The sequence below is a fragment of the Lethenteron reissneri genome, chromosome 22 (genome assembly GCF_015708825.2).
Source record: "Lethenteron reissneri isolate LAM-NWPU_2019-01 chromosome 22, ASM1570882v1, whole genome shotgun sequence".
NCBI lineage: Eukaryota > Metazoa > Chordata > Hyperoartia > Petromyzontiformes > Petromyzontidae > Lethenteron > Lethenteron reissneri.
The window spans coordinates 14383264-14443867 of record NC_083800.1 but is presented as its reverse complement, the minus strand read 5'-3'; the positions used below and the strand labels follow the sequence as shown (position 1 = coordinate 14443867).

The 60604-nt window shown below is 54.7% G+C and overlaps 1 protein-coding gene across 2 annotated transcripts; it reads left to right on the top strand.

Annotated features, from left to right (window-relative positions):
* Positions 1 to 1412: 1412 nt before the first annotated feature.
* WDR11 (WD repeat domain 11) lies at positions 1413 to 52923 on the top strand. Of its 2 annotated transcripts, none has more exons than XM_061556630.1 (30): positions 1413 to 1704; positions 5862 to 5973; positions 6275 to 6428; positions 7629 to 7802; positions 11100 to 11295; positions 12983 to 13148; positions 14172 to 14343; positions 15744 to 15921; positions 17053 to 17162; positions 18263 to 18445; positions 21256 to 21340; positions 22641 to 22747; positions 23901 to 23976; positions 25388 to 25496; positions 25760 to 25884; positions 33449 to 33596; positions 33913 to 34019; positions 34663 to 34777; positions 35685 to 35856; positions 37947 to 38055; positions 38510 to 38572; positions 40576 to 40641; positions 41188 to 41335; positions 41476 to 41571; positions 41922 to 42087; positions 42192 to 42289; positions 43001 to 43146; positions 45411 to 45493; positions 50994 to 51276; positions 52692 to 52923. In XM_061556630.1, the coding sequence occupies exons 1-29, from the start codon at positions 1619 to 1621 to the stop codon at positions 51233 to 51235; spliced, it is 3792 nt and encodes a 1263-aa protein (XP_061412614.1). In that variant the 5' UTR covers positions 1413 to 1618; the 3' UTR covers positions 51236 to 51276; positions 52692 to 52923. The 2 variants fall into 2 exon arrangements, with proteins under 2 accessions (XP_061412614.1, XP_061412615.1); XM_061556631.1 differs by having other exon boundaries at positions 1414 to 1704; positions 14172 to 14292.
* Positions 52924 to 60604: the final 7681 nt, after the last annotated feature.

Sequence of the window (60604 nt, the reverse complement as noted above, 5' to 3'; positions counted from 1 at the left end):
AAAACCACGACGACGTTTCGATCGCAACACAAGCGGTCGACCGCTTGTGTTGCGATCGAAACGTAGTTTTTTGTTTTCTTTGAACCTATCTACGTGTCTACCGAAAGCACCAACGAATATGAATTCCTGCAGTCACGAAAGTTAAGTCTAAATGTATCCCCATGGCTAGTTTAACATTTTCAAAGGTGTCTCCACTGGTTACCAAAAGTGTTTAGAGAAGGCTGTAAAGCGAAGAGTATTTGTGTTTGCCATGAATGATCAGATTCCGACATCATTCCCACGAAGGCAACGCATTTGTTATCAAATTGATGACATTTCAGTTTCGCCATGGGTCATAGTTGCGTGATGGATGGAGCACTTCATGTAAATGTTTAGGATGCTGCGACTCCACATCAGATCTACGTTATTACATGTTTGGGGCATGCAGCAGGTTCAGGTGCCAGCAAACTTGAGTCTCCAGTTATTAAGTTGCGACTTGGGGCTGAAATGCGTTGTGAGCGCCGTGGGTTGAGGGATGGAGTTGGAGTGGAGCCCCTTGGCAATGAACACGCGGGGGGGACCCTGAGGGTGGCCACAGGGATTCGTGCCTCAGCACGAAGCACATGGGTCTGCGCGTTTCCTCCCTTGTTCTCACATAAACAACAACAACCAGTCATTGGTCTTCGCCAAATGTTTAATGTAGCCGAGACCCTCTCGGGGAACCCGTGGAGAGACCCGCCGAGGCTTTCCTGGTAAGTCAACAGCCGTGCTTTGGATCATTCGGGACGCAGCCCTAATAAGCTAGCCCCTCGTGATTTATGAAATAAGCTTTCAAACACCGTCGTAAAGACGCACTTGTACAGGTCGATTACAATAAGCTGGCCACGGGCATGAAGCTCAATAGCTGTAGACGCGGGTGCAAGTCGCGCCGGGAGCACGAGAATGGAAGTTTAACGCGGGACGAGCGGGATATCGGTGCTCCTTCTGAACATTGAATATCCATTGGGATTTAAAACAAACGCCGACCATTAACAAAGGACGAGCATTGCCACCGAAGCCGTTCAGAACACCAACAACAACAAGGCACCTCACGGAACTAACCCTCTGTACGCCGACACGTCCATCGGTGCTCGAGGCACTCCGAAGTTTGCTTTCCCTCTGCCGTGTTTTTGTTTGAGGAACCTTCGGTGGCCTTCAGGGGGTCCCATTCGTGCGGTGAATGCCGCGACTTGAGACGTGGACGGACGGGAACAGCCTCTCGTCGGCGACCACCGCGACCAGCTGCGCGCCGCTGAACTTAACAAGATGGCGGGAGCGGAGACTTCCGCGCGCTGGGCCCCGGGTTGGTGACGTCACGCGTCGGCGATGACGTCACGCGTAGATGACGTCACACCCGCGCTGTCGCCGGTTCGGGCGGGGAGGCGGCGATGACGTCATCGCGCGATAGCGCGGGCAGGAAGCGGAGCGCTGACAGCGCGGACACCCCGAGGAGCAGCAGGAGCAGCAGCAGGAGCAGCAGCAGGAGGAGCAGCAGGAGGAGCAGCAGCAGGAGCAGCAGCAGGAGCAGGAGGAGGAGCAGGAGGAGGAGCAGCAGCAGGAGCAGGAGGAGGAGCAGCAGCAGGAGGAGCAGCGGGGAGAGATGCTGCCCGTTACCGTGAACATCAAGCTGCCCGCGCGCTCGCTGCCCGGGGCGCTGCACGCCAACAACCGCCTCGCCGCGGACTGGTGAGTGAGTGGGTGGGCGAGTGGGTGAGTGAGTGAGTGGGCGAGTGGGTGAGTGAGTGAGTGGGCGAGTGAGCGGGCGAGCGAGCGGGTGAGTGTGTGGGTGAGTGAGTGAGTGGGTGAGCGGGCGAGCGGGCGAGCGAGTGAGCGGGCGAGCGAGTGTGCGGGCGAGCGAGTGAGTGGGTGAGCGAGTGAGCGAGTGAGTGAGCGAGTGAGTGAGCGGGTGAGCGAGTGAGTGAGCGGGTGAGCGAGTGAGCGAGTGAGCGGGTGAGTGAGTGGGCCAGTGAGCGGGTGAGTGTGTGTGCGGGTGAGTGAGCGGGTGAGCGGGTGAGCGTGTGGGTGAGTGGGCGAGCGGGTGAGCGAGTGAGCGGGTGAGTGTGCGGGTGAGTGAGCGGGTGAGTGAGTGAGTGAGCGGGTGAGTGAGTGAGCGGGTGAGTGAGTGAGTGAGCGGGTGAGCGGGTGAGCGAGCGAGTGGGTGAGTGAGGAGTGAGCGAGTGAGCGGGTGAGCGAGTGAGTGAGCGAGTGAGCGGGTGAGTGTGTGTGGGTGAGTGAGTGAGCGGGTGAGTGAGTGGGTGAGTGGGTGAGCGGGTGAGCGGGTGAGCGAGCGAGTGGGTGAGCGAGCGAGCGGGTGAGCGAGTGAGCGGGCGAGTGAGTGAGCGAGTGAGCGGGTGAGTGAGTGAGTGTGTGAGTGAGTGGGCGAGTGAGTGGGCGAGTGAGCGGGTGAGCGAGTGAGTGGGCGGGCGAGCGAGTGAGCGAGTGAGCGGGTGAGCGAGTGAGTGGGTGAGTGAGTGAGTGAGTGAGTGACTGAGTGAGTGGGTGAGTGAGTGGGTGAGTGAGTGAGTGAGTGGGTGAGTGAGTGAGTGAGCGAGTGAGTGAGCGGGTGAGTGAGCGGGTGAGTGAGCGGGTGAGTGAGTGAGCGGGTGAGTGGGTGGGTGGGTGAGTGAGTGAGTGAGTGAGCGGGTGAGTGTGTGTGTGGGTGAGTGAGTGAGTGAGCGGGTGAGTGTGTGTGTGAGTGAGTGAGCGGGTGAGTGAGCGGGTGAGTGTGTGTGTGGGTGAGTGAGTGAGTGGGTGAGTGGGTGAGCGAGTGTGTGTGTGGGTGAGTGTGTGGGTGAGTGAGTGAGCGGGTGAGTGAGCGGGTGAGTGTGTGTGTGGGTGAGTGAGTGAGTGGGTGAGTGGGTGAGTGTGTGTGTGGGTGAGTGTGTGGGTGAGTGAGTGAGCGGGTGAGTGAGCGGGTGAGTGTGTGTGTGGGTGAGTGAGTGAGTGGGTGAGTGGGTGAGTGTGTGTGTGGGTGAGTGTGTGGGTGAGTGAGTGAGCGGGTGAGTGAGCGGGGTGAGTGTGTGTGTGGGTGAGTGAGTGAGTGGGTGAGTGGGTGAGTGTGTGGGTGAGTGAGTGAGTGGGTGAGTGAGTGAGCGTGGCGAGGCGGGCGGCCTTCGTTCTCCTGCACGGAGCGGCGCCGTCGACGTCGTCGCTTCTTTTTCGCTTTAACTCGTGACGTCACGCCGCCTTGGCGACGTCACAATCGTTTGCGCCACGCGGTGACACGTCGAACAATATCGAACGAGTTTGGTGACACTGCGTGGGGTAGTGATGCACAAGCTCCTAGGTCGACTGAGCCTCAAATGAGTAGCTGGTGCGGTGTGTACACATCGTCACTGGGGGAGACCGGGCGTGGTGTTGGCCGCCCACCCCCTCGTGTGCCGTACCCATCTTCACAGGTGCTCGCAACAGCACGTGCCTCAAAATCATAGCGGGGGATTTTTGTCTTTGCACAAGCTCCAGTTTGACAGCAGAGGTCCCACTCCCAATCAGTCTGACGGCATCTTTTCTTCGTCTATGTAACGAACGCTGCTGTGTGGACGCTACCTGGTCTGTCGCTCCACGCGAAGCTTCGGGTCTTCTCACCCTCAGTTATGCTCTCTCCTTTTCTATGCTTGCGAAACGTGGACCCCTGTAAGCGAACATCTGCGCCAGTTAGAAACATTCAGGAATGCCTTCCTACGCTCCACCCAGGGTTTAACCAGGCTGGATTGGAAGATCTGGACACAGTCCCACCAATGAGATATTCTTTCAGTTAAGGCTGCGTCGGATAGAGGGAGCTCAACGGGCACGCACGGGCTAGAAAAGAAATGGGCTGATGTGGAGCTGAGTGGCCTTGCCAATGACTGCTACCGACGGTGTCAAGATCAGCCTCTGGAGGAGGCTCGTGAAGGACGCTACTGGGAAGTTGGAGGCGCTCGCCCTCCAACTGCAACGGAGGGCAGAGGAGCGACGCTCACAACAACGAGCGGAGCGCCGTGCGGCAAGTTGGCACAGTCGGGGGCACAGGTGGTGCATCTGCCAGTCATCTCAGTCAGTCGACCCGTGGAAAAATGGGTCTGTCGCATGACCTGCCAGCGAGCTTTCGACACTTCACGTGGCCTGTGGTGACGTCACCGCCACTTCCTGGAGAATGGCGGTTGTTGCACAATCTCAAATAATACAAACACATGTTCGTCAATAGTGCTTTCATTAACCTAATTGACCCGGTTACACTATGAAGAGGTTTCATTTCCCGAAACGTCACCTATTATATATTTTACATTCAGCATGAAGGGGGGGGGGGAGGGCACGTGGAGTGGGGGTAAGGATGAGAGGAGGTGGAGGGGGTTGGGGGAGATAAAGCAAGCAGCTCCCCATCATATTACAAGGTGGTGCAATCATAAACACATCTCAGCTTTTGCCCGGGCTGACCAGCAAGAGTTTAAAGCTTCATTATTGAGAAATAATTATAGCCGGTCTATAACAGTGACGTCACGAGCACACTACTGAAAGACATCTGAGTCATAAAGTGTCAAGCTCGTGTCGAAGAGTGCACACCACGGGTGAGGTGAAGGTCTCCGTTGGGAGTTGGGGTGATTATTAATACCCCATGGACACGTGGGAGCGGGGAGGTAAGAGTAAGCACGCAGACGGAGCTCCACGTTGATGCAAATGTCTCATGAATGGCCATGAAGTCGGGGGGGGGGCTCTTTCCTCTGCCCTGCGGTGCGACACACGTCACCATCTGCCACTGCAGCCCGGGCAAGTCATGCTCAGTGTTGGCCACTTAAGACACCTCCAGTGGCCATCGGCGAAATGTGGAGAAATCCTGGCTGCCTTCACTGAGTCCAGTGATAGGACAAACTGGTTAGCAATGAAATAACATGACAATAATGACAGTAATGACAGTGTTGATGTTCGTGTTAATTTGAGTGATGTTGATGATGGCGGCGCTCATGAGGATAGGATAGGGATTTCCATGAATTGATCGCTTTAATGCCACGGCATCTCAAAGCGAATTACATATACACAGGAAATCCACAACAACACATCAGGGCCACAATTGGGAAAAGTCAGTGGGGAAGAAAAAGAGAAGAGACATCAAGGATCAATAGCAGAGGGGCACGACTGACGCAGGGACACACAGCAACCCGCGCATGCACAGGAGGGCAACAGACGGCCACCTCGGGGGACAAACGACGGCCAGATCAGGTCAACCATTCCAACACTTACCACCACCACGCACTGCCATTATCTCAACACCCCACTCAACCAACCACATCAAAGTCAACTACCAACACCAACTAAAATGCATGCAACCACCAGCACGCACTGACACCATCTCGACACCCCATTCAACTGACAAGCACCACCATCCATAGCCCACCAACTAAATCACTACACCAACCAAACGGTTCCTAAAGCAGCAGTGCTGTGGTGACTAGGCCCTTCACTGCTTCACTGTGTCGTGGCAGGGCCCCAGTGTGTAGTATCGGCAAGGCCCCGAGAGGGAGCCGAGGGCACCTGGTCAGGAAAAGGCTGGGAGGTGAGCAAGCGGAGTAGCTAATGCAGGGACTAAATATAGACAAGAGTTACACAATAAACAACAATAAATCAACAAGAAATAAAACAAAATGCATTCAATGTGCATTTGTTCTCGGAAGTATTTAGCGATAATAACGGTAGTTCTCACGCCGGGCACACTTGAAGCAGTCCATCCCTAGGTTGTACAGGATCGAGATGAGGGTGTGTGTGTTGATCTTTCCCCCTCTGAGTTCCTGATGTGCGGCCACTCGCCGGAGCGGACGCAGATTCCGGCCCCAGTGGAGCGTGACCTGAGTGGTGCTCGTTGGCGTGTGTAGGGGATGGCAGGGCTTGCTGGCATATGGATGCCATTCGCTGGTCATGGTGGTGGATCCTCGCACGGCCCAGACAATCCAGGCTCTGGACAAACACAAGGCAACAGTCGTCAAGGTAACTCCTACCACGGAGCTCACACTCGCAGAAACAAACCCAGCCCCAATCCGAACCCACAGCCTGCCCCCGTCGCCCCGAGTGGTGCTGTGCGTGGATGGCACTGTGGACGCGTGGCGGGTGCTGTGTGTGTGTGTGCACTGTGTACGTGTGACACTGTGTACGTGTGGCGGGTGCTGTGTGTGTGGCACTGTGTACGTGTGACACTGTGTACGTGTGGCGCTGCGAACGTGTAGTGCAGTGTACATGGGTCGCTGTGTACGTGTGGCGCTGTGAGTGGCTGGCGCTGTGCCCACTGCAGGTGAAATGGGCTCGGGAGAACTACCACCACGATGCGTGCGCCCCCTACTCCGCCCGCTTGGCCTCGGGGGACGCTAGCGGCAAAATCGTGGTGTGGGACGTGGCCGCGGGCGGAGCGCGCTGCGAGATCCAGGAGTACACGAAGCCTGTGCAGGGTATGCATACGCAGACAGATATCTCCCATATATCTTTGAATAGACTGTTGGGGTAAGTGCTGTTCGCGAGCACCTATGAAAGCACCAAGTACTAGGAGAGGCCCGGGACCAGTTTAAATAATCGTCACTGGTTTTGACCGTGAGCGAGAATCGAACTCGGGTCACCGGGTTCGTAGCGCAGTGGGCTAATATCTGCACTGCCACACATACAGGCACGCACGCACGCGCACACGGAGAGATCTTCTATTTACCTTTGTAAACTCAGGGGAAAGTGCTGTGAGCAAGCACCTGTAAAGAATGGTGAGGCGAACATGAGAACGATGTGGTGCACACCACACCTGGCCGGCTCTGCCGTTCCTATGCTTGCGTGCTAATGCCACACCAAGTCCTCGGTTTAGGCTGGGTAGGCCAAGGCTAAACCAACGCGGACATCGTTTGACATTAGATGCCACCTGCCACTGCTTCCAGTCAAATCTGAGTAGCTGGAATTGCACTGCACCAAACACAAGCTCACCTCTCCACCGCTCTGCACTACACACACGCGCTTGCGTCTTGTAGAGAGTGATGTGGTGTTGATTCATGGACCACCATACAGTTCCAGTGGCATGGATTCCATTCCTGACCATGCACATCTGTGGTATCTGAACCTATCCTGAGCATGACTTGGTTGACTCGGCATTAAATGAGTATGCATGTATGTTGAACTTCTTTCGCACTGTTCGTCGCCAACCGTGCTAATCAGAGGTGCGGGGGAAGCACAACAAACTATACACAAAAAGCAGTTCTAAAGAAATTAGTAACTAGTGTGGCGTGCGAACGCTTTCTTTGGGAAGATAATGGTGGCTGGACATTGTTCTGGCTATACCGCTGGGCTGCCCATCTTTTAAAAGATGCTCACCAAACAACATTTTCCTCTTCAGCAGTGGTTCCCAACCTTCCTGCTGTACCCGCAGACCTTCTGTCAACTTTGAAAAAATATTCGTGGACCTCCACCATGCACCGATAACATAACTCCCGTCGTTTTGAGAAAAACATCAAAGTGTCTACAGCAGTTTCGTAGAAAACTTCTCACGGCCAGTGGTCCACGGACCGTGGGCTGAGAACTGTCGCTGTACGGCCTGCGAGGCCGAACAGGAATCGCCTTGTCGTTTGTGAACTCTCACACGGTCGGGTGGCGGTGCCGCGGGGCCCTCCCTGCAGACATGGAGTGGCTGTGGAGCCAGGACGCCAGCCTGGACCTGCTTCTCGCCGTGCATCCCCCGAACTTGCTGGTGCTGTGGAACGCAGACACGGGCACCAAGCTGTGGAAGAAGAGCTACGCGGAGAACATCATCTCCTTCTCCTGCGACCCCTTTGATCCCTCCAGCCTCGCCCGTCCGTGCCACCTGCTGCTCCCACATGCATTCCCGTTCTCAGATACCCACTTTATCAGTAGCTCACCCAGCTCTCAGAAACTCACCAAGCTCTCAGAAACTCACCAAGCTCTCAGAAACTCACCAAGCTCTCAGAAACTCACCAAGCTCTCAGAAACTCACCAAGCTCTCAGAAACTCACCCAGCTCTCAGAAACTCACCCAGCTCTCAGAAACTCACCCAGCTCTCAGAAACTCACCCAGCTCTCAGAAACTCACCCAGCTCTCAGAAACTCACCCAGCTCTCAGAAACTCACCCAGCTCTCAGAAACTCACCAAGCTCTCAGAAACTCACCAAGCTCTCAGAAACTCACCCAGCTCTCAGAAACTCACCAAGCTCTCAGAAACTCACCCAGCTCTCAGAAACTCACCCAGCTCTCAGAAACTCACCAGCTCTCAGAAACTCACCCAGCTCTCAGAAACTCACCCAGCTCTCAGAAACTCACCCAGCTCTCAGAAACTCCCCCAAGCTCTCAGAAACTCACCAAGCTCTCAGAAACTCACCCAGCTCTCAGAAACTCACCAAGCTCTCAGAAACTCACCCAGCTCTCAGAAACTCACCCAGCTCTCAGAAACTCACCCAGCTCTCAGAAACTCACCAAGCTCTCAGAAACTCACCAAGCTCTCAGAAACTCACCCCAGCTCTCAGAAACTCACCCAGCTCTCAGAAACTCACCCAGCTCTCAGAAAACTCACCCAGCTCTCAGAAACTCACCCAGCTCTCAGAAACTCACCTCAGGAAACTCACCAAGCTCTCAGAAACTCACCCAGCTCTCAGAAACTCACCAAGCTCTCAGAAACTCACCAGCTCTCAGAAACTCACCCAGCTCTCAGAAACTCACCCAGCTCTCAGAAACTCACCAAGCTCTCAGAAACTCACCAAGCTCTCAGAAACTCACCCAGCTCTCAGAAACTCACCCAGCTCTCAGAAACTCACCCAGCTCTCAGAAACTCACCAGCTCTCAGAAACTCACCCAGCTCTCAGAAACTCACCCAGCTCTCAGAAACTCACCAAGCTCTCAGAAACTCACCAAGCTCTCAGAAACTCACCCAGCTCTCAGAAACTCACCAAGCTCTCAGAAACTCACCCAGCTCTCAGAAACTCACCCAGCTCTCAGAAACTCACCCAGCTCTCAGAAACTCACCCAGCTCTCAGAAACTCACCCAGCTCTCAGAAACTCACCCAGCTCTCAGAAACTCACCCAGCTCTCAGAAACTCACCCAGCTCTCAGAAACTCACCCAGCTCTCAGAAACTCACCCAGCTCTCAGAAACTCACCCAGCTCTCAGAAACTCACCCAGCTCTCAGAAACTCACCCAGCTCTCAGAAACTCACCCAGCTCTCAGAAACTCACCCAGCTCTCAGAAACTCACCCAGCTCTCAGAAACTCACCCAGCTCTCAGAAACTCACCCAGCTCTCAGAAACTCACCCAGCTCTCAGAAACTCACCCAGCTCTCAGAAACTCACCCAGCTCTCAGAAACTCACCAAGCTCTCAGAAACTCACCCAGCTCTCAGAAACTCACCCAGCTCTCAGAAACTCACCAAGCTCTCAGAAACTCACCCAGCTCTCAGAAACTCACCCAGCTCTCAGAAACTCACCAAGCTCTCAGAAACTCACCCAGCTCTCAGAAACTCACCCAGCTCTCAGAAACTCACCAAGCTCTCAGAAACTTACCAAGCTCTCAGAAACTCACCCAGCTCTCAGAAACTCACCCAGCTCTCAGAAACTTACCAAGCTCTCAGAAACTCACCCAGCTCTCAGAAACTTACCAAGCTCTCAGAAACTCACCAAGCTCTCAGAAACTCACCAAGCTCTCAGAAACTCACCCAGCTCTCAGAAACTTACCAAGCTCTCAGAAACTCACCAAGCTCTCAGAAACTCACCAAGCTCTCAGAAACTCACCCAGCTCTCAGAAACTCACCAAGCTCTCAGAAACTTACCAAGCTCTCAGAAACTCACCCAGCTCTCAGAAACTCACCCAGCTCTCAGAAACTTACCAAGCTCTCAGAAACTCACCCAGCTCTCAGAAACTTACCAAGCTCTCAGAAACTCACCAAGCTCTCAGAAACTCACCAAGCTCTCAGAAACTCACCCAGCTCTCAGAAACTTACCAAGCTCTCAGAAACTCACCAAGCTCTCAGAAACTCACCAAGCTCTCAGAAACTCACCCAGCTCTCAGAAACTCACCCAGCTCTCAGAAACTCACCCAGCTCTCAGAAACTCACCCAGCTCTCAGAAACTCACCAAGCTCTCAGAAACTCACCCAGCTCTCAAAAACCCAACCACTATTATGAACTCACCCATTCTTTTACAAAACTGACTCTCAGAAACTGATACATTCTCTCAGCAGCTGTGTGTGTGTTTGCAGTTTTAACGAGTGAGGGCACGGTGTGTGTGTGTGTGTGTGCAGTGTTCACGAGCGAGGGCACGGTGTGTGTGTAGTGTTGATGAGCGGTAGTGTAACAACGCGCTGCGCTAAGAAGCTGGCGACCCGGGTTCGATTCCCGCTCACGGCCAACACCAGTGACGATTATCTGAACCGGTTCTGGGCCTCCACTAGGTCGACTCAGCCTCAAATGAGTACCTGGTGTTTTGTGTAAACATTGCCACTAGGGAGACGAAGGCGGCCGGGCTTGGTTTTGGCCACCCAACCCCTCGTGTGCTGTGCCAGCCTTCATATGTGCTCACTAACAGCACTTGCCCCAACAGTCTGTTAGAGGCTATACGGGGGATCTTTGTCTTTGACGAGCAAGGGCACGGTGTGTGTATGTGCGGTGTTGACGAGCGAGGGCACTGTGTGTGCAGTGTTGACGAGCGAGGGCACTGTGTGTGTGCGGTGTTGACTAGCGAGGGCACGGTGTGTGTATGTGCGGTGTTGACGAGCGAGGGCACGGTGTGTGTGTATGTGCGGTGTTGACGAGCGAGGGCACGGTGTGTGTGTGTGCGGTGTTGACGAGCGAGGGCACGGTGTGTGTGTATGTGCGGTGTTGACGAGCGAGGGCACTGTGTGTGTGCAGTGCTGACGAGCGAGGGCACGGTGTGTGTGTGTGCGGTGTTGACGAGCGAGGGCACTGTGTGTGTGCGGTGTTGACGAGCGAGGGCACGGTGTGTGTGTGTGCGGTGTTGACGAGCGAGGGCACGGTGTGTGTGTGTGCGGTGTTGACGAGCGAGGGCACGGTGTGTGTATGTGCGGTGTTGACGAGCGAGGGCACTGTGTGTGTGCAGTGCTGACGAGCGAGGGCACTGTGTGTGTGCAGTGCTGACGAGCGAGGGCATGGTGTTCGTGCACGACTTCTCCCCATCGAGGCCGCCACCGAGCGCAGGCAGGAAGGTTTACATCTCCAGCCCCAGCTCAAGCACCGCCGGTGTTGCCGCGGCAGCGGGACGCGCTCCCACGGGCGCCCGGCGAGCGCTCAACCGTGTCAAGACGCTGATCACCGACGAGAAGCCGAGGTGTGAGCGGCCCCTAATATACAGGAGGTCGTGGGTTCGATCCCGACCCTGACGCCTGTATATTTGGAGTTTGCATGTTCTCTCTGCCCGTGTCATGTGGACTTTTCTCTGAGTCCTCCGGTTTTCCCCTCCACATTCAGAAACATGCATTCAGAGTATTTGGCTGCAATGCATGTTGACGTGATAAGCCACTTCGTTTGTGGCCAGGTCACTTTTGAAAAAGAGCTTTTTCGATCAATGGGCCTTACCTGGTAATTATTTTTTAGTTTTAATCATAATATAAAAAAATGTATTCTTCATTCCTATCGTGGATGAACCTAGACTCAAACCTCTCCTGTGTGAATTTAACACGCGAGTACTTTCGCAAACAATGTTGTTATTCGTAATAGATTTTTGGGTCAGATCGCGCACGTGAAATGCTTGCCGTAAACCCTCCTCCACCCGTCACAGCCAGTTAATAAAGTTGTGACGTCATCAAACGTCCCAACTCATTACTGCTTCGGCAGCACCACCGATGTGGTTGTTGGAGAGCGATCCACACACAACATTTAACAACCGGGTAGTCTAACGTTTTGCTGATAGTCACAACCAGCATTATCAGGCAGTTGCTCGAAAATTTGAAAATCTCCTCCAGTCTTGGCCTTAGGTGGTGTGATGTCACCAATGTGCACCCACAAGGTGGCTCACTTCCCAACCTCATCATGGGACTACCCCTCCTGGTTGATGGCGACACGACCGAGTGCGTGAGAGTTCTGCTCCATCACAGCTGGAAGTTGGCCATATTTCTGAGAATACCAACTCGCCAAGCTTCAGAACCCCGGTTCAATCACAGGCAGCAGCTTCTATTTTAACCCAGGATCTTAGCGAAGCCAGCTTCAGCGCTGCTACCTCCCGAGTCATCTGACCTCTTCTGAAGTCAATAATTACACACCTGGGCCTTTTAGGTATTCAGCTCTGCTTCTGCACCCTCGCTCTCAGATTGTCCCGACACTCCCTATGACTTGTGTCATACACAAGTATCCACCTGGGACGATAGCCGATCCTGTGTTAGCAGTGTATTTGATGAACATCAAGAAACGTGGAATTAAAAATGCAAATCGATTAAAAGAGGGAACTGATTACATATATGCATTTTTCAAACACGGCAAGTGAATTTAGTGGAGCAGAAAGAGAAATGCAGACGCACCGAAGATGAAAACCAGTGCCAGAGATCTGAACATCGGGCGGTGTGAGAGAGTGAACACAGCTGTATATAAGCTGCGCAGACATTAAGTGCGCAAGCCTTCCACTCTTCACTTGTACTCAAAAGTGCATCGTGGTGACATCACTACTCCGCGGGGAATGATGGTCGTTGTAGTGTGGACGTGCCCCATATGTGTGTGCAGTGTGGAGCGGTAGTGTAGCGGTTAGCGCTACGCTGCGCTACGAACCCGGGTGACCCGGGTTCAAATCCCGCTCACGGCCAACACCAGTGACGATTATCTGAACTGGGCCTCCCCTAGGTTCACTCACCCTCAAATGAGTACCTGGTGCGGTGTGTAAACATCGCCACTGGGGAGACAAAGGCGGCCGGGCGTGGTGCCGGCCACCCACCCCCCTCGTGTGCCGCGCCGGCTTTATAGTGCGCGCTAACAGCACTTGCCCCAACTGTCTGATCAGGCTATTTGGGGGATCTTTGTCTTTGCAGTGTGGAGGGGGTGCTGCTCACAGAGTGCATCCAGATGTCGTACCTGCCCGCCCACCGCTCCCACATGCTGCTGCTGTACCCACGCGAGATCGTCATCCTCGACCTGGAGATCAGCCAGACAGTTGGCATCGTCGCCATCGAGCGCAGCGGCGTGCCCTTCCTGCAGGTGCCGTCTCGCGCGTGGGGGCCACTGCCGCCGTTTGTCGTTGACCTCGTTGACCTCATTGACCTCGTTGACCTCGTTGACCTCGCCCACCGCTGGCGGTGATATTGACGGTAGCGGTGGTCGTCCGACCGCCGCCGATGCCGGTCGCTGCGGTCGAGTTGGCATGAAGCGGGCGGCTCTAGTGCGGCTGTAAGAGCGAGCGGCTGTCGCCCTGTGGTGGGGGGCACCGTGAGCGCCGACCGTGGAGTGCAGCGCTGGGGTGGATGACGACGCTGATGATTCATGACAGCGGTGAATGATGATAATGAAAATAGATGAAGGTGATAGATCAAGAAGGAGGTTGATGAATTTTGATGCTATGGATGATGATGATGGATGAAGAAGGATAGATGTTCGTGTTGGGTGAATATATGGATGATCTAGAGATGTACATTACGAAGTTGCCAAGTATAGTCCACTGCTGCTTCTCCCATAGCTGAAAGGTTTCTGGTATTGTGCTGGGCCACTGCAAGGCGCCACACTGCTTCACTTCCACCTTTTCATCTCTTATGCAATATACAGGAAAGGGGAACCACGTGGTAACTTGTACATAATAGGATGACAACCACTTTTGTAGATAATAGGATGATACCACGGATGGCGAGATGTTAACTGCCTCGCCTGGTATATAGCAGGCCGTGGGTTTGATCCCGACCCTGATGATGCCTGCTGTATATTCAGAGTTTGCGTGTTCTCCCCGTGGTCATATGGATTTTTCTCCAGGTCCTCCGGTATTTCCCTCCACACTCAGAAACATGCGTTTAGAGTATTTGGCTGCAATACATTTCTACATGATAAGGCACTTTGTTGAGCGATAATTCGTGGCCAGGTCGCTTGTGAAAAAGAGCTGTACAGCTCAGTGGACCTTATCTGGTAAAATAAAAAAATAATGCAGTGTAGCCGCCACGGCATCCCGGTTGGCAGTGTTGGCGGTGTTGGTGGTGTCGCTTGTTACCCATGCCCCCTGCGGTGCGCGCGGTGCAGGTAATCCCGTGCCGCCAGCGCGATGCCCTCTTCTGTCTGCACGAGAACGGCTGCGCCACCCTGCGGGTGCGGCGCCCCAACCGCCCCAGCGTGCCCGTGCTGGCCCCCGCCGATGAGGCCGGTGCGTCTCTGCCGCCGCATCCAAAACCCCGCGCTCGCGCTCTCTCCCAGCGTGAGCCACACGCACGAGGGCACGGGTCGCGCGCGGAGTGGCGGCGCACCGAGGCTGCGTGTTTATTTCCCGCCTCTATACTCTTACGCTGGTGGTTCGTCGGGATCACCAGTCGGGTTTCCATTCATCTCCTAAATCGCGCCGTTTTGATATCTCAATCATCGTCGTCGTCGTCGTTGTTGTTGCGCTCGTTCACCCAGGAAAGCCTCGCCGAGTCTCAAGACTGTTGTTCAGGAGGATCCTGCCACATGTTTCAGAGTAGGGGGCGATGTCGCGACTCGGTGTGATCCACGTTGAGTAATGTGCAGGTATATTTTCAGCATTTGGGTGTTTAGCCGATACGAGTTGCACTGAAGTTTTCTTTTGGCTATGGTAGGATAACCAGTGAAGCCGGAGGAATTCCACGCAGAACAACAGCGGGAGAACGTACAAATTCCACACAGAAGAGATCGAACCCAGAACCCTTGCTGTGATGTGCAGGTGTTTCCACTGCGCCACCACCCTGCCACCCATTGCAGTATAGCGTTGCAGTGCAGTGTGATAGCAGCTGGGACATGCGCAATGAGTGAGATTGGCTAGTGGGGATGTGAGATTGGCTTGTGGCACCATGTATGTGTGTGTGTTTGGATGTTGTGTGTGTGTCACTGTATTGATGTCACTGTGTGTGTGTATTGTGTCGCTGTGTGTGTATTGTGTTGCTGTGTGTGTATGTTCTGTTACTGTGTGTGGGTGTTCTGTTTCTGTGTGGGTGTTGTGTTGCTGTGTGAGTGTGTGTGTTACGTCATTGTGTGTTGCATGTGGGGAGCGGTGGTGTAGCGGTTAGCGCGCTGCGCTTCAGACCCGAGTTAAATTCTCGCTCATGGCAAACACCGGTGGCAATTATCTGAACCGGTCATGGGCCTCCCCTAGGTCGACTCAGCCTCAAATGAGTACCTGGTGAGGTGTGTAAATATCGCCACTGGAGAGACAAAGACGGCCGGGCGTGGTGCTGGCCACCCATCCCCTCGTGTGCTGTGCTGGCCTTCATAGGTGCTCGCTAACGTCTCTGTGTGTGTATGGTGTACTGTGTGTGTCGCTGTGTGTGTTGCGTCACTGTGTGTGTGGTGTACTGTGTGTGTGTCGCTGCGCGTGTGCGCATCACTGTGTGTGTTGCATCGCTGTGTGTGTGTGTGTGTCGCTGTGTATGTGGTGTACTGTGTGTGTGTGTGTGTGCGCGTCACTGTGTGTGTTGCATCGCTGTGTGCGTGTGCGTCGCTGTGTGGGTGTGTGGTGTACTGTGCGCGTCGCTGTGTGTGTGTGTTGCGTCGCTGTGCATTGTCACTGTGTGCGTTGTATCACTGTGTGTGTTGTGTCACTGTGTGTGTTTCGTCACTATGTGTTTTGCATTGCTGTGTGCATAGAGGTGGACTGTGTGTCTGCGGACGTGGTGTACGAGCTGCGCTGTCAGTCGGACGCGGTGCGCGTCACCAAGACGGTGCGCCCCATGGCGCTGGGCTGCTGCCCCGTGGGGGAGAATGCGGCGGCCATGCTGGTGAGCGACGGACGCTTGCTCGTGTGGGAGCTGCACGCCACACGCGGGTACGTGGGGGCGAGGGTACGCTGGGTGATGGTACGTGGGGGCGAGGGTTCGCTGGGTGATGGTGCGTTGGGGCGAGGGTTCGCTGGGTGATGGTATGTGGGGGCGAGGGTACGCTCGGTGATGGTGCGTGGGGGCGAGGGCACGCTGGGTGATGGTACGTGGGGGCGAGGGTACGCTGCGTGATGGTGCGTGGGGGCGAGGGTTCGCTGGGTGATGGTATGTGGGGGCGAGGGTACGCTGGGTGATGGTGCGTGGGGGCGAGGGTACGCTGGGTGATGGTGCGTGGGGGCGAGGGTACGCTGGGTGATGGTGCGTGGGGGCGGGGGTTCGCTGGGTGATGGTGCGTGGGGGCGAGGGTACGCTGGGTGATGGTACGTGGGGTTAGGGTGTACGTGGGAGTCGGGGGATCCCCTCTCTCAAAGTGCAAATAGGCAATAAAGTCATCCAGTTGACACATTTTTATTGTTTTCAGTTGTTCGAACAGAAGGACCTATACAGCTTTGCGAATTCAAGTTTGTCAGATTGAACCTGGTTTGCTCGGTAACATTACCCTCTCATCGAGCGTCCCGTAAGCCTCTGTTCTGAACAATAGACCTGGGAGCTGTGGTCGTTTCTTGTAGCCTGACATTCTGAGGCTGTGCACGCTGTGGGGTGGCCAGGACATCGAGACACTTATTGCAGGAGCAGCTCCGCGAGTTTACCTCATTCTGGGGTAGCTGAGTGCGGGGTTAGTTATTTCTGTACTTATCTATCAATCTAGATTTGTACTGATCCTTGTGTTAGTGTACCTCTGTGCTCGTGTATCTATACTCGTGTTGGTGTGTTGGTGTATAGTTTAGCGCACTGTGCTACTCACACAGTAATCCAAGTTCGATTCCTGCTTACAGCCATGACCAGTGACGGTTATCTGAACCGGTTCTGGGCCTCCCCTAGATCGACTCGGTCTCAAATGAGTACCTGGTGCGGTGTGTAAACATCACCACGAGGGAGACAAAGGCGGCCAGGCGTGGTGTTGGCCACCCACCCCCTCATGTGCCGTGCCGGCCTTCATAGGTGCTCGCTAACAGCACTTGCCCTAACGGTGAGCTAAGGCTACACGGGGATCTTTGTCTTTGTGTGTGCTGGTGCAGCTGTGCTCAGGGTGGCTCCTCTCAGCTGCTGTCTCCGCTCTCCTTCTGCGGGGCACTTGCTGGGCCACGCACCCCCACGCTGCCGGACCTTTCCCTCGACAGCGCCTTTGGTACAGCAGCACACAGCAGCATAGCACACAGAAGAAGCACTCAGTGGCATAGCACACAGCACAAACCCCATTCGCCTCTTGCCTGTAGCTTTTTTGCAATCTTGGTGCTCGTAACATTTCGCATTGTCAGCTGCCTCCACGTGGAGTGCCGTCCGCGTGGCGTCGCGTTCTCTACAATGCAAGGAGACACGCGCAGTGCGAGCCGGTGAGCTGCTGCTGTGCAGCCTCCTCGCTGGAGGAGCACAGCTTCCGCGCTTGGTGTCTACACGCGGTTCTTGTGAAATGTTGAACTTCTTGGAAGCTGGAGAATCCTCCACGCTTTGCCCTCTAAAATGCAACTTGCGAAAATGAAGGCTTGAAAGCTGGGCGACAGTGACGCACGTGGCCTGTAATCCGGCACTGCGGAGGCAGCGAGGATTTGTGGACCGCACACATCTTGGGGATGGAGCGTTTCTTCCCTCACAATGTGTGAGGTGTCTCCAGGCACTCCGGTTTCCTCCCACATGTGCACACTCATTGATTGGCCGATAACACCTCAATATATAGAGGGCTGCAGCTCACCACACGGCTGCCCTCCTGCTTGTCTGGTTCCTCGCGCCTCTGAATCGATCTCTCTCTCTCCGCAAGTGAGCGAAGCCCTTTGACAAGTTGAAAGTATAATGATGTTAATGTTAGCACCGTGAGGTGCTCTTAGTTCAACCGATGTGTCGATCCTGCCTGCGAGAGTTAACATCTCTCCACTGTGGCGAGACGTTAACCACCTCGCCTGGTACACAGGAGGGTGTGGGTTCAATCCCGACCCTGACGCCTTTATATTTGGAGTTTGCGTGTCTCTCTCCTCGTGGTCTCGTGGATTTTTCTCCAATTCCTCTCTTTTCCCCTCCACATTGAGAAACAGCGTTTCGAGTATTTGGCTGCTATAAATTACCACATGACAAGCCACTTCTTTGAGCTATCGTTTGTGATAGCAGGGACACTTGTGAAAAAAAATGCTCTACAGCTGGTTAAAAAAAGAAGTTAGTAGTTTAGTCAACCGTCTCGTGTTGCCAAGCGCCGTGTGTGAGGCTGCCGCGCTGCGGCTTCATGTGCCGCTGCTGCAGGCCAGTGCCTGGTGTTTGCGGACGAGCACTCCGCAAGGCCGCCGGGTCCGCAGCAGGAAGTTTCCCTGCGCTTCCTGCTCACGGGGCTGCTCTCCGGCCTGCCGCCCCCGCCGTTTGTGCTGCGCATGTGCCCCCCACTCACCACCAAGAACCTGGAGCAGTACCAGCCCCTGCTGGCCGTCGGTATGGTGCACACACGGACATGTGTGTGTGCGTGTGTGTGTGTGCGTGTGTGTGTGCGTGTGTGCGTGTGTGTGTGCGTGTGTGCGTATGTGTGTGCGTGTGTGTGGTGTGTGTGTGTGCGCGTGTGTGCACGTGTGTGTGCGCGTGCTCGCACACGTGCACACCGCCCAAAGACAAAGATCCTCCGTGTAGCCTTTAACAGACTGTTTTGGGCAAGTGCTGTTAGCGAGCACCTATGAAGGCTGGCACAGCACACAAGGGGGTGGGTGGCCAGCACCACACCCGGCCTCCTTTGTTTCCCCAGTGCTGATCTTTACACAGCGCACAAGGTACTCATTCACAACTGAGGACCAGGACCGGTCCGGATATTTGTCACCGATGTTGGCCGTGGTGGTGTTGTGGTGGTGGTGTTGTGGTGGATGTGTGCTGTAGTGGTGGTGTTGTGGTGTATGTGTGCTGTGGTGGTGGTGTTGTGGTGGATGTGTGCTGTGGTGGTGGTGTTGTGGTGGATGTGTGCTGTAGTGGTGGTGTTGTGGTGTATGTGTGTTGTGGTGGTGGTGTTGTGGTGGATGTGTGCTGTAGTGGTGGTGTTGTGGTGTATGTGTGCTGTAGTGGTGGTGTTGTGGTGGATGTGTGCTGTAGTGGTGGTGTTGTGGTGTATGTGTGTTGTGGTGGTGGTGTTGTGGTGGATGTGTGCTGTAGTGGTGGTGTTGTGGTGTATGTGTGCTGTAGTGGTGAGGTGTTGTGGTGTATGTGTGCTGTGGTGGTGGTGTTGTGGTGGATGTGTGCTGTGGTGGTGGTGTTGTGGTGGATGTGTGCTGTAGTGGTGGTGTTGTGGTGGATGTGTGCTGTGGTGGTGGTGTTGTGGTGGATGTGTGGTGTAGTGGTGGTGTTGTGGTGGATGTGTGGTGTAGTGGTGGTGTTGTGGTGGATGTGTGCTGTAGTGGTGGTGTTGTGGTGGATGTGTGCTGTGGTGGTGGTGTTGTGGTGGATGTGTGCTGTGGTGGTGGTGTTGTGGTGGATGTGTGCTGTAGTGGTGGTGTTGTGGTGTATGTGTGCTGTGGTGGTGGTGTTGTGGTGGATGTGTGCTGTGGTGGTGGTGTTGTGGTGGATGTGTGCTGTAGTGGTGGTGTTGTGGTGGATGTGTGCTGTAGTGGTGGTGTTGTGGTGGCTGTGTGCTGTGGTGGTGTGTTGTGGTGGATGTTTGGGGTGTGTGGTGTTGTGGTGGATGTGTGTGGTGAGTGGTGGTTTGTGGTGGATGTGCTGTGGTGGTGTGTGTGGTGGATGTGTGCTGTGGTGGTGGTGTTGTGGTGGATGTGTGGTGTAGTGGTGGTGTTGTGTGGATGTGTGGTGTAGTGGTGGTGTTGTGGTGGATGTTGTGGGTGTGTGTGTTTGTGTGGATGGTGGTGTAGTGGTGGTGTTGTGGTGGATGTGTGGTGTAGTGGTGGTTGTGGTGTGTGTGTTGTGGGTGGTGGGGTGTTGTGGTGGATGTGTGTAGTGGTGGTGTTGTGGTGTATGTTGCTGTAGTGGTGGTGTTGTGGTGATGTGTGCTGTGGTGGTGGTGTTGGGGGTGTGCTGTGGTGGTGGTGTTGTGGTGGATGTGTGCTGTAGTGGTGGTGTTGTGGATGTGTGCTGTGGTGGTGGTGTTGTGTGTGTGGTGGTGGTGGTGTTGTGGGGATGATGTGGTAGTGGTGGTGTTGTGGTGGATGTGTGCTGTAGTGGTGGTGTTGTGGTGGATGTGTGCTGTGGTGGTGGTGTTGTGGTGGATGTTGCTGTGGTGGTGGTGTTGTGGTGGATGTGTGCTGTAGTGGTGGTGTTGTGGTGGATGTGTGCTGTGGTGGTGGTGTTGTGGTGGATGTGTGCTGTGGGGTGGGTGTGGTGGATGTGTGCTGTAGTGGTGGTGTTGTGGTGGATGTGTGCTGTAGGGTGGTGTTGTGGTGGCTGTGTGCTGTGGTGGTGGTGTTGTGGTGGATGTGTGGTGTATAGTGGTGTTGTGGTGGATGGGTGTAGTGTGGTGTGTGGGGATGTGTGCTGTGGTGGTGGTGTTGTGGTGGATGTGTGCTGTGTGGTGGTGTTGTGGTGGATGTGTGGTGGAGTGGTGGGTGGTGTGGTGGATGTGTGGGGTGTGGTGTTTGTGGTGGATGTGTGGTGTAGTGGTGGTTGTGGTATGTGTGGTGTAGTTGGTGGTGTTGTGGTGGTTGGTGTAGTGGTGGTGGTTGTGGTGGATGTGTGCTGTAGTGGTGGTGTTGTGGTGGATGTGTTGCTGTGGTGGTGGTGTTGTGTGGATGTGTGGCTGTGGTGTGTGGTTGTGGTGGATGTGTGCTGTAGTGGTGGTGGTTGTGGTGGCTGTGGCTGTAGTGGTGGTGTTGTGGTGATGATGAGGTGAGTGGTGGTGTTGTGGTGATGATGAGGTGAGTGGTGGTGTTGTGGGGGATGTGGTGCTGTAGTGGTGTTGTGGTGGATGTGTGCTGTGGTGGTGGGTGTTGTGGTGGAGGTGTACTGTGGTGGTGTGTTGTGGTGGATGTGTGCTGTGGTGGTGGTGTTGTGGTGGATTGTGCTGTTGGTGGTGGGGTGTTGTGGTGGATGTGTACTGGTGTGGTGGTGTTGTGGTGGATGTGTGCTGTAGTGGTGGTGTTGTGGTGCATGTGTGCTGTGGTGGTGGTGTTGTGGTGGATGTGTGCTGTAGTGATGAGGTGTTGTGGTGGATGTGTGCTGTGGTGGTGGTGTTGTGGTGGATGTGTGCTGTAGTGGTGGTGTTGTGGTGGCTGTGTGCTGTAATGGTGAGGTGTTGTGGTGGCTGTGTGCTGTAGGCACGAGTAGTGGCTCGGTGCTGGTCTACCATCTCACCAGCGGGCTGCTCTACAAGGAGTTCAGTGTGCACACCTGTGAGGTCCGGTACGTGAGCACGCAGACTAACACGCGGACTGACACGCAGACTAACACGCGGAGATGCACGTGGTGTCGCGCTGTGCGTCACACGGGGAGTCACGACAAGACAATGACTCAGAATGTTGAGGCAAGTGCTGTTAGGGAGCACCTATTAAGGCCGGAGCAACACAAGTGAAGGTGGTGTGACTGTCGCCACGTTCGTCCACTTACGTCTCCCCAATGGTGATGTTTACACGCCACACGCAGTACTAGTTTGAGGCTGAGTTGACCTAGGCAAGGCCCATGACTGACGTTGGCCAGGGGCGGGAATGAACTTGGGTCGCCGAGTTCGTATTGCACTTCAGGCTACGCCACCGCTCCCAAAACACAGTCACACCCAACACACATTGTTCTCCGTATATTCATAACACACCACACACCATCAGCACAGTCAAAACACAGTGTCCACTGTACCTACACAACACACGGCATCACATGGCACACACAACACCAAACACTCAACATACGAAGCACACACATAGGCCAATCAAATTAAACTCGGTATGTACTCAACACACAGTTAGCAGAACCTGCAGCACAAAGTAAGCCCACACACAGAGTAAACTGTAACAACAAACACACGTACATTGTCCAGCACACTCGGCAGATGCAGAACACCAAGCACAGAAGCCAGCACTCATAAATGTGTATATGTGTGCTTGTATGTCTTTGTACAGCCTCAAATTAGTACCTGGCGCGATGTGTAAACATCGCCACTGGGGAGACAAAGGCAGCCGGGCGTGGTGTTGGCCACCCACCCCCTCGTGTGCTGTGCTGACCTTCATAGGTGCTGGCTAACAGCACTTGACCCAACAGTCTGTTTAGGCTATATGGGGGATCTTTGTCTTTTTTGCCTTTGTGTGTCTGTGCTTGTGCCTGGTTCTTGTGTGTGTGTTTGCCTGTGTGTGTCTTTGTGTGCCTGCGCCTGTGTGTGCCTCTGTGTGTGCCTCTGTGTGTGTGTGTCTCTGTGTGTGTGTCTGTGCCTTTGATTGCCTCTGTGTGTGTCTGTGCCTGTGATTGCCTCTGTGTATCTGTGTGTGTGTGTGTGGCTGTGCCTGTGATTGCCTCTGTGTGTGTCTTTGTGTGCCTGCGCCTGTGATTGCCTCTGTGTGTGTGTGTCTGTGCCTGTGATTGCCTCTGTGTGTGTCTGTGCCTGTGATAGCCTCTGTGTGTGTGGCTGTGCCTGTGATTGCCTCTGTGTGTGTGGCTGTGCCTGTGATTGCCTCTGTGTGCCTCTGTGTGCCTCTGTGTGTCTCTGTGTGCGCAGGGGTATTGAGTGGGTGAGCCTGACATCATTCCTGTCCCACGCCAGCTCCACCCCTAATAACGTGGGCTTGGTTCGCAATGAACTTCAACTGGTGGACATGTCTACAGGTACACACAAACACACATGCACACATGGGTACTTGCATCGACACGATTGCAACACATTAAGCAACACACCGATACGCACATGCATACATGCCGGGCGAGGTACACTTTGAGGCCATGTGGATCCGGAAAATCTTAGCAGAAAATCACAGGACCGGCCCATCTCTATCTATCTCACATTGATCTAGCCAAGTCTTTCAAAGCCATGAAGAAGAAGTTTCAGGGGCTCTGAATCTTTATTTTTGGTCCTCAGGTTTCCAGAGCCCTTGCTCACAAACATGAGGGACGCTGAGAGGTTTGGCAGGCCCAGGGGTCAGGGTGTGTCACGCCAATAGGAGCAGCAGCGATGTTTGCTGCTGCTCCTATAGATTTTACTAATTAGTTTAACTACGTACTCTGCCTTCATGGCTGTATTGGTGGTTGTTTTGTTCCATACATTATAGTGGGAGGTTGCTTAATGTCATAATGTGATAAATGCATGGCTCCCTATATGGTACAATCACGCTACGAATGTCATTTACCTTGTCAGTGGCTGGGTGATTGCTCTCCATTCTGAGAAGACATCAGAGATCATGTTATTGATCCTGAAGCTTGCCACAACGGAACACGTGCCTGGGTATTTTGTGCCATCCACAACTTTATGCAATCCGACGGTAGAAGAGTTCCTGCACCTGTGGAGTTCTCATCGCCAGCTCTGGTTTGGTGGCCAAATCAGATTAGCAGAGTCAACATTTCACTAGCTGCATAACACTGTATTAGGTTGCCTGATCTGTCATTCTGACAAAAATGCTTACAAAATCATGGGATTCCATTCCAGTTACACCTACACCCGCTGGAAACAATCCAGGCTGACCTTTATATGGTCCGTGCTGGGTTTACCCGTATAGGATTGTGTGAGCTGCTCTGGCAGGTGAAATGCTTTGGCAGGTGAGGATGCTTGGTCACGCATCCCCAACGCTAAGCCATCATGTGATGAAGCAGGCCAAATAGCGGAGGCTAATCGGACGCAGTATGCGCCAGAGAAGAGGGGTGATGTGGTTAATTGGGGCTTGCGTTCAAGTGCACTGACGGCGTGATTATGCCGGCGAGTTGAGGACTGTCGGTGCCAGCTCGCGCCCGCTGTGTGATGCTGCTGCTGCGTGGTGGCGGTGGGCAGGGCGGAGCACGCCGTTCCGCGGCGAGAGGGGGAACGATGAGCCTCCTATCGACATGATCAAGATCTCACACCTCAAGTGAGTCCCAGCACCACCGCCGCCTCCCGCACCCGGCACAGGCCGATGAACGCGTCCGCTCGTGCTTTCATATCACGTGACGAGAGCTCTGCTCCAGACAATGCTGTTTTAACTAAAACTAAACTATTTTTTATTTTATCAGGTAAGGCCCACTGAGTTACATCCTTCTTTTTCAGAAGCGACTTGGCCACAGATGATAGCTGAACGAAGTGGCTTATCATGTGGAAACTTTTAGCAGCCAAATACTCTGAACGCCTGTTGATTCTAAATACTCTAAACGCATTTTGGAGTCTCCGGTGGTTTCCTCTGTCCTCCTATGGGGCTCTTACACGTGGGATATTGTCACATGGCGCGCTTGGGCCAGCGAGTTTTAGATTTAGAAACTACTGGGTTAATTTAAGTTCATCTATCGTTCACCTACACTCTCGAGCATTTGACTTTCCGATAATGCTGGAAGCGTCCCTATCGTCAGCGCTTGACGTGGAGCCATGACGCGGCTGTGTGCGGCTGTGTATGGCTGCTCGCGGCTGTGTGTGGCTGTGTGTGGCTGTGTGGCTGTGTGTGGCTGTGTGTGGCTGTGTGCGGCTGTGTGTGGTGCTCGCGGCTGTGTGTGGCTGCTCGCGGCTGTGTGTGGCTGCTCGCGGCTGTGTGTGGCTGTGTGTGGCTGTGTGGCTGTGTGTGGCTGTGTGTGGCTGTGTGCGGCTGTGTGTGGTGCTCGCGGCTGTGTGTGGCTGCTCGCGGCTGTGTGTGGCTGCTCGCGGCTGTGTGTGGCTGCTCGCGGCTGTGTGTGGCTGCTCGCGGCTGTGTGTGGCTGCTCGCGGCTGTGTGTGGCTGCTCGCGGCTGTGTGTGGCTCTCGCGGCTGTGTGTGGCTGCTCGCGGCTGTGTGTGGCTGCTCGCGGCTGTGTGTGGCTGTGTGTGCTGCTCGTGGCTGTGTGTGGCTGTGTGTGCTGCTCGCGGCTGTGTGTGGCTGTGTGTGCTGCTCGTGGCTGTGTGTGGCTGTGTGTGCTGCTCGCGGCTGTGTGTGGCTGCTCGTGGCTGTGTGTGGCTGTGTGTGCTGCTCGTGGCTGTGTGTGGCTGTGTGTGCTGCTCGCGGCTGTGTGTGGCTGTGTGTGCTGCTCGTGGCTGTGTGTGGCTGTGTGTGCTGCTCGTGGCTGTGTGTGGCTGTGTGTGCTGCTCGCGGCTGTGTGTGGCTGCTCGCGGCTGTGTGTGGCTGTGTGTGCTGCACGCGGCTGTGTGTGCTGCTCGCGGCTGTGTGTGCTGCTCGTGGCTGTGTGTGGCTGTGTGTGCTGCTCGCGGCTGTGTGTGGCTGTGTGTGCTGCTCGCGGCTGTGTGTGGCTGTGTGTGCTGCTCGCGGCTGTGTGTGCTGCTCGCGGCTGTGTGTGCTGCTCGCGGCTGTGTGTGCTGCCGTAGGCAGTATCTGATTGTGGCGTTCCGCGACAAGCCCGTCGAGTTGTGGGACGTGCGCACGGGCGCCCTGCTGCGCGAGATGCCCAAGACCTTCCCGGCCGTCACGGCCCTGGTGAGCAGGGCCACTCTTGCACGCACGCACGCACGCACGCACATACTCTGTAAGGGTAATGGGCCTTCCATCGTAGCGACGGTGACATCAATGAAGATGTGTCCCATGCTCAGGCGTGCTGGACTGAAGCCGCCCCTATGTGGTGGAAAACCCTTCCGCAGACATCGCAAAGTCACGGTGAGGAGGTGATGGTTGTACGCAGGCTTCGCGTGGTTTCGTTACCCACTCCAGGTTGCGCTCCCCGCCCGTGCCGCCCCCCACAGGAGTGGTCCCCCTCTCACAACCTGCGCACCCTGCGCAAGAAGCAACTGGCGGCGCGGGAGGCGATGGCGCGGCAAACGAGCGTGACCGATGGGGAGACCGGCTCCCTGCAACCCTCGCTCATCAGGTGAGCAATCGCCACCACCACAACCGTACACGCTCCAACCACAACCACAGACTACAGCCACCACCACAACCGTAAATGCTCCAGCCACACACTACAGCAACAACCATGGCCACAACCATACACGCTACAACCACAATCATACACGACAGCAACCACTATCATGACCATACACACTATAACCACACACTGTAGCAACCACCACAACCATACACAGTACAGCAATCACAAACATGCATACATGGCAACCACTATACCCACAACCACAACACCACTACACCCAGAACAATACACTCGCTCACATACATGTGGTCGATGCTATTGGTGTGGTTGAGCTGTGGATGCTGTGATTATTATGAATGATAGTTGTATTGTATTGGGGTGGATGGGGTGTAGGTCGTGGTGTGTGTTGTGTACAGTAATCCCTCACCAACCGCGTTTTTTGCATTCGTGGTATTTATGTATCAATGGTTTTCCTTCGCTATACCAATTTGTTTATCGAGGTGTGGAGTTTTGTGTATCCGCGGTTTAGCACAGCGACCGTCACTTGTCATTCCAAATCCCGTGCATCGTCTCATCCCCCAGCTCCCCCCCCCCCCCCCGTGCATCGTCTCATCCCCCAGCTCCCCCCCCCCCCGTGCATCGTCTCATCCCCCAGCTCCCCCCCCCGTGCATCATCTCATCCCCCAGCTCCCCCCCCCCCGTGCATCATCTCATCCCCCAGCTCCCCCCCCCCCGTGCATCATCTCATCCCCCAGCTCCCCCCCCCCGTGCATCGTCTCATCCCCCAGCTCCCCCCCCCCCCGTGCATCATCTCATCACCCAGCTCACCCCCCCCCCGTGCATCATCTCATCCCCCAGCTCCCCCCCCCCGTGCATCATCTCATCCCCCAGCTCCCCCCCCCCCCCCGTGCATCATCTCATCTCCCAGCTCCCCCCCCCCGTGCATCATCTCATCCCCCAGCTCCCCCCCCCCGTGCATCATCTCATCTCCCAGCTCCCCCCCCCCTCGTGCATCATCTCATCCCCCAGCTCCCCCCCCCGTGCATCATCTCATCTCCCAGCTCCCCCCCCCCCGTGCATCATCTCATACCCCAGCTCCCCCCCCCCGTGCATCATCTCATCCCCCAGCTCCCCCCCCCCCGTGCATCATCTCATCCCCCAGCTCCCCCCCCCCGTGCATCATCTCATCTCCCAGCTCCCCCCCGTGCATCATCTCATCTCCCAGCTCCCCCCCCCCCCGTGCATCATCTCATCTCCCAGCTCCCCCCCCCCCCCGTGCATCATCTCATCCCCCAGCTCCCCCCCCCGTGCATCATCTCATCCCCCAGCTCCCCCCCCCCCCCCCGTGCATCATCTCATCCCCCAGCTCCCCCCCCCGTGCATCATCTCATCTCCAGCTCCCCCCCCCGTGCATCATCTCATCTCCCAGCTCCCCCCCCCCCCCGTGCATCATCTCATCTCCAAGCTCCCCCCGTGCATCATCTCATACCCCAGCTCCCCCCCCCCCGTGCATCATCTCATCCCCAGCTCCCCCCCCCCCGTGCATCATCTCATACCCCAGCTCCCCCCCCCCCGTGCATCATCTCATCCCCCAGCTCCCCCCCCCCGTGCATCATCTCATCCCCCAGGCCCCCCCCCCCGTGCATCATCTCATCTCCCAGCTCCCCCCCCCCCCGTGCAACATCTCATCCCCCAGCTCCCCCCCCCCCCCGTGCATCATCTCATCTCCCAGCTCCCCCCCCCCCGTGCATCATCTCATCTCCAAGCTCCCCCCCCCCGTGCATCATCTCATACCCAAGCTCCCCCCCCCCCGTGCATCATCTCATACCCCAGCTCCCCCCCCCCCGTGCATCATCTCATCTCCAAGCTCCCCCCCCCCCGTGCATCATCTCATCCCCCAGCTCCCCCCCCCCCGTGCATCATCTCATCCCCCAGCTCCCCCCCCCCCGTGCATCATCTCATTCCCCAGCTCCCCCCCCCCCCCGTGCATCGTCTCATCCCCCAGCTCCCCCCCCCGTGCATCATCTCATCCCCCAGCTCCCCTCCCCCGTGCATCATCTCATCCCCCAGCTCTCCCCCCCCCGTGCATCATCTCATCTCCAAGCTCCCCCCCCCCCCCCGTGCATCATCTCATCTCCAAGCTCCCCCCCCCCGTGCATCATCTCATCCCCCAGCTCCCCCCCCCCGTGCATCATCTCATCTCCAAGCTCCCCCCCCCGTGCATCATCTCATCTCCCAGCTCCCCCCCCCCCCCCGTGCATCATCTCATCTCCAAGCTCCCCCCGTGCATCATCTCATACCCCAGCTCCCCCCCCCCCGTGCATCATCTCATCCCCCAGCTCCCCCCCCCCGTGCATCATCTCATACCCCAGCTCCCCCCCCCCCGTGCATCATCTCATCCCCCAGCTCCCCCCCCCCCCCCGTGCATCATCTCATCTCCAAGCTCCCCCCCCCCGTGCATCATCTCATCTCCAAGCTCCCCCCCCCCCCGTGCATCATCTCATCCCCCAGCTCCCCCCCCCCGTGCATCATCTCATCCCCCAGCTCCCCCCCCCCGTGCATCATCTCATCCCCCAGCTCCCCCCCCCCGTGCATCGTCTCATCTCCAAGCTCCCCCCCCCCCCGTGCATCATCTCATCTCCAAGCTCCCCCCCCCCCGTGCATCGTCTCATCTCCAAGTTCCCCCCCCCCCCGTGCATCATCTCATCCCCCAGCTCCCCCCCCCCGTGCATCATCTCATCCCCCAGCTCCCCCCCCCCGTGCATCATCTCATCCCCCAGCTCCCCCCCCCGTGCATCGTCTCATCTCCAAGCTCCCCCCCCCCCGTGCATCATCTCATCCCCCAGCTCCCCCTCCCCCGTGCATCATCTCATCCCCAGCTCCCCCCCCCCGTGCATCATCTCCTCTCCAAGCTCCCCCCCCCCCCGTGCATCATCTCATCTCCAAGCTCCCCCCCCCCCCGTGCATCATCTCATCTCCCAGCTCCCCCCCCCCCGTGCATCATCTCATCCCCCAGCTCCCCCCCCCCGTGCATCATCTCATCCCCCAGCTCCCCCCCCCCGTGCATCATCTCATCCCCCAGCTCCCCCCCCCGTGCATCATCTCATACCCCAGCTCCCCCCCCCCCCCGTGCATCATCTCATCTCCCAGCTCCCCCCCCCCGTGCATCATCTCATACCCCAGCTCCCCCCCCGTGCATCGTCTCATCCTCCAGCTCCCCCCCCCGTGCATCATCTCATCCCCCAGCTCCCCCCCCCGTGCATCGTCTCATCCCCCAGCTCCCCCCCCCCCGTGCATCATCTCATCCCCCAGCTCCCCCCCCCCCCGTGCATCATCTCATCTCCCAGCTCCCCCCCCCCCGTGCATCGTCTCATCCCCCAGCTCCCCCCCCCCGTGCATCATCTCATCTCCCAGCTCCTCCCCCCGTGCATCATCTCATCCCCCAGCTCTCCCCCCCCCCGTTCATCATCTCATCCCCCAGCTCCCCCCCCCGTGCATCGTCTCATCCCCCAGCTCCCCCCCCCGTGCATCGTCTCATCTCCCAGCTCCCCCCCCCCCCGTGCATCGTCTCATCCCCGAGCCCCCCCCCCCCCGTGCATCGTCTCATCCCCAGCCCCCCCCCCCCCGTGCATCGTCTCATTCCCCAGCTCCCCCCTCCCCCGTGCATCGTCTCATTACCCAGCTCCCCCCCCCCCGTGCATCGTCTCATCCCCCAGCTCCCCCCCCGTGCATTGTCTCATTCCCCAGCTCCCCCCCCCCCGTGCATCATCTCATCCCCCAGCTCCCCCCCCCCCCCGTGCATCGTCTCATACCCCAGCTCCCCCCCCGTGCATCGTCTCATACCCCAGCTCCCCCCCCCGTGCATCGTCTCATCCCCCAGCTCCCCCCCCGTGCATCGTCTCATCCCGCAGCTCCCCCCCCCCGTGCATCATCTCATCCCCCAGCTCCCCCCCCCCCGTGCAGTCGTCTCATACCCCGCTCCCCCCCCCCGTGCATCGTCTCATACCCCAGCTCCCCCCCCGTGCATCGTCTCATCCCCCAGCTCCCTCCCCCGTGCATCATCTCATCCCCCAGCTCCCCCCCCCCCCGTGCATCGTCTCATCCCCACCCCAGCTCCCCCCCCCCGTGCATCATCTCATCTCCCAGCTCCCCCCCCCCCGTGCATCGTCTCATCCCCCAGCTCCCCCCCCCCCCCCGTGCATCATCTCCTCCCCCAGCTCCCCCCCCCCCGTGCATCGTCTCATCCCCCAGCTCCCCCCCCCCCCTGCATCATCTCATCTCCCCAGCTCCCCCCCCCCGTGCATCGTCTTATCTCCCATCTCCCCCCCCCGTGCATCATCTCATCCCCCAGCTCCCCCCCCCGTGCATCGTCTCATCCCCAGCTCCCCCCCCCCCCCGTGCTCTCTCATCCCCCAGCTCCCCCCCCCCCGTGCATCATCTCATCCCCCAGCTCCCCCCCCCCGTGCATCATCTCATCCCCCATCCCCCCCCCGTGCATCGTCTCATCCCCACTCCCCCCCCCCCGTGCATCATCGCATCCCCCAGCTCCCCCCCCGTGCAATCGTCTCATCCCCCAGCTCCCCCCCCCCGTGCATCGTCTCATCCCCCAGCTCCCCCCCCCCCTGCATCGTCTCATCCCCCAGCTCCCCCCCCCCGTGCATCATCTCATCCCCCAGCCCCCCCCCGTGCATCATCTCATCTCCCAGCTCCCCCCCCCCCCGTGCATCTCATCTCCCAGCTCCCCCCCCCGTGCATCGTCTCATCCCCCTCCCCCCCCCCCGTGCATCATCTCATCCCCAGCTCCCCCCCCCGTGCATCATCTCCTCCCACTCCCCCCCCCCGTGCATCATCTATCCCAGCTCCCCCCCCCCCCTGCATCGTCTCATACCCCAGCTCCCCCCCCCCGTGCATCATCTCATCCCCCAGCTCCCCCCCCGTGCATCATCTCATCCCCCAGCTCCCCCCCGTGCATCATCTCATCCCCAGCTCCCCCCCCCCGTGCATCATCTCATCCCCAGCTCCCCCCCCCCCGTGCATCATCTCATCCCCCAGCTCCCCCCCCCCGTGCATCATCTCATACCCAGCTCCCCCCCCCCCCGTGCATCATCCTCATACCCAGCTCCCCCCCCCCCGTGCATCGCTCATACCCCAGCTCCCCCCCCCCGTGGCATCGCTCATACCCCAGCTCCCCCCCCCGTGCATCGTCTCAGCCCCCAGCTCCCCCCCCCGTGCATCGTCTCATCCCCCAGCTCCCCCCCCCGTGCATCGTCTCATCCCCCAGCTCCCCCCCCCGTGCATCGTCTTATCCCCCAGCTCCCTCCCCCCCGTGCATCGTCTCATACCCAGCTCCCCCCCCCCCCCGTGCATCGTCTCATCCCCGCTCCCCCCCCCCGTTGCATCGCTCTCATCCCCCAGCTCCCCCCCCCCGTGCATCGTCTCATCCCCCAGCTCCCCCCCCCCCCGTGCATCGTCTCATCCCCCAGCTCCCCCCCCCCGTGCATCGTCTCATCTCCCAGCTCCCCCCCCCCCCCCGTGCATCATCTCATACCCCCAGCTCCCTCCCCCCCCCGTGCATCATCTCATACCCCAGATCCCTACCCCCCGTTGCATCGTCTCATACCCCAGCTCCCCAACCCCCCGTGCATCATCTCATCCCCCAGCTCCCCCCCCCCCGTGCATCGTCTCATCCCCCAGCTCCCCCCCCGTGCATCGTCTCATCTCCCAGCTCCCCCCCCCCCCCGTGCATCGTCTCATCCCCCAGACCCCCCCCCCCCCTGCATCGTCTCATCCCCAGCCCCCCCCCCCCGGCCCGTGCATCGTCTCATTACCCAGCTCCCCCCCCCCCCCCGTGCATCGTCTCATCCCCCAGCTCCCCCCCCCGTGCATCGTCTCATTCCCCAGCTCCCCCCCCCCCGTGCATCATCTCATCCCCCAGCTCCCCCCCCCCCGTGCATTGTCTCATACCCCAGCTCCCCCCCCCGTGCATCGTCTAATCCCCCAGCTCCCACCACCTGTGCACTGTCTCATCCGCAGCTCCCCCCCGCCCCCCCCCCAGTGCATCATCTCATCCCCCAGCTCCCCCCCCCCCGTGCATCGTCTCATACCCCAGCTCCCCCCCCCGTGCATCGTCTCATACCCCAGCTCCCCCCCCGTGCATCGTCTCATCCCCAGCTCCCCCCCCCCCCCGTGCATCGTCTCATTCCCCAGCTCCCCCCCCCCGTGCATCGTCTCATCCCCCAGCTCCCCCCCCCCCCCGTGCATCGTCTCATCCCCCAGCTCCCCCCCCCCGTGCATCGTCTCATCCCCCAGCTCCCCCCCCCTCGTGCATCGTCTCATCCCCCAGCTCCCCCTCCCCGTGCATCGTCTCATCTCCCAGCTCCCCCCCCCCCCCGTGCATCATCTCATACCCCAGCTCCCTCCCCCCCCCCCGTGCATCATCTCATTCCCCAGCTCCCCCCCCCCCCCGTGCATCGTCTCATCCCCCAGCTCCCCCCCCCGTGCATCGTCTCATCCCCCAGCTCCCCCCCCCCGTGCATCATCTCATCCCCCAGCTCCCTCCCCCCCGTGCATCATCTCATCCCCCAGCTCCCCCCCCCCCCGTGCATCGTCTCATACCCCAGCTCCCCCCCCGTGCATCGTCTCATCCCCCTGCTCCCCCCCCGTGCATCGTCTCACCCCCCAGCTCCCCCCCCCCCCCCCGTGCATCGTCTCATCCCCCAGCTCCCCCCCCCGTGCATCGTCTCATCCCCCAGCTCCCCCCCCCCGTGCATCGTCTCATCCCCCAGCTCCCCCCCCCGTGCATCGTCTCATCCCCCAGCTCCCCCTCCCCGTGCATCGTCTCATCTCCCAGCTCCCCCCCCCCCCCGTGCATCATCTCATACCCCAGCCCCCCCCCCCCCGTGCATCGTCTCATCCCCCAGCTCCCCCCCCCCCGTGCATCGTCTCATCCCCCAGCTCCCCCCCCCCGTCCATCATCTCATCCCCCAGCTCCCCCCCCGTGCATCGTCTCATCTCCCAGCTCCCCCCCGTGCATCGTCTCATCCCCCAGCTCCCACCACCGCTCTCTTCCCACCACCAGGTGGAGGTAGAGGGTGGGCAAAGCCCCTCCTCTTCCTTTTAACAACCACTGCCCCCATTAACTCATCCTCATCAATGTCATCGTCATCATCATGGACGTCAACCCTCAGTATTAAAAGTAAATAACATAAATGTATTTTTTTAATCGTGTTATTTTATAATTTATTGTTTTTATTACGTGATTGTGTATGTTAGTTGTGTTTAGTGAAGGCAACTGAGGCTTTGACGAGTGTGACCACGGCCGCGGTTGCCCTAACCCCCGATTCCCCATGTGGCCTGAGTATTGCCAACCACGGCGGTTTTGCCAACCATGGCGGTTTTCAGAAAGGTAACCCCCGCGGTTGGCCATGGATCGTTGTATGGGTGTAGCAGAGGGGTGGGTGGTGTTCAGTAGTGGTGTGTGTAGTTGTGGGGTGGGTGGGGGTAGTAGTGTGTGCAGTGGGTGTGTAGTCGTGATGTGGGTTGTGTGTATTCGTGGTGTGGGTAGTCTGCTGCAGGACGCAGAGAGCAAGGCGGAACAGGGAGCGACTGTGTGCGCGCGTGAACACTTTGTGTTCACCGACTCCAACGGAGTCATCTACCACTTCACCGTGGAGGGCACGAGCGTCAAGGAGGGGGCACGCATCCCCCCCGATGTGAGGGCACACACAGTGACACTCACCGTGACACTCACCCACACAGCGAGAATCGAACTCAGGTTGCCGAGTTCGTAGTGAAATAGACACGGTGACACACAGTGACATACGCAGTGCCACTCACAGGATCATGCCTAACACATATACAGTGTTACTCTCACAGTATCACACTCGCATAGCACCACGGGAAAACTCATCCAGTCATCTCACTGTCACACATTTCACCTTCACAAAACCACTGGCTGTACCAATGACCCTGACCTTGGCCTCTACTCTTCATCATTCCCTGTCCCTGAATCCTTGCACTGCAACCCAGGCCAGCATGGGCAGCATCAGCAGCATTGCCTGGAAGGGAGATGTTCTGGTGCTCGGCGACTCGGATGGAAACCTCAACTTCTGGGACCTGAAGGCGAAGCTGTCCAGGTGAGTTGTACGATCAGTAGTGGCCACTTACTCCTACCCCTACTCTCCCCTCCTCTCCCCCTACTGTCCCCTTCTACTCTCTCCTTCTGCTCTCTCCCCGCTCTACCCCCCCCCCCCCCCACTTTCCCCTCCACTCTCCCCCCCGCTTTTCCTCCCTACTCTCCCCCTACTCTTCCCCCCACTGCCACTGTGCTGGCTTTGTGCGAGACTCCAGGCAGGCTGGGGGTGCTGCCCTCCTCTGTGATTTCGTAGCCAATGTCGTGATTCATAATGGAGTTTTGGGTTAGGTCATGTAATGGTCAGACCGAATATGTGTCGTGAACTCTCCTGTGTGTGTGTCTGTGTCTACGTGTGTGTGTCTTTGTAAATATGGAGAGCAATAGTTTAGTGGTGAGCCCATTGAGCTACGAACCTAGCGACCCAGGTTCCATTCCGATTTTCAGTCAACATCGGGTGACAAATATCTGAACTGGTCCTGAGCCTGTTATAGGTTGACTCGGCCTTAAAATGCGTACCTGGTGTGGTGCGTGTAAACCCACCACCTCCTGCACAGTGCCGGCGTTCATCGGTGCTTGCTAATGGCACTTTCCCAAGCAGTATTTCAAAGGCTACGCGGGGGATCTTTGTGTCTGTGGTCTCCCAGGGGAATCCCCACTCACCGAGGCTGGGTGCGGAGGTTGCGCTTCGCTCCCGGGAAGGGGAACTCGCGCCTCCTCGTTCTGTACAACGACGGCATCGAGATCTGGGACACCAAGGAGGTAGGGGCCGCCCCCCGCACCTCCCCCCGCACCTCCCCCCGCACCTCCGGCGTGCTCGGTCTCGCAAGTCGCGCGAGCACAGCACCAGGTCAGAGAGCCCGGAGCAAGATCCAGCTCAGAGTCAGAATATTTATTTATACTGGAGGAATCCAATGAGCTGTAAAGCTCCTTTTCACAGATATCCAGTAGGGGGTGGGGGGTAAGAACGTTACAGCAACATACAGGACAAACAAATCACCCAAACACATACAAATCAAACTAAACCATCCCTATCCTACCAGGCACAAAGCTCACTGAGGTTTTAACTTAATTCAGAAGCGACCTGGTCACAAATGATCGCTCAACAAAGTGGCTTGTCATGTAGAAATTTATAGCCGTAAAATAATCTAGATAATCTCAAAGCATGTTTCTAAAATGCTCCCTCGTGTGTCTGGGACAATTTCCCACCGAGACGTCTCCTCGCAAACGCTCGCGCCTCACAGCAAGAGGGCCCTGGGTTCAATTCCCGACTCGCGCACCTTTCTGCGTGGAGTTTGTTTGCTTTCCGTCTACTGTGGTATTCTCCGATAGCTAAAACAACATCGTACACTGTGACTGGCGTTGGCCAAAAATGGGATCACACGCAGCAGCAACAACGCCCCCGACTGCGAACATTTGGCAGGCCCCTTCTGAAAGAGGGTCTTGAGACTTGTTGAGGCTTTCCTGAGTAAACAAGGGCAATAAATATATATTACTGATCTTTGGCTGGTAATGGTAAGGAGCTGCTGCCTTACCGCCCCATTGGCCAGTGGCCATCATTGTGCGAATTAAGCTCCACAGCGCGGTAAGGAGAAAGGTGGTCATTGCTCACTGTGTGAGTGTGTTCACTGCGTGAGCGTGTGCCTACTGTGTGCATGTGATGGTCCAGGTGAAGATGGTGAGCAGCCTGCGCAGTGGGCGCAGCGTGGCGTGGCGCGTGCTCGACGTGGACTGGTGCACCTCGGACAAGGCGGTGCTCGCGTGCGAGGACGGCTGCGTGCGCGTCAGCGACACGGCGCTCCGGGGCTCCGCATTCCGCATGGAGGAGCAGGAGCTCACCGGTACCCGGGAGTTGGGGTGGGAGGAGGGGAGGGAACGGGGGCATGTCTCGGTTATCTGTTTGGATTCTGCGCCCTTCAAAATATCCAGATACAAACTCTCACAAGTTCAAAAACTAAAATCTTTATCAACCTCCGTCCTCCCACTGACCAGCGTGGGAGAGGCCTTTATCCTGGACATTTTTGTAATCGTTTTTATTACGTTAAGAGTCTCAAATTAGAACGTTTAGATTAGATGTTGTCCAGTTATAAGCACAGGCCCGACTCTATTTGCACCGAAGTTCACTTCTAACCCTTCTCGAAAATCATTATAGTTGACATGAGTCACTCAATCGCCAATTGAGTGAGGGAACAACACATGACTACAACATAGGAAGACAACAATTCATGCCTTGATGTTGAAATATGTGAAATCCTGTCTCTCCTGAAAAGCAGCATTCTGGTGGCGAGCCCTTTCCAATGATTGCATGAATACACGAGGGCTTTAACAGGGCACCTTGAGGGCACAATTACAGGCCACAGTGGCTTCACTTGAACCCAGACAGAGCGAATCAGGACTGCCCCTGGGCGGTGTGTCTGTGGTGAAGGAATGAGGACAGGCCCAGCTTTCTCTTCACCGACTATACCTTTAAATTTACAGATGTTCCAAAAGCATCTCGTATGTAACCCTTTGTAGTGTGGCCTCATGTACCCCATGCACATGCTTGTCTTAAAAATTATGTTTCTTTTCCTATCTAGCCAAGCGTTCAGTGTCGTCTGCTGATTCAGCTCCCAATGTTAAAAAAGGGCTCCCTTGATATTCGGCCCTTGATTCGTGCCCAAGGACAAACCAGATCACCTCCCATACTGTGTTCAAACCTCACGTGGTTTAATGTCAAGTATCCCACTTGAGATCCTCATGGGTCTGAATGAGAGATCCACAGCTCTCTGGCTGTTTTAATGGGGATACCTCTTCCGATTTGAGGAGACGGATCATTAAAATGTACTTCTGGCTAAAGTCCATACACTGTCTCACATCGTGGCAATTCAAGTTTAAGATGCATGGTAAATATTAGCCGCACTAATTTTGTTTTGACCTCCAAATACTGCCGAATAGCCCAAGTGATGTGATTAAGCTTTTTGCTTGTGGCTTGATGAACAGTTTAATATTATGAAGCCAATTTAACATCGGTGACAAGTACTGACCAATCCTGGGCCCTCCACTTTCCTCCAACCGCTGTCCCCAGCGTGGCGAAATCTAGTTCAACAACCCCTTGACTCACAGAGTGTTGGGAGACTGGCATTCATCGGGAGTGTGACAAACGGCTGACAATTACTATCATTTTATCCAATCACCGCATATCCTTTATCACCTCTATTAGGGTGCAGAGGCTGGGTGCGAGGCCTTGTCACTGTCAGCGCCCACCCTTGCCTAGGGAGCCGGCTCAACGAGTCCCCCACAACCCAGATACAAAGTGGAGAGGCGCTGCCATTTACACAAACACTAAAATTAAGGCATTGCAAAATAATAATAATTTCATGTAAAATATCTAAGTATAAATTGTATCTTAGTCAAGGAGACAACTATACTCTTTGGTTCTTTCGGTAAAGTCACGTAGGTATAAATAAAAAAAAATCACGACATTTCGGGTGCAACACCAGCGCCCTGATGACAGACGCTTGTGTTGCGCCCGAAACGTCGTGATCTATTTTATTTTATACCTACGTGACTTTACCGAAAGAACCAAAGAGTATGGATTCCTGCAGTCACGAAAGCTTCAAATCAAGATTGAGATCAAAACTGTCTTTATACACCTACCCACACCCCACACACACCAGCGACCTTCAACTCATTGCGAAGACACTGCCCTTGACTGCCACTAACCCCATGTGACCTCACTCCAGCCAATCACAGCGATGTTGCTTGTGCATGAAGAGGAAATGCTCGGTAATTTTTTAATGAAGTGGCGAGCACGTGCCACACCTAAACACATGGTTATGTTTCCTCGTTGCAACCCATTGTAAGCAGGGCAACGCGGACATGAATGATGTTGCAAGCGTTGTTATAGCAGCGGAATGTCTCTTTGACTTGAGCGGTAGTGACGTGTCTCCAGATGCGCTGTGGTGCCCGTATCTGCTGCCCCCGCGCGCCGGCCTGGCGCTGAAGGCCATCCTGCTGCACCAGCCGTGGGACTGCCGGCACACGCTGCAGATCGACGACATGTCTGTCCCAGCTCACACCACACATTCTTGCACACACACACACACACATGCATCCACAAAGACAAATATCCCTTTAGAGCCTTATCAGACTTTTTTGGGAAATTGCTCTTATTGAACACCTATGAAGGCTGGCACAGTACACGAGAGTGTGGGTGGCCAGCACCACGCCCAGCCGCCTTCGTCTCCCCCTTGGCGATGTTTACTCACCACACCGGTACTTATTTGAGGCTGAGTCGACTCTAGGGGAGGCCCAGGAACGGTTCAGATGATTGACACTGGTGTTGGCTGTGAGCATGAATGGCACTCGGGTTACTGGGTTCGTAGTGCAGTGTACACTACCGCTCCCCCCTATGCATACCCACGTACACATGCGCACAGGCAAAACTTACCCCATTTAGCGTTATAGACATGTTATCTGAGCAGGATGGTGTCCGTGCCGTGCGCCCGTGTGCAGAGACTACCAGGAGCATGTGGACGTGAAGCGCCTCTTGCAGGAGCAGCTGGACGCTTTGTCCAAGTGAGTGCCGCGCAGGGCGTGCATGAGCGACCGGGCCCTGTGCAGCAGGACCGCTGCTAGGCTCCTGGTCGCACGGCGCAGCTGCTACTGCTGCTGCGCTGTGGATGAGTTAAAGCAGCAATCGGTGCAGCGTTGTGAGCGCACTGCAGAGAGAGCGGAGGAGTTTGTCTGAGCGAGTGGTGTTTGCGGTGTGAGTGGAGCACTGTCAGGATACTGCTTTTGATCTGGTACTACGAGGTTTTGCCTTGTGGCTTGAGGTCAATGAGGCACAACCATAGAGGCATCTTGGATGGAAGCACCAACAGACAAGTCATTGGGAAGCTATTTCCAAGTAACTACAGTGTCATGAATCTCGATGTTTTTTCTTACTGGTTACTCATCAGTCAATTGCTCAAGTTCAGAGGCAATTAACATTGCTGTCATAATAATTCTAATTACTTCCTTATTTATCTAAGAGAACCATATTGCGTCATCGAACGCTTGTTTTGGAGGGTCTTGCATTGGGTTTTTATTTTAAGATGTTTTCAGGCAATTAATGACTTGTGTTTAATCAAGTGGGGGGAAATTGGAGCGCCCGGATAAAACCCACGTGCGTGCGGGGGCAACACTCCATACCAATGGAAACAGATGCCGATGAGTCCACTCGGTGTACTGCCTTCTCCTGACGAGCCAGGGTATGTCACCTTGATTCCATGGGAAGGGAGTTCACAACATTTGTGCAATCCACCAACCCTCGCCTCCACAGTGTTAGATTACAGACCACTTGGATAGCCACAACCGCCTGGCTCATGGTGTAAAGTTCTAGGTGTGAAATTACTCAACTGGTAGCATTAGTGCTGAGTGTACTTCCTAATGCATGAACCCGGGCTATAGAGTTACATGAGTCGTGTTTCCAGTCCTAGGGTGAAACGTGGTATTTACTTGAGTAATATGCTGCCGAAAACGTATGTCCGTCTGCCCTCAGTTGATCTGTTGTTACAAGGTAACACGACTGGGCAAACGCGTCAGGTGACGGGTTTTGATATATCCTGTTAAACGACATGTACAGTGAATTATCGGAAGTAAATGTGGTTAGGAAATAAGTCTTCAAGACCATGAAACCTCAAGGCCAAGATATATTCAATTACAGAATAAGTATGATTATGTATTCTTATTCAGTATTCTCTTGACTTCTCATTATTCTTATCTCAACATCAAACCTGTTTCGCTCAAACCTAACCTAAGTTGAACCGAAACCTCAGCTTACAACCAAAATCTTCTCCAGACCGAATTGGTCCAGAATGATTCCGATCTCCAGCAGCCAACATTGTATGGATGTAAGTTGAACTTCTTGCGCACCATACGTAGCCAATCGTGCTAATCGGAGGTGCTAATATTAGAAGTTTGTACCGTCTAAGTGTTGTTCATCCCCAGTTGTTCATGACTATAATTGAACGCAATAATTTATAAAAAACAACCCATTAAAAGGCACAATGTATCTGACATTTGTGATTTACACTCACAACAGCCCCACACACTCCCTATAATACCTCCAGTGTCTAGAGATGAATTCGAGTTTTGCCTCTCCCGTATTAAACCAATGTATCATTGCGTTATAGTTTCATATCGTGTGTCTGTGTGTGGGCTACAGTTATCTTGCTATGTGAAGGGGGGTGGTGATGAATCATCTCGGCTCTTCACTGGCATGGCTACTGGTGAAGCCGAGGTTTTGCAAGTCGTGTCGTGTTGCGCCGTGTCGCACAGTGTAGCGCATGCCGTTCAGCGTCGCGTAGTGTAGCGCCGTGTTGTGCCGTGTCGTGCAGTGTAGCGCACGTCATGCAGTGTCGCCCCGTGTCGCGCACGTTGCGCAGTGTCTCACAGATGCAGTGGTAATGTTGGGGCCAGATGGGTTAGCGTGGGGCATGAGTGGATCGTGTAGAGGGAGGACGGGCGACGGATCTGCACTTGTTATTTTACAATCATTACGTTGCGCTTTTGCTGCGTGTGTCTCCCTGCGTCCACAGCGATTACAAGAGTCTGCTGCTGAACCCCAACTTCTCCCTCCTGCAGAGGTGTCTCCTGACGGCCCGGTGAGTGGGCGTGCGACTGCATAGACTGACACAAAGGGCAGTGCCTCGAGATGTGAATTTGGCCGTTGTCTGTTTGCGACATATTTTTGGTGCAGCTGTGCAAAGCGTCCCATGGCAGGCATATTAATTGTGTGTACACAACGGGGATTAGGACACAAACGATTGAGTGATTACGTTTAGCCCCACACTGCTGGGGCAAGTGCTGTTGGTGAGCACCTAATAAGGGTGGGATGGCATACGAGGAGGTGATGTGGCCAGCAACAGGCTTTCTCTGACGACTTTGACTGCTTTTCTGATGCTCATATACCACACCTGGTACTCATTTTAGGCAGATTCAACCTAGGGAAGGCCCACATGTGGTTTGCTGTTGTCCTTCTCCCGCAACTCTTATTAGCGCGGTTGGCTGTGTACAGTGCAAAAGAAGTTCAACATACATATAAGACGCACGCGATCGGTGGCACTCGTGCATATGTGTCGCTCGCTATAAGTGCCTACCCATCCGTGTTTATGCTCTATGGCGGGGGGGATCTGTGTGTCTGCCGCCAGTCTGTTTGGGGACGAGTCGGAGCTGCACTTCTGGACGGTGGCCGGGTTCTACCTGCAGCACCACAAGCGCACGGCGGGGCTGGCGGGGCCCAGCGGGGACGGCCTCGACGTCTGCTACGATCTGCTCTGCGACAACGCCTACTTCCAGGTGCCCGCAAAGGAGGCCGCATGGCGCCACGCGTCTCTCCGCCCCGACGTGGGCCCATGCATGGTGACCGCCTGATTCCTGGCGTGAGTTACGGTTACGGCAAGTCTGCGTGTGTGCGTGCGTGTGTGTGTGCGGTTTAGAGGTGGCAGCTGGAGAGGGTCGGCTTGCAGGAAGCCAAGCGCGCGACGTACGCGCACACTAACAAGTGCGCCGACAAACTGCTGCTGCTGGGACAGGTGCGCCGCACGCCCGCGCCCACCACGTTACGATGCGCGTTTCCATCCGTCACGCTCGATCGCATCGCCAACCCTCTGTGCAGCTTTCCTCACCTTGAGTCCTTGTAACCCACCACGGAACAAGTTTGCGTGATTACCAACCGTCGGGTGCGTGCGTTGTGTGGTGGCCAAATTTGCATATCCATAGAGAGCAAGGACTGGAGTTGAGAACCACTCCTCTCAAGCGGCACCCTCTACCGGCTGTTCCCTCTCTTTGCTATGTGATGCAACTGCACATGGGTGTGTGCAGGTGCGTACGAGCACGCGTGTGCGTGTACGTGAGAGTGCATGTGTGTCCGTGCACGCGTCAGACGGAGCGCGCGGTGCAGCTGCTGCTGGAGACGAGTGCAGAGAACGCGGCCTACCACAGCGACTCGCTCAAGGCCTGCCTCGTGAGCACGCTGCCCGCCTGCGGAGCTGCGCAGAGCACCATCAAACTCGTCGCCACCAACATGATCGCCAGTGGCAAGCTTTCGGGTACCGCACGCTCGCACGACAAAGAGTGTCTCTTGGGACCGGTGGTGTCTCTTGCAACTGGTGGTATCACGGCCTGTTGCCGCTGTGCGTACGTGTACGTGCAGAAGGTGTGCAGCTGCTGTGTCTCATTGACAAGGCGGCCGACGCGTGCCGATACCTGCAGACGTACGGCCAGTGGAACCAAGCGGCCTGGCTCGCAAAGGTACCCGCCATGTTCCACCCACCACACTCCACGTGCCACGTGCCACCTGCCACGTGCCATCCGCCACGCTCCACTAGTCCACCTCACTTGCTGCACTTGTGCATACTCACTCACATGAGTGCTTCTGGGCTCACGTGGACAAAACAAGCATGCATCTACAAAATACATAACATGTGTGTGCGCGTGCGTGAAGATGATTGTGTACATGTGAAGCTGTGCGCGCGCGCGCGTACATGCTCGCGAACGCGTGTGTATACCTATTTCGTTGTGTGCTTGTGAACGTTTGCACGTGTATGTGTTAGAGAATGTGTGCATGTGCGTGGGTCAGTGAGTGCCCATACGCTGTTGAATGCGGGTATGTTTGTGTGCTCATGAATGCATGAATGCATGCATGTGCGTGCATGTGAATTTATGCGTTACTGTATGTGTACCAATGTTTTTACTGAACACTTGCGTGTGTGCGTGAGTGCAGGTGGGGAGTGCTAGTGTAGTGGTTAACGCACTGCGCTCACGGTCCTAGGCCTCCCCTAGGTCGACTCTTCCTAAAATTAGTACCTTGTGCGGTGTCTAAAAATCGGCACTAGGGAGACAAAGGTGTGGTGCTGGCCACCCACCCCCTTGTGTGCCGTGTCGGCCTTCATAGGTGCTCGCTAACAACACTTGTCCAAACAGTTAAGGCTATACGGGGGATCTTTACCTTTGTGAGTGCAGGTGCGGCTGGGCCAGGAGGAGTGTGGGGAGGTGCTGAAGCGCTGGGCCGATCACCTCTGCTCTCCGCACGTCAACCAGAAGTCACGCGCGATCCTCGTGCTGCTGTCGCTTGGCTGCTTCCAGCGCGTGCTGGACATGCTGCACAGGTGCGAGCACCAAGTACAGGTAGTCCCCGACTTACGATGGAGATGCGTTACGACGACCCCATCGTAAGTCGAAAATATCGTAAGTCGAAAATGGCCTCGCCTACCCAGGAGTCTTATAGAATGGTGATAATTTAGCAATTTACAGTGCCGTACTGTATAAACTAAATACTGTATGTATTTATTAATTACAATACATGCTTTTTTCACTAAAATTGGGCTTTGAAACACAAAAAACACAGAAAAAAATACACGCACTAACACCGTGACAGCTTAACTCCGTCGACCGCTGGTGAGAGTGAGGCATCACACAAGGCGGGAGATGCGTACATCCCGGCAGCGTCCCAACGTACAGTATCGTACCTCGTATGCTGCTGCGTTTACCTGCGAAATGTAAAATATTTTACAATTTTGTCAAATCGCTATCGCCATCGTAAGATCGAAATATTGTAAGTCGGACCATCGTAAGTCGGGGACTACCTGTACACAACAACAACCGCCATTTGCCATTAAGTGGCGGTAACATCACCACGGCGCTTGTGCCAGGTGCCATGGGTTGACTAACTGAGATGATTGGCCAATGCGCCACCTGTGCCCCCTACTGTGCCAACTTTCTGTGTTTTAGCCGCCTGGCACTCCACTCATTGTTGTGAGCATCACTTCTCTGCCCTCCATTGTTGCTGGAGGGCAACTGCTTCCAACTGCCCAGTAGCGTCCTTCATGAGCCTCCTCCACAGAGGCCGTTCTTGACACTTCTGGTACCAGTCATCCACTCAGCTCCACATACTCCTGTACCACATCACTCCATCTCCTCTCTTGCCTGTGCCGTGCCCATTTAGCCCCCTTTATTTGGCCGAACAAAAGCAGTTTCGGGATGCGGTGGCTGGGCATGCGGGCCACATGACCTAGCCAACGCAGTCTTGCCTTCCGGAGAAGCTCACCGATGGGACGTTATCTAGATGTTTCAAGGATTTGTGAGCTTCCCACACAATCCTACCTGGTTAAACCCTGGATGGATCGTAGGCAGGCCATGTTTTTAACCGGCGAAGATGTCCCATTAGAGGGGTCCACATTTTGCAAGTATAGAGAAGGGAGGACATGACCATGACCGAGAAGACCCGAAGCTTCGTGTGGAGGCAGCTTTCACACAGCATTATGCAGACGATTAAAAGATAATGCCACTCAACTGATTTGGAGTGAGACCTCTACTGTCAAACCGGAGCTGGTCATAAGCACACTACCCAGGTATGTAAAGCTCTCCCACTTTCTCCACAACTGCCCCATCACAAATGGGGAGTTGAGGGGTGGAGTGTTGTGATGCCACAACATACCCAGGCAGGTGCTTAGTTTTGATGGGGCTGATGGTAAGGCCCCACCTCTTAGTGGAATGCTCCGTGTCTAGCAGCAGCGCCTTCAACTCCTCCTCTGAGTGAGCAGCAATCTCCAGATCATCAGCATACGTAACATGGTTGACCAAAAGGGATCTATCCCTCGACCACACCCAGGCATCGATCAGCCTCCCATTGTATCTGTACCAGATGGAGACTCCTTCGGTACAGCCATGGAAGGCTTCACGAACTAAGTGGTCAATAAAGATGTTAAATAATGTGGGAGCCAGCGGACATCCCTGTTGTACCCCAAGGTGAACAGGGAATGGCTTTGACTCTTGGCCACGTAGCTTTATCTGGGCCTGCCCACCATCGTGAACGTCATTAATGATTGTGAGCAAAGAGTCAGGGACTCAGAGCCCAGGCCTATTCATGGTATCATGGTCCTTGACCAGGTCGATAAACCAGAGATGTAGGTCCTGTTGGAATTCCCTTCACCTCTGCTGCAGCAAACGGACAGAAAATATGGCATCTTTGCAGGACGCCCTGGCCTGAAATCACATTGGGGCTCTGCAAGCCTCTCCTCAGCGTGCCTGGCAAGTCGATGTTGACTAATCCCTGCCAGGACCTTTCTCGGCACACTGAGTAAGGAGCTGCTCCTGTAGTTGTTACAGGGCATCTTTTCAATCCTGCGGAAACCCATCCAGTGGTCCAGACTGTTATTATAATGTAATTTAGGGCAGGCTGCACACAAAAATGGAACCCTCCTTCAGCAGTTCGCTTGAGTTCGCTTGGGAAATAATGTCTACCCGCCACTCTTCCTGATCATAACATACCAACACACACATATACACGCACGCACACACACAGGCATGCATACCAACATATCTCATGCGTGTGCCCCCCACCATGCCTCTGTCCCCGCTCTCTCGGTCGCAGCATGCGCTACTTCGACCGGGCGGCGCTCTTCCTGGAGGCGTGCGTGCAGGCCGGGGTGCTCGCGGACCCAACCGACGCCACTCATATCCTTCTCCAGCTGAGCCGGCGCCGGGCACTGAGGGTATGGAAGCTGTTGGTCAGTGGCTGTGAACTGGGGTCAGTCAGGACTGATGGATATCAACTATTAAACTATATCCAATTTTTACTTTGCCAGGTCAGGCCCACTGAGCTATATAGCTCTTTTGCAGAAGCGATCTGGCCACAAATTAGAGCTCAACGGAAGTGGCTTTTCATGTGGAAATCTATGGGAGACAAATATTCTAAACACATGGTTTTCAATGTGGAGGGAAAACCGGAGGACCCGGAGAGACACACGCAAACTCCAAATATGCAGCATTTGTCAGGGTTGGGATCAACCCCACGGTATTTACATCTCGCTACCCCAGATGGTGCATGTGGTTGATTGTGAGGTTTCACTCAAAAGGAAAATTCACGGAGTGTGATGCACTCCAATACCAACTAGAATCTGTAAATGAACAGTTATGCAGTGCTAGAACAGAATCGGTGACGTTGCAGTGCCCTCATGACCCATGGGCTGATTTATTAAAATGTTACAATTTTGAGGAACAAAATGGAAATTTCGATTTAAAGCTTTCGTGACTGCAGGGATTCATCTTCTTGGTTCTTTCGGTAAAGTCACGTAGAAGGGAAGTAATAAAATAATAAAAATAAAACATAATAAAATAAAATAATTCTCACGACGTTTCGGCTACAATGCAAGCAGCCGTCTTCAGAACCAAGAAGAAAAATGGAAATTAATATAAATGTGAGAGAAACACAGACGCAGCTCACGATGATTGGCAGCAGGAGCACATCTGATGATTAATTGTGGCCTCATCACATCCACACCATCCTCCACAACTTCATGACAGTTGTGTTTGATGAAGAAGACTTCCATTTTGTAACTATATTGAACCTGTGAGATGCTTGTGATTGACGTATCCCACTTTGAATCACGTATCACATTCGATTAACATCACACCCGGCACCTGATTAGTGCGGTTGGCCATATACGGTGTGAAAGAAGAACATACATCCTATAAAATTATGGAACCTAGGAGGAGCAGAGACTTGGTTGTGTGTGATGGACCAGAGCTTTAAGATATTATCCCCCGTTGGAAGTGATTGACATCCAGATGATCCAAAATAACACGATCTGATACTTTCCGGACAATTTTCCTCCTCGCGTGGAAGAGGTACCCATCCAATGGCTGGACTTAGCCTCTAATGGCGCTGATGTGGTCATCTAATGGCGAAATGTGGCCGCTGGAAGCTTAATCGCGTTGAGAGGATTGTTGATTCACATGGTAAATAGAGGAAACAGCACCGCCTAAACAGCACGTGGCGTATGAAAGGTTGAGGGGTAATTCCTCCCTTGCACCTGAGAGTGGTGATGAGGGCCACGTGCATTTATGCCACTCCTGCTCTGCCACAGCGCCCTGTTATCGTACACATCTCGTTAAAAATTGGCGCGTCCTGGCAAGAGCTGGGGTCACGGCCGTGGTTGTGGTCGCAGTCGTGGTTGAGGACGGGCTGCACGGTGCATGACGGCGTGACTGCACCAAGAGCCAAACGAAACGAGGGGTCGGTGGGACGTGTGTACAGCAGTTTTATAGGGGAAAATGCAAAAATCTCCCCTGTATTGCCTGAACAGACTGTTGGGGCAAGTGCTTTTAGAGAGCACCTATACAAGCTGGCATTGGACACGAGGCGGGGGGTGACCAGCACCACGCCCAGCTGCCTCTGTCTCCCTAATGGTGATGTTTTCCCACCGTACCAGGTACTTATTTTGAGTCTGAGTTGACCTAAGGGGAAGCCCAGGACCGGTTCAGATAATTGTCGCTGGTGTTGGCTGTGAGGGGAAATCAAACTCGGGTTGCCGGGTTTGTAGTGCAGTGCGCTAACTGCTACGTCACCGCTCTCCACAGAGGCAGTCCTATGTTCGGATCTAAAACATTTGCATGCCGAGCGTTTACATCCGTCAATGTAGAATGATAGGAGGATGAAATGGAGAGAATGAACCTGTCAACGTGCCAGGCCGTCTGGGCCAGCATCTCAGATCAGCACTGTGCCACACGCTGGACTCACCCTCGCACGCGCTCAAGTAGCCTGCACTGCCTCTTGCATTGTTTTACAGACGCACGCTTTCTATTTGGCTCGAGATTGTGCTATTTTTTCTTAAGGGTTCCCGCTTGCTAAGGTGTGCCATTGCCTGTCGTTTGGGAGGTGTTGTGTATGGAAGACTGTTATGTTAAAAACACAAAGGGACACAAATGTGACACTCAGTGAGCAGAAACGCCATATTGATTATCCACAAGAATGGTTCAGCTATTCGCTTGGCGTTTTGCTGCTGACAATTGTGAAATGGGAAAATTTAAGCTTTGAAGGTGAACGGCTATTTCGTCATTTGGTCAGCTGCTGCTTCTGCTGCTGCTCCGTGTGGGTTTGTGTTTGTGCTTCCCTTGGCCTGCAAGGCACTACGTGTTTTGCTGTGATGCCAAAAGGTCTAATTGAGTCCCCGTCACTCTGCTGGTTTACTTGATTGACAAATCCATTGTAATTTGTATTTACCTGCTCAAAAGGTAGTCCTACTCCCCCTGGGCACTGAATACACACACCCTGTAAGTACACACACATCCACAAGCATATGCACGCACGGTATGCACACCAGCTCTTGGCCGTGGACGCGCAGGCACAGACGCATGCACACTCACGCGAGTGAGTAAAGCAGAAACGTGCCGGCACGTCCGACACTGTTGGTCGATCCGAACGTCGCTCATTCACTGCCATCATCCGCACAGTGGTCCGGTCTCGACACGTCTTCTTGCATGTGGCACAGTGCAGTTCTCAACTCCTGGGCCGCGGGCTTGCTGGTGGGCCACAATGCTGTGGGAAGTGGTCCATGGAACTGGTTCAGATCTTTTCACAAAGTACAATAATTTGTGCTGCATGGTGGTCCACATCTGTTGGGAATCGCTGGCATAGTGAATGGCATCTTAAGGATCTCTGTTTGTATTTCAGAGCCATGCGACGGCTTCAGCTGAGGCTGAATGAATCGCTGTTGTTGCCTCCATTGAACTCGCGTAGCACGGTCTCGCTCACAGCGGACAGCAGCAAGGCTGCGTACAGCCACTGGGTGTGTGGTGTTCACACCGCACGTACCGCACGGTGCTTCTCCACTGGCTGAGGAGATGTAACAACATTTCTGGGCTTGCTCGCGTGAGCAGCCCACGGATAGAGCAAAATACCTGTGAGCTCATCACGCGGGCAAGCCCAGACTAAGCGATGACGAGCGTAGTAGAGAAGTCAACACGAGAGTGCAAAGCCAGCGTAGGCGAACTTGCAAGGGGGTCCCATGTTTCGCCTTCTTGGCATTATTGTCGCTGAACGGACCCAATGCTTTGAAGTGACAGCTTCCACCGCACAGTGTTTCACAGGTGACTAATTCAACTTCCAGATCCGTTCAAAGAGAACAGAGATTTTTGCAGCCAGAGGCCTGAGCTCGGAGTAGTCGACTCAGTGTCACTCGAGGAGAAGGGACTCAGCGGAGGAAGCCATGGTGCTGCATGCGGATGCAGGAAAGGGGTTTTTCTCGTCATAAAAATGCAAAAGCACGATTTCCTGAACAGAACAATTCAGAAACCTCACCTCGGAATGGACCACATTCACCGGGTCATTGCTAAATGTGTGATTAAATAGCAAGATTAAATAGGAATAATAATGGGGTGTTTCATTTCACTGAGAAGAAAGGAAGATATTGATGTTTTAACCAACTGGCCCCTAGGGAGGTTTAGATAGTCTTAAACGTGCTGGAGAGGACAGGTGGAGTTGATGTAATACTATGGATATGCTCCGATGTCAATGCGTGATGTGGTTCAATGACCTATGTCTGCAGCCAAATGTTTACATTTACAGGCTTTCCTGTGAACAGAGAGCAGATGGAGATTCCTACGGAATGGCCCTGTAGACGATCAAAACATGTCCAATAGCCGGCTTTGACTCTGGTTTGCTTCCATGGTGGAGCATTACACATGGTAGAGGGTCCTGAAGGTCTGTATTAGAAGTGGGCATTCACAAGCACAGAAGACTAAAAGCCTGGATTATTGGTGTCGTGGGATGATCTGTGATCTCCCTCGCCTTGTATATAGCAGGTCGTGGGTTCGATCACAACCCTGATGCCTGTATATTTGGAGTTTGCATGTTTTCCCTGTGGTAGCGTGGATTTTTCTCCAGGTCCTCCGTTTTTTTCCTCCACATTTAAAAACATGCGTTTAGAGTATTTGGCTGGTATAAGTTTCCACATGATAAACCGCTTCGTTGAGCTATCATTCATGGGCAGGTCGCATCTGAAAAAGAGATATTTAGTTTAGTGGGCCTTACCTGGTAAAAATAAAAAAAGTTTAGTTTTTTTTTAAGTTTAGGACTTCCCTTTGGAATTCCTTTCAGCTGTAGCGGCTGCCCACTTTGCTGCCCTAGGTTGCCCACGTAGCAGTATTTACAAATTATCTCCACAACCTTTCCTCGCACGTAGAGGCGACACCCTTTTAGTTGCTGCAATCTGCACCATCCCCTCTCAGAGTGGAACCTCTTGTAAAGCCTTTCCATGGACATGTGGGTTGGGCAGTTGCCTCTGCAAGGAATTTGAATGGGTCTCGTATTTAATTAATTACCTGATGAGTTTCCTGTGAGCAGCTCCACCTCAGGGTTTCTATAAATTAGAGTTTGGCTACAAGATGGAGTAGTTGGTACTGTTATTTCATGGCTGACTTTTAGGCATTGTCGTTAAAAGCATTTTTACGTGCAAAGGTCACGTCCCCTGCCATTATTCCTGCGCGAGAGAACCAGGAGGCCAGAGCCGCCTCCATTATCCATCATGATTTTACTGCGTTGGTCGGACCTTTCAGGCCAACTGGCTAAAAACAACCTCTCCCTCTATGGCATTGCGCGACACAAACAGCACATACTTGCCTAACAGGGGGCTAAACTGAGGTGAAGGATGAATTGCCAACACGACATACGCACACACACATGCACTTACATGAGCGTTTAATTGTACAATCCCACACACAGTGGAGCACAAACATGCAGTGTGTACTTGTACTTTGCTATCACCAAGGTTCTTCTGCTCGAGGCATGAGTGTAACAGCATTTGCCCTGTACCTCCTGCAGAGTCTATGGCCATGGTGTTTTTATGCCGGCTGTGCCAGGAGCGGTAGGTTCGGCCACGGCTGAGTTGATGGCTGTGAGGTGATGTCTCGGTAGCAGTGGGCATTTATGATACATAGATACACGTGTTTATAGCACTCTGCACAGTTTTCTAAGATTCCGAGGCATGGGAAAGTGGGCTGAAGCAGCGCCAACAATTACCACAGCTGTAGCATTATATTGGGATGTTTGGCCAAGTCCATGAATGAGCATTTATTAACACGATGGTTACGGCTCGGGAGGGTGGCTGTGAGTTGTCTCTTTTGCCAGCTCGTGGTGTTTTTCCTGACCCGCGTGTGTGCGCGCGCCTCGCTGCACGGCCCCTGACGGAGTCGGTGTGCGCGGAGTACGGCCGCTACCTGCGCTCGCTGGGCCTGGGCAGCGCGGCCGCCGAGTACGCGGCACGTGGCGGCCCCGCCGGCGTCGAGATCCTGGCTCAGCTCGCGCCGTCTCGGGAGGCGGAGACACCGGACTCCAACAAGACGAGCGGCCTCGAGCCCGACAAAGCGGCGCCGCATGTGCCGGGGACGCTGGGCTCGTCGTGCTTGGTAGAAGCGTAGGGCTTGCCGACTCCGGGGGCCCTCCGGGGTGCCGACCGCAGGTGGGGGGGGGGGGGGGGGTGCGCTTAGGAAGGATAGAGAGCGCGCGCGCGGGGCCCAACGCAGCAAACGTAGGACTCTTCGATAAGACGGCGTGCGGGGGGCCCCATGGCGCCAGCGTGCGGCACGCAACACTGCATCAGAGGCGCAGCGTCGGAGCGCCTTTCACGAATCTATTCCGTGGGGCACGAAGAGTTGCAAAGGAACAACGGACTGTAACGAGTGGACCGTTAGCAGAAAATTTCTTGAGAGTGCTCTTTATTAAAAACCATATGAAACACTGAGGCTATAATTTGCAATGGAGATAGTGGGGAAATGCAGATGCACGGATGAGGGTTGAAAAACCTTTAAATCTAACACACCGACACCCTAAAATGATTTGATGTGACGATGTATTTGATACAAACACAAGGTACAATATAATTGATGTACACATTGCTTTGGCCAAAGTGGCCCTGGAATGTGGCTGTGGACAGGCCTATTGGAGAGGACTGATGGTAGCGTTTAGGTGTGCAATGCAGAATCACATTTTTGGATTAAGCTTGAATCATGAGCAGTTATCACCTGATTGCATCGAGTCCATTCTGTTTTGAGTCACACGTTTGGCCCCACTATGAAATGGGAACACAGCTGACACGTGTTTAAAGGTTCCATCGGCAGGGAGTAAAACCCCAGCTGAGGGGCAGCGCACACCAAGGCATGTCGCTCGGTCCCTGTCCTCCAGCTGATACCACCAAAAGGAGTGGGGGACCCCTTGAGCTGCTTGTGGGTCTGTGGGCCACGCTGCCCTGGGCGCGGGGTGACATCGCGAGGCGTGACGCGAGGATGATGTGCGAGAGGAGCTCTGCTATACTAGGATACGTGTCGGATCGTCCGGTGCAAACACGTGACTCCACAGCATGGGATGTATTTACCGATGTTATCATTATCTTAAGAAAATGAGACAAAAGCATTCCTTCTTAAAATTCCAAATGCACACATTCATTTGCGCAAAGCTTGGCTTGCATTGACATGAGCACGCTCTGAACAGATCTGTTCTAGAGCGGTAAGCTGTGTGGACCGTGTAATCCAGCCCCAAGACACAGGTGATGGCACCAGCCAACCTCTTGATGATCAGACTCTCATGCCTGTGTCGTCCAGGTTCAGAGCGGACATTGGTAGTATTTGAGGTGGCAACGTTCAATTGGTACACATTACATAACAATGCAAATAAAGTTAACTATATGATCACTTTTCAAATCGGTTTAACGGTGTTTTTTTTGTGGTTAAAATGTTTTTCCATTTCACGTGATGCGGAACGTTAAATATGTGGACTACCAAATTCTTATCGGACTTCATGTAGCGGCCTCTTGCCAACAACAGTTGTCTGCGGGAGCAGCCGCTGTGTTATTTGCTGCCGTTACGTGTGCACCTGCAGATACGCGATGCAGACCACCGATGTGCACGCACAGGTGAACGACTGGCAGCAGCCGACCTCGAGGTGGATCAGCTGTTCCTCCTGGATGAGAGTACAATACTGTATGGACACGCTGACCACTTTATAAAGCGATGTTTAAGTGTTCCTGCCGAACGTAACTGTACTCAAAGCTGTTGTTGCTGTGATGATGTGATGATCTAAATAAACTCGACGTGACTTGCATTGTTGGCCAAGGCGTTTTCAGCTGCACGTTTGACACCGATTTATTTTGTAAATGCGATTCGGGATGAAATGTTCTCATTTAGGGATTTTGTTGTTGTTATACTTAATGTTTTAAGAACAAAACGTTTAAACAGTTTCTGGATAATTCCTTTTGGCTGTAAAATCAAAAACAAGAACACCTCATTGGAAATTGTGAACTTACATTTGAAAGCTGTAGAAAGTATTTTTTGCTTTAATCAGCCTCGGCCAAAAGAATTCCTGCACATTTTTAAATAAAGAGGCAAAAAAAGATTGTACATTTTAAAATTACAAAGCAATTGCATCCAGACAAGTTACATCCAGCAAGTGAGAAATAATGCTGACTGAACAAAAACGTGGTAATGTTACCATATGTAAAATGTGGTGGTCATATTTTAATTAATACCTTGACCATAGACAATTCAAGTTTCGTGTCAACAGTGGAGACACTTAGGCTATAGGGCCAAGGACAGAATAGTTCTCATCAATAATCCATCAAAATTCGGACCCTCGGTGGTCTGATAATGAAACCTGTCAGTTAAACTGGTCTTCTCTTCCAACACACTTTCTGCCTGCCCATCCTAGTCGGCAAAGCTCTTCTAAAAATAATCCAAACAAACCTGGAATGTCTTTTATCTACTCCACCACGCCTTCCGACCGCGCGCTCGTGCGTGTTTTAGTCTCTCACTGCAATGATCTGATAATTATAAACGTGTAAAGTGGGGCTGGATTCATGTCATGTGCAATAAATGGACCAATAAATTAAGATATCTGTCAGGGAGAGTAACCAATACACGTCGGAGTACGTGTACATAGGGCAGCCAATAAAAACAGTGACAGACCAGAGCAGGTTGGGGTGCTTTGAACCGTTGGACTTGATAAAAGCAACATACCAATGTCTCTAAGAAGTTGCTTAATCAGTGGACATTGGAGCCATTAAATCGGCCTTGTGTTGTGCAGGAGATTAAATGAGACCGTGAGATATGACAATGACTTGAGGCATTCATCCAGCAGTGGATAACGCATGGCTGATAACCATGATGACTCCACCATCAACAACGTCTTGTTTGGCATACTCGTTTATGGTCAAATTAATTGGTGGCCAAAACTGATTTGATTAATTGGTGGCCGTATATTTTCAAGTTTAAACGTATTCCCTTTGTAATGGTATTTTCGAGGTTTGTATAATTGACATGTGCAGACATATCCTGCATGTACATATGGATGTGTAATATTTATCCCGTAAATTTAATACCATATTCCCATTGTGGAAATATCCAAAAATTTGCTTTCAATTTTCTTTCGTTGCCCATGACATGGGATGGGATGGTGTGGGGCGGTGCAGTGGTCCAGCAGCAGGCAAAGGGACCAATAGGATGAAAGTGGAGGGAAGGTAACCTGGGGTTACCTGAATTAAAATGAGGGAAGCTGGCTTCAATGCACAGTGCCTGTGATATATCAATTCGTATGAGCTGTCACTTTGCTTTTATGCATTCTTTAAGCCGTGTATCCACAATGTATCGCGTATATACAAAAGCGTGACTGAAGTTCCATGGATGTGTTGACAGACAAGTATGTCTAATGGGTTGTGAACTCAATACCATTGAAAATAGGTAAATGCAGGGCACAACTTTATCCGGAGCTCTGGGGCTGAGCCTTAGAACATGATTTCCGTGCAACCTGACAGTGCAATTGTCTGACAATGAAAGGAAATATTGATCAAAGTTATTCTGCACTGCAATAAGATATTGGACTTATCACAAGATGCATAAGGAGACATTTGAAACAATAAAAATGTAATTTTAGCACGTTAATATCCCAATAAGCTACATCATGCGTTGATGGCGTGTGCGAACTGGAATACAGCATCAAGGTTATTTTTACTTGAAAGCATTTAGCAATAAGTCTTCAACGCATCTCTGAAAATATTCAGATGGAAGAGTTGCCTTGATTCATTTTCCGTGGAGGTAACTTTATACCGGGGGTAGTCGGGCAATAACCACCACACGTACGAAGCCGAGGTGGCAGTGAGGGTGCTAGGAAGTAGAGGGTCTTGTGGAAGGTGATGTGTGTGTGAGTAAAGGCTCGGCCAGGCAGGCTGTGTCAGACAAGGAGGAAAAGGGGAGACAGCTGCATCCCTTCAAAGAGGCCTGGTCGCAGTGGACTACTAACACCATGCTGGTTTTATGGGCAGTGCGTTCCACCACGCAGCCGACTGCAGAATCACATTCGTGCCGCCTGCTTAAAATTAGACCTGCCTCGACAGTCGTAGCAGCCCTTGAAATGAAAATCTCTACGTACATGCCAATGGAAAGGAGTGGCCACAACATGCGTGGCACGCAGTTGTAAGTGCCATCCAAACGTGGCCCTCTGTGACTGATGGCCCTTGCGCGCACCAGAGTGTGTGCTGTGCAAACACTACCGTTTAGTTCAGTAGTGCTGGGCGGCGAAACGCGCACGGCTTCGAGACATGCGCCGCATTCCACTTTGCTTACAGCCGCGGCCCATGCGGAGACGGAGACCTTTCAAAACAAAGCGCTCCCACCTCCCGTCACGTTGACTTGAGAAATACGGTGGCGATGTGCGCGCGCGTTGGCACGCGAGTTTTTCAAACTGCGGTGAATGCGCTCGCTACTGAAGCAGCAGAGATTCTTCTCTCGGCTTTGTTGGATACAAACTCCGTTCGTAGCCGCGGACAGGTGTCCGCCTGCCGCTGCAAAGGCTCCTTCACCGCCACTCCAGACACCAGCTCCCAAAGCACACCCCGCTGCTGCGACTCGTCCAACGTGCACCGAATACAATAGAATGAGGTTATTACGGTTTAAAAGTACGGCACTGTATTTTGTATTTGGACTTTATTCAAAAGGCACCTTAAGGTGATGATTAGCTTTAGACCACCTGTCTTTTGAAGACACCATAAATATTAACCCATTAAACTTCTCCAGGGCCGTCCATGATTGGGGGTGCGGGGCCCGGGGCAAACTACACACCCTGGTGGGCCCCTCCCTCGGCGCCTTCAAACTCAACCGAAGTGTTCCATCTGGCACCGGGACGTTGAATCGCGGGGACCCCCCCAAAGTGCGGGGCCTGGGGTGGTCGCCCCTCGGGAGGGCTCTGAACTTTTTTCTCAAAGAAGCAAACACAATCTATACATTAAATATACATTCTAAATGCATTGCCAAATATATATTCCAAAAACGGATACATTTTGTGTTCGTAGAAAGAATAGCGAAACTAATATTTTTAACGAACAATGTGGGAACTGCATCACTCTTCTTGCCAGCAATTGAATAAATGTAACATTGCAGATGTTTGATTTTTTTTTTATATATAGAATACGATCATCCTCACTTAACGCTTTGTGTCCACACGCGTTTTCGCTATAACGCGATTCTTCCATTCGTCACATTACCTACGGGGCCGTCCATAAATGACGTCACGCGATTTTGGACGATTGTTGCCCCCCCCCCTCGTCACACGGCGTCACAAAAAGTCAGACCCCCCTCAAATATGACGTCACAAAGCTCTGCCCCCCCCCCCAAATTATTAATGCTTCAAATCGCTTTAAACTATTGCCATTGTAGTGCGTATTTAATATGGCGCTGCACTCTGATGTTGTAGGAGAAACTTTTATTAAAAAGTCAATTTAATTAATTAGAACGTGTTGTCTATATTTATTTAAAGTTGCGCATTTTGATGTTACGTCACATTTCTCAACCCCCCCCCCCTCGTCAGAAATGTCTGACCCCCCCCCCCCCCTAGGTGCGTGACGTCATTTATGGACGGCCCCTCTACGGGGAAATTGTTTTCGCTTATCGCGGCACTTTTCAGGAACGAACCTACCGAGCTAAACGAGGACTCGCTGTATAAATCAACGCCAATGCTAAAGATGAGTTACCACTTCATAGAATGCCATGGTCGTGTATAAGATCCCCACAATCATTCTTAGTTTTAATGTTTCATTATTTTCTTGGATATTTGTGAATTCCTTTTCTAGCATTCTGAGAAAGCCCCAGAGGAATGTATGCCAGGTGGATCGTAGTATTATTATTATTGATCGATAAGTCGTAACAACGTGTCCAGAATGGCTTCTGCTGCATCCTTCCATGTGTTTGAGAGGCTAAATGATGACGTGCTGCTGCTGTTCCAGCACTGAGTGGAGGAGGTTGGGCACAGCAGTCGAATATCCTCCTGCGTGATGAGTCGAGGTGCTGGAGGTGTGTGGGGAAGCTTTGATGAAGGCGGAGTGGCGACTGGAGACGGGGCATGTGGAGCGTCGATATGCGGAGCGAGTGGGGCTGATGGGTTCAAGAAAACTATAGGGATGAGGGAAGATGTTGGGGAAGTGAGTGCAGCAGGGTAATAAGTAAGGAGGGTGTGAGGGAGGAAGTGATTGACTAATCAAGTGGGGTCGGATAGGAGCTGAGTGTTGGGGTTGGGTGAGTTGTGGAAAGGATCGGGACAGCGGTGGGACCATTGATGTGCGAGGAGGGAACGGAGGATCGAGGCAGCAGTGGAGCAGGGACGTGCGGTCAGGGGAGGCAGGGGAGGCAGAGCCTCACCTGTCATACTCCAATGAAAACAGCTGTTACGAAAAGTAAAAAAAACATCTAATAAAATAAATATTAAGATGTTTCCAGTGATCTGTATTATAAATGTCATTTCTGTACGATTCCAATCATTTTTATGGTAAAAATCGATAAATTTGCGGAGCTCCGCTGCAAATACAGGAAGAGACGAGAGGTGAGGCAGCGACGAGCTCAGCCTCCCCTCTGATTGCGCAACCCCTCAGTAACTGGATGGAGCGCGGGCAATAAGCGCGTGCCTGCTACTATCTCAGTATGTCACCAATGTAATGTTTGTAGACCCCTCCATTTCATGTCCTCGCCTTCCATACTCCAGGTAACTTATTTCACGTATGTGTATAAAGATATTGAGGCTCGCTGGTCTCGTCATGAAACTGCAATGAAAAAGCACCAGGGGAGGCAGCTATCACATCTGCCTCACTGAGGGGGACGTGTCTAACACGCCCCCCTCATTGAGGCCACGCTCTCTCAGTGAGGCCACGCCCCCCTCAGTATGAATCTGGCTCTGACACGAGCCAGTGCCTCCCCAGCCATTGACCTCACCGCACGCCACTGGAGTGGAGAGATGCGATTCCTCTTCTCGCGTATGGCAGCAGCAATGTGTTAAAGAGCTGCATGCCAATGTCGATGTCTGACAGGCACGAGAGGGCCTCAGGTTCAGAGAGTTCGTGTAGTTTTGCTGTTCATCTAAGCGCAGACCAGAGTGATTTTCAATAAGGCCCATAGTTGCATCTATGGCCAAAATCGCATCTATGAACAAGTACGCATTGGCTTGTTGATGATATGATGCGGTTGATGGCTGTTTCAATGTCATTGAGGAATGTCAAGGCCTGGAGGTGGGATTTTTGGGTCTCGAATGAGGCGTTGATTGTGGACGTCCGCGTGGGTCCGCTCTGATGGTCACTGCAGCGCGACCCCAGGAGGGATGGGATCGGGAATTGAGTCGGGGTCAAGGATGAAGACGGACGAAGGCGGAATGAGCGCGGTGGCCGCCGTCACCACGCTCTGGGCCGTCAAGGGGCCCGGCCTGCAGGCTCCCCTCACCACCCACGCAGCCAGCTCAGCAGCGTCTGCCAAACACAATCCACAAGTGGGCATGGATTATTGTAATGACACCGCAATGTCCCTTCACTCCCACCGTAGAGATGTGATGTTACGTGGTGCGTGCCGACTGTTGGAAGGTGGCGATGGGGCCACCGCCCCCTCTCCTGATGTGAGAGGCCGCGTCCCAAACATCTGGAACCCAGAACTTGGCGGCCACGACGACCCCTGCCTGGCTGCCTGCCCCGATACATGGACGCCGCGGGGCGCCCTACTTCACCTGAGTGCCGTCGGTCGCTGCTCGGACGCGCGGTGAGGGTGGAGGGGGCCGCTCTCCCGGCCGGCCACTCGCTCCCCCTGCTGGGCTGGGGAGGCGCGGGCCCGTCTAGCGGCGTGACGAGAGGTCGTCCCCTGGGGCAGGGAGACAAAGGCGGCCGGGAGTACGTGCTGGCAGTGATTACAACAGCCTCTCGCGTGTGACCCCCCCCCCCCCTTGACTGCAGCTAAGAGCAGCTCGCTGTCCCCCGCCCCTGCCCCCCCCCAGGCCCCCCGCCCCCCTCCTCCCCCCGGCCCCCTCCCCCCCCTGGCCCCCTCCCCCCCCCTGGCCCCCTCCCCCCCCCCTGGCCCCCTCCCCCCCTGGCCCCCTCCCCCCCCTGGCCCCCTCCCCCCCCCCTGGCCCCCTCCTCCACCCCTGGCCCCCTCCCCCCCCCCTGGCCCCCTCCCCCCCCTTGGCCCCCTCCCCCCCCCCTGGCCCCCTCCCCCCCCTGGCCTCCTCCCCCTCCCCCTCCCCCCCCTCCCCCCCCTGGCCCCCTCCCCCTCCCCCCCCTGGCCCCCTCCCCCTCCCCTGGCCCCCTCCCCCCCCCCTTGGCCCCCTCCCCCCCCTGGCCTCCTCCCCCTCCCCCCCTCCCCCCCCTGGCCCCCTCCCCCCCCCTGGCCCCCTCCCCCTCCCCCCCCCCTGCCCCCCCCCCTGGCCCCCTCCCCTGGCCCCCTCCCGTCCCGCTCGCTCCTCTCCCCATGCCGCGCTCCTGCTCCTGCTGCTGCTGCTCTGCTCCTGCTCCTGCTGCTGCTCCTGCTCCTGCTGCTGCTCCTGCTCCTGCTGCTGCTCCTGCTCCTGCTGCTGCTCCTGCTCCTGCTGCTGCTCCTGCTCCTGCTGCTGCTCCTGCTCCTGCTGCTGCTCCTGCTCCTGCTGCTGCTCCTGCTCCTGCTGCTGCTCCTGCTCCTGCTGCTGCTCCTGCTCCTGCTGCTGCTCCTGCTGCTGCTCCTGCTCCTGCTGCTGCTCCTGCTCCTGCTGCTGCTCCTGCTCCTGCTCCTGCTCCTGCTCCTGCTGCTGCTGCTGCTCCTGCTGCTCCTGCTGCTGCTGCGAGCCCCCCGGGGTCTGTCGCCAGGGCGCCTCTCATCCCATCGCTCCTCCTCCAGCGCAGTCTCCTCCTCACATCGAGGGCCCCGCCTCCTCCTCCTCCTCCCCTCCTCCTCCTGCTTCTCACATTCTCGCTGTCACATCCACGGCAGTCGCCTCCCCGCGCTCCCCGCTGCCGGCTCCTCCAGCCGCCGACTCCGCCGAGCGAGGCGGGGCCATGGACGCGGCCTCAGCCACCGCCAGCGGCGGCAGCAGCAGCAGCAGCCACAGGTGGGAAGAGACGCGCAACTCCCCCCCCCACCACCATCACCACCACCACCACCCTCGTCCTCCTCTCTCTCCTCGTCTCTCGCAACTTCGTCTTCGTCGTCTCCCACTGTCTCCCAGTGTTGTTGCGAGTGCGCCATGGTGAGACTACGGCATGCGGTGAGAGTTTGTGGGGTGGTGTGTGTGGGGAGTGTGTGGTGTGTGGTGAATGTGTGGTGACTGTGTGGTGTGTGTGTGGTGTGTGTGTGGTGTGTGTGGTGAGTGTGTGGTGTGTGGTGTGTGTGGTGTGTGTGTGGTGTGTGTGTGTGGTGTGTGGGTGGTGAGTGTGTGGTGTGTGGGTGGTGAGTGTGTGGTGTGGTGTGTGGTGAGTGTGTGGTGAATGTGTGGTGAGTGTGTGGTGAGTGTGTGGTGAGTGTGTTGGG

Coding starts and splice junctions, on each gene's coding strand:
- WDR11 (XM_061556630.1), top strand. CDS start 1,619: ATGCTGCCCGTTACCGTGAACATCAAGCTGCCCGCGCGCTCGCTGCCC. Junction 7,803..11,099: donor TGATCCCTCCAGCCTCGCCC/GTCCGTGCCACC, acceptor GTGTGTGTGCAG/TGCTGACGAGCGAGGGCATG. Junction 41,572..41,921: donor AACTGCTGCTGCTGGGACAG/GTGCGCCGCACG, acceptor TGCACGCGTCAG/ACGGAGCGCGCGGTGCAGCT.